Source organism: Lactuca serriola, chromosome 2 (assembly GCF_051521515.1).
Source record: "Lactuca serriola cultivar US96UC23 chromosome 2, Lser_US96UC23_V15, whole genome shotgun sequence".
NCBI classification, from domain to species: Eukaryota; Viridiplantae; Streptophyta; class Magnoliopsida; order Asterales; family Asteraceae; genus Lactuca; species Lactuca serriola.
In genome coordinates, this window is record NC_136409.1 from 139,681,104 (window position 1) to 139,753,192 (window position 72,089).

A 72,089-nucleotide genomic window follows, 5' to 3' on the forward strand; every position below is an offset into this window, starting at 1 on the left:
AGTTATGGTCGTTAACCAGCAATGACATGTAGGCACTTAACAAAAAAAATTGATATCTAATTGTTGTCAGTAATATTTGGAAAAATATACAATGTAATTGAATAACTTATTATTTGTCACGTATAAGTATCTTAAGATGTATAAGTATCTTAAGATATAATGAATAGAAAGACAAGATTCACATGACAATAAAAATCTTATATCTGATTATTGGAACTTGGATTCAAAGAAAATATGTAAATGCTTTCACTGTCTATTTTTCACTAAAAACACACCTTCCAATTTCCATAACCCTATATACCTTCCAATGAACAAAACAAAACAACCTCACAATTCAATTATAATCAATCCCCAACTAAAATCAATTAATATATGTTTGGAAAACACGTCGACGAAATCAAAAACTGGAAAAGGGAAAAAAATCATATTACATTAATTTTAAATAGAGAAAATTACAAAAATAACCAAATTAGCTAATTACTTTGTAGAAAATAGCCAAAAAAAAAATTGAAGTTGCAAATTTAGACACCGAAATCGCGGATGGAAATGGTCCATCTGCGATTTGCCTATCCTATCTGTGAATGTACAAGTGGCTAAAGCACAGACGTGCTTTAGCCACTTGTACATTCACAGGTGGTTTTTTTTGTATATATAAGGAAGAATCATACTAAAATAGCAGATGGACAGTGTTCATCTGCGATTTCCTCTCCCTTTGATATGCGATTTTATGTTTTTTTTATTTATAATTTTGACTATGAAATCAATAAATTTGACTACGAAATCAATGAGTTTGACTATGAAATAACCTTATTGAAAAATGAAGAGTGAAAAATGAAGGGAAATCGCAAGGGAATGGCCTAGAGAGAGAGTTTCTCTAAAATGAAGAGTGAAAAATGAAGGGAAAAAAAACGTTTTTATACTAAAAGAAAAAAAGGAAATCGCAGATGAAAAAGGGAAATCACAGATAGACTAGTCCATCTGCGAAGGTACAAGTACCTAAAGCACAACTGTGCTTTAGGCGCTTGTATATTAACAGATGGAAGGGTAAAATCGCAGATGGACCATTCCCATCTGCGATTTCAGTGGCTGTTTTTGCAACTTCGATTTTTTTGGCTAATTTTGCAAAGTAATTAGTGTTTTTGGCTAAATTTATAATTTTCTCTTTTAAATATCTATGGCATCGATCATTAAGGGATACAAACCAGTTTCCTAACAATCACAATTTCTAGACTTTTGAATCAATCCATTCAAACCTGCTAGTTGATCGATCAAAATAACAGCAAAAAACAATTATGTAATATAAAGATGGTGGATGGTGGCTGATGATTGAAGGTGAATCCAAATCCACAACAATCGCCTCGACAAAACAACTGCAACCTTGAATCACATTGGATTGAGAGACAGTCGTATGGACAGGCCGAAGAATTAATCGATGGAGATGAGATGGATGTTGAACGATCGTATTGTAGGGTTGCAAGAAAAAAAGAATAATGGCCGGTGATTGTGATAAATGGTGAATTTTATATTAATTATGTTTCCAAAATTATAGAGATTAATTTTTAAAATAAGAGAAAATTACAAAAACAACCAAATAAGCTAATTACTTTGTAGAAAATAGCCAAAAAAAATTGAAGTTGCAAATTTAGCCACCGAAATCGCGGATGGAAATGGTCCATCTGCGATTTGCCTATCCCATCTGTGAATGTACAAGTGGCTAAAGCACGTCAAAATAACCAAATTAGCTAATTACTTTGTAGAAAATAGCAAAAAAAATTGAAGTTGCAAATTTAGCCACCGAAATCACGGATGGAAATGGTCCATCTGCGATTTGCCTATCCCATCTGTGAATGTACAAGTGGCTAAAGCACGTCTGTGCTTTAGCCACTTGTACATTCACATATGGTTTTTTTTGGTATATATAAGGAAGAATCACATTAAAATTACAGATGGACAGTGTCCATCTGGGATTTCCTCTCCCTTTGATCTGCGATTTTATATATTTTTTTTTAATTTTGCTATGAAATCAATAGGTTTGACTACGAAATCAATGAGTTTGACTATGAAATAACCTTATTGAAAAATGAAGAGTGAAAAATGAAGGGAAATCGCAAGGGAATGGCCTAGAGAGAGAGTTTCTCTAAAATGAAGAGTAAAAAATGAAGGAAAAAAACGTTTTTATACTAAAAAAAAAAGGAAATCGCAGATGAAAAGGGGAAATCACAGATAGACTAGTCCATCTGCGAAGGTACAAGTACCTAAAGCACAACTGTGCTTTAGGCGCTTGTACATTCACAGATGGAAGGGTAAAATCGCAGATGGACCATTCCCATCTGCGATTTCAGTGGCTATTTTTGCAACTTCGATTTTTTTGGCTAAATTTGCAAAGTAATTAGTGTTTTTGGCTAAATTCATAATTTTCTCTTAAAATAAAAAATATTGTAGCAAGAGACTGGTCTAGTATCATGTCTTTATGTGAGACATCATGACAAATAAAAAATATTGTAGCAAGAGATTGGTCTAGTATCATGTCTTTATGTGAGACATCATGAATCGTGTCCCATATGCTTCGGATATAGGATCGATTTCATGTGCTATAATATTCATCATTTCTAAAATTTTCAAATGCTTAAGGCATTGAGCAGGGAAAAGTCTAGAACTGGATATGACTAAAGTGATTAAGCAATTGTCGAGGACAATCTGAGGTTCGCCAAACATTGGTTGCTCAGGGACAGTTGGAAGTATGATGTAAGTTGTCGGAAAGGACCATATTGACATATTTTGAAAAGAAGTAACTCTTGTTCGGAAGTGATAGTCAAAATGGGACTATGGAAATGTCTCCATAGGTGGAAGTTATTCAATCTATGTCAGATTAGAAAACCTTAATGCAAGAAGAATGTTCAAAGCAATGTACTTTGAATATGAGACTTCCGTTCCATAGAAGTTGACCTTCTTTGGAATACTCTGTAATGACTGGTGACTTTGTGCATAATCATTACAAGAGGAACATTGCATAAAAGTTTAAAATCTAACAGATTTTTTGGTAAATGATAGGAATCGGGGATTCTCACATTTAAAATAAGGGTTTGGGATTGTGAAATGAGTATCATTGGAATCATGTTCAATTGATCTACATCACAATGTAAGGATCATAGACAAACATAGTGTGCATACTTGGAGTATGGCATAACTATTGTTTAGAAAAACAAAGTGTACATGCTAGGAGCATGGGACGACTGTTGTTTTATTCAAGTCTTAAGTTGATTGTTTGAAACATTATACAATGAATAATGTGTAATCAATATGGTGATAAATAAAAGGTGGTTCTATTTATATTCAAAAGGGTTCTGAGACCATATTGGATTCGATTATTATTGTGTTTCACTTTCCATGTTTTGACTTCCTAAATAGCTAGGTTATTCTTTCCGAATGACTAAGTTATTTAAACACTCCACAGTCGTTCATATGTTGGAAGTAGGTATGAATCAAGACTGTCATGAATCGAGTTTGTAGATGGCTAAATGGGTTTAGTCATAGCAATGGTTGCTACAACATTCATGAGTGCTCATAAGTTATGAGTATTGGAATAAACCCACGCTCACTTGTATCACTTCATGGAATTTATCTCGAGTGATCGTGAGACGGTAATATCATATAAATCTTCAAACCTAGAGATATGAGTTGTTACCTATGAGTTGGTTGTGCATTGATTGCACGTAAACGCATCAGTAACTTGATGTTATAAAACGTGCCTTTGTGTAGAATTCAACAAGTAGTTGAACAAGCATATGAGTCAAAGTTTATCCGTTCCTTCTAGAAATAGAAGCGATATCTAGGCCCCTCGATGATTTTGTTGTGACCTATGTACCGGCCGGTCAGAACTAAATTGATGTGTTCGATTAAGTTCTTTGTCAAACAAATCGAAAATCGGGAAACAAACTGCTGGACAATAAGTACGACGTTGTTCCATGTATTTGTCTGGCTGATATCATGAGAACAGAGGATTATACGATCACTTATCTTAAAATGGAGCTTCATAGTTCAACGGAGTTTTCGAGAGCTACGATTGTTGGTTGGTTCCTGAAGTTATATAGGCAAATACAGTTATTAGACTTATCCAAGTGGGAGTCTGTTGGATAAGGTGTCTAAGTCCATAACTTATTTGGTATATACTTGACCCGATCGGCATGGTCCATTTGGGTTGCATCTCACCCGAACTATTTATGGATAATTTTATGAGAGTTATACACATATGTTTGTTAATATATTATAAGTTATAATATATTAATATGAAGTTATGTTATTTAATTAGTCTTAGTCTTAAATTAATTATGAATTAATTTAGAGATTAAAAGGAAGACTAACTAGATTATGGGCTATTGGTTTTATATGGTGTGGGCTAACACTCATTTGTTAATGGGCTAGGCTTATATGGAAGTCCATGGATGATCCATGGAGCTTTTAACCCATGGATCCTTGGAAAGGAAAGGTCATGGGTTATTAGGGTTTCACCCTAACCATGCACACTATATAAGCATGCTTATGGAGCATGAAATGGAAACTAGAAAACTAGTGTGACTAGTGTAACTAGAAAGTATGTGTGCTTGTGTGTGGCCGATTTTATAAGTGTGTATACACTCTCTCAAAGTTTTCCAAGAGTTTGTGGTGATTTGTGATTCCATTTGAGGAATTCACACTATTGGTGCTTGGCCCTCAAACTCCTTAGGAATCAAACTCATCATCAAAAGGTATGTAATCTCATCTAATTCTTTTATGTTTAAAAGTACCCCATGCCATGTTAGATAGGTTATGAACCTTGGAAAATTATTATTTTGCATGTATTTAGACAAACATAGATCCAAGGTTTATTAGGGTTGCATGCACACTTAGGAAGTGTTAGATTGCTCAAAACCCAACAGAATTTTCCTGAGTCTTCGGGCACGTTGGATTGCCCTTTAGAGGTGTAGATTGCCGATGATCGATCAGTGCGAGCATCAGCAGTGTTCAGGGATTGTGTTCTAAGGTTGTTTGAGGAGCGCTACTTGGTGGATTTAGTTCCCATTCCGTTGCAGGGGAACAAGGTGATTATAGGCATGGATTGGTTGAGCCATAATGGGGCGGTGATAGATTGCACAGAGCAGCTGGTGCGGATCAGGAACCCGAGTGGGGGAGAGTTGGTGATCCACGGCGAGAGGCCACAGCGTGGACCCACAATATGTTCAGCAGCAAGGGCTAGGCGCTACCTTCAGCAGGGTTGCGCGGGATATGTCGCGTACTTTATGGATACCCGGGAGGCGGGTAAGGCGACGGTGAGCGAGGTTCCAGTGGTGCGAGACTACGCTGATGTGTTCCCGGAGGAGCTCCCTGGAATACCTCCGGAGCGTCAGGTAGAGTTCAAAATCAACCTAGTTTCTGGTGCGGCTCCGATAGCCACGGAACCCTATCGGTTGGCTCCTCCCGAGATGCAGGAGTTGTCTACGCAGCTGCAGGAGTTGCTAGACAAGGGATTTATTCGACCGAGCAGTTCACCCTGGGGAACCCCGATCCTGTTTGTGAAGAAGAAGGACGGGTCGCATCGGATGTGTATTGATTACCGGAAGCTGAATAAGGTAACAGTGAAGAACTGTTACCCACTCCCGAGGATTGATGACCTCTTTGATCAGTTGCAGGGAGCATCTTGGTTCTCCAAGATCGATTTGCGTTCAGGGTATCATCAGATGAGGGTCCGAGAAGAGGATGTACAGAAGACCGCGTTTCGGACGCGTTACGGCCATTATGAGTTCGTGGTGATGCCGTTTGGGCTCACCAATGCTCCTGCCACGTTCATTGACCTCATGAACCGCGTATGTAGACCGATGCTGGATCGGTGTGTGATAGTTTTCATTGATGACATCTTGGTTTATTCCAAGACGCAGGAGGAGCACGAGGAGCATCTGAGAGAGGTTTTGGAAACCTTGAGGAGGGAGATCTTGTACGCCAAGTTATCCAAATGTGAGTTTTGGTTGCGCGAGGTGCAGTTTCGTGGGCACCTCGTCAATCAGAACGGGATTTCAATAGACCCGGCCAAGGTGGAGGCCGTGATGAGATGGGAGGTTTCGAAGTCTCCATCCGAGATTCGTAGTTTCCTGGGATTAACGGGCTACTATCGGAGATTCATTCAGGACTTCTCCAAGATAGTCGTACCCCTGAAGCGGCTGACTAAGAAAGCCGTGGTCTTTCGATGGGGGCCTGAACAGCAGGCGACATTCGAGGTTCTAAGATAGATATTGTTTGAGGCGTCAATCTTAGCCCTGCCAGAGGGCGTAGAGGATTTTGTGGTATATTGTGACGCGTCCATTTCGGGGTTGGGCGTGGTACTAATGCAGAAAGGTCATGTCATTGCCTACGCTTCGAGGCAGCTGAAGCCTCACGAGGCGAACTACCCGACGCACGATTTAGAGTTGGGGGCAGTGGTCTTCGCCCTCAAGATGTGGCGACATTACCTCTATGGGGTTCGGTGTACCATTTACACGGACCACAAGAGTTTGAGGTACCTCATGGATCAGCCGAATCTGAACATGAGGCAGCGTCGGTGGCTCGATGTGGTGAAGGATTATGACTGTGAGATCCTTTACCACCCGGGGAAGGCCAATGTGGTGGTCGATGCGCTTAGCCGCAAGGTGGCGCCGATCAGGGATATTTTCATGCGGATGACAGTGGTGACCCCGCTTTTGGAGCGGATTCGGGAGGCCCAGCAGGAGGCCATGAAGGAGGAACATCGGAAGAGTGAGCGCATAGTGGGTCAGGTTTCCTCCTTCGACTATGATAGTAGGGGATTATTGTCATTACACCGCAGGGTGTGGGTGCCGTACCTCGGAGGCATGCGTCAGGTCTTAATGGAGGAGGCGCACAAATCTCGATTCTCCATTCATCCCGGGGCGACGAAGATGTATAGGGATCTTCGTCTGGACTATTGGTGGCCCTGCATGAAGCGGGATGTGGCTTGGTACGTCGAGCGGTGCTTGACTTGCAGGAAGGTCAAGGCTGAGCATCAGAGAGCGCACAGCAAGATGCAGCCGTTGGATATTCCATTGTAGAAATGGGAAGATATTACGATGGACTTTATCACGAAGCTACCCAGGACCGCGCGGGGAGTGGATTCTATATGGGTCATCGTGGACCGGTTGACCAAGAGCGCCCATTTTATCCTAATTCAAGAGAGCATCTCGGCCGAGAAATTGGCCGACATCTATATCAGGGAGGTAGTGGCGCGACACGGGGTGTGGGCATGTGTTCTGGATTTCGGAGGTAGTTGGGATACCTACCTCCCGTTGGCGGAGTTCTCATATAATAATAGCTATCATGCAAGCATCGACTGCCCTCCCTTCGAGATGTTGTATGGAAGGAGGTGCAGGATCCCGATATGTTAAGGAGAGGTTGGCCAGAGGGTCATGGGAAGCACCGAAGTGGTGCTCCAGACGACAGAGAAGATCCAGCAGGTCCGGAGTAGGCTCCAGACTGCCCAAAGTCGGCAGAAAAGTTATGCCGACAAGCGTCGTTCAGACTTGGAATTCCAAGTCGGGGATATGGTTCTCCTGAAGGTGTCACCGTGGAAAGGCGTCATCCGATTCAGGAAGCGAGGAAAATTGGGCCCAAGTTTCATCGGTCCATTCAAAATTGTAGCTCGGGTGGGCAAGGTGGTGTATAGGTTGGATCTGTCAGCCGAACTTAGCCAGATCCACAGCACTTTCCACGTCTCTCAATTGTGGAAGTGTTTGGTAGATGACTCGGCAGTGGTGCCTTTGGAGGATATTCAGGTCGATGACAGCCTGAATTACATCAAGCGGCCTGTGGCGATCCTTGACAAGGAGTCGAAGGATCTAAGGAACAAGAGGGTGGAACTCGTGAAGGTGCAATGGCAGCACCGAAAGGGATCAGAGTGGACTTAGGAGCCGGTGGAAGAGATGATGGAGCATTACCCCGAGCTGTTTCAGGATCGAGTAGCAGACTTCGAGGACGAAGTCTGAAATAAGTGAGGGAGATTTGTAGCACCTGGTTCCTGGTACATACTCCTTGTGATTAATATTTTAATTTTATGAATTTTTGCCTTGGACTCGGCGAGTTGAAGGACCAACACGCCGAGTAGGAGCGGGATAAGGCGCGGGGTTTGAACTTTGTACTCGGCGAGTCGGTCCCCGGACTCGGCGAGTAGACCCTGTTTGGACAAAAACCCTAATCCGGGCGTTTGCACCCTATTTAAATGCTCTAACTTGGCCTCCTTAGTCCCTAACACTTCCATAGAACTGTAGAAAGAAACCCTAGCCCCCATATTTTTCTTGAGAGTGATTTTGGCTTTGTGGAGAAGGTTTGGAGCTTAAAGGAAGGAAGAGGAGGTTGAAGTGTGCAAGGAGGGGAGGTAGATCCGGAATCTACATTGTGAGAAGCTTCCATTCAGGTAGAAAAGTTCTTACCTTGATCATTAGTTCATTAGATCCCCTTTTTGTCCCAAATTAGTTGTTTCAAGCCCTAAAACCTCAAATTCCATGTATTTATGCTTTAAGTTCTGAAAGGACTTCAGATTAGGATCTTATGGACATCCTAGAAGTATAAAGTCTCTGTGGTTGGGGTTATTGAGGTCCCTATTGAGTGTATGACCCCTTAAAGAGCTTGGATTTGCCTTCTTGAGCTCATAGGGCCATGCATGCATGTAAAGTTTGCAACTTTACGTGATAAGCATGCCCTAGGAGCATAGATCTATGGGTTAGAAGCATTGCATGTCTCGGTTTTGGTCTGTATGGGAAGTGGGTCGAAGGGACTCGGCGAGTCCCAAAGTGGAACTCGGCGAGTTCTATGAAGATGGTCTTAGACTCGGCGAGTTGGATGAACAATTCGGCGAGTCCTATGAAGATTGCCTGGAGCTCGCCGAGTTGTTCTTCAAACTCGGCGATTCATATGAACTTTCACTGAGTAAGAGGGGTTTAAGTGTTGAAGGTCCAACCCTGCGTGTCTGCACGCGGAATTAGCAGTGTAACGTAGTCCCAAAACCCCAAATCCTCTTGCGGGATGTTCTGGTGAGGATTGGAAGCGAGTAGGAGATCTGCCTGTGGAACTCGGCGAGTCGGATCACGAGTCGGCTCCATAGTCCCGAGTAGTGAGTCAAGGGTGACTCATTGAGTGGGAAGAGAGTCTTGGCGAGTAGGACCGGGTTAGTAGGAAAAGGACTCGGTGAGTCTGCGCCACGACTCGGCGAGTCCAGTCAACTAGGAGTTGACCTTGACCAAGGAGTTGACCTTGGACCAGGGATGGGCCAGTCAATTGACCTAAGGATATTTATGAGTGACTAATCTATGTTTATGGGTTTGTAGCCGGAGGATTACCGGTGCAGCAGCCAGACGTCTAGTAGTCGGATTTTCGGTAGCTACTCTTCGAGGTGAGTTTCCTTCCAGTAGTAACGGGTCTAAGGCACCAAGGCCGGCCCAATTAGACGATATGCTAGCATCGGAGTGTGGGCAGAGCCCGTATCTCATGGTCGAGTTTGATTATGATATATGCCAGTATGATAGATTTGTCTATACTCGTTGTCTGTGTGATACTTGTATGTTATGGATTAGCAGCTGAGTGTGGGCGAGGCCTGTATCTCTCTGATAGTGGAGTGTGGGCGAGGCTCGTATCTCCCAGATAGCGGAGTGTGGGCAAGGCCCGTATCTCCCAGCTAGCGGAGTGTGGGCGAGGCCTGTATCTTCATGAGTGTGGGCGAGGCCCGTATCTCCTAGCTGTTCATTGTATGTTAGTATGGTATGAGGTATTATGGGGGAACTCACTAAGCTTTGTGCTTACAGTTTTCAGTTTTGGTTTCAGGTACCTCTTCTTCGAAGAGGAAGGAGCTGGCGCGGTAGCGGCCCATCACACACATGCCTCGTATTCGGCACTATGAGATCTTCCTGAGGATTTGTACTCTGACATTTTTATGTTTAAGAAAATGTTTTCTAGACATGTGATATCTTTTATGAAATGTTATGATCGGTGACGCTTTTATTTCTAAATGCTTTACTAAGTATATGTTTTAAAAATAAAAAATTTTGGTTCGTATTTTTGGGATGTTACAATATTAGCAAACCATATATTGTACCTTTAATGAGCAGTTCTGGTGGAACAACAGCAGTAGCATACAAATTTACAAAAGTTATTAACAGCATTTTCTTTTCCAGAAATAAGTTTTTCAGGGTGAAAGAGTTGGCAATAAGTTCCTGTTCTAACTTCATCAATGACAGTTAGCTCAAGATCAACAAATATTGCTCTTGGAACATGCTTTCCTACTCCAATTTCACTAAAGAACGTGTTGAATGCGTCATCTACAACTCCAGGTGTGGTGTCACTGAAAAAAGAAAGAAAGAGTTTGATTTATTAGCTGCATTGTGCATTATAAAGATCTATTTGGAATCTGAGTGAATCAGGAGATTAAACTGTTGGAATTTTCATAGTCAGTAAAAGGAAAGAAGACATAATGTTCACTGTATTGCAGTCAAAGAAAGTCAACCACGTAGATCCATCGATTTTTAGCTTATGAACTTGAGATCCAATTTTGGATCACTTCAAACGCATTTAATCGGATAATTTTCGATTTCTAATGATATAAGAGGTAAGATCCTTAAATGTATGACCTAACGAGCCCTTTACCACAAATTCAAATCCATCGAGAATCAGAAATTGAAATCATAGAACAAAAACATAGTAAGAATCATGATGTAGAGGTGAGATTCGGCGATTTCATCTCTAAATATTGGATGAAGATGAAGATGAACATGAGGGAGAGAGAAAATCAGTAAATAGAGTGAATAACAAAAGTGCGAGATCTAACCATTATCCTTCGAATTCGATAATTGAAAGTCTCTACCAAATAAAATCACGATGGATAACCGGTAGGAGAGAAGATTTGGTGACGTGCTTGTGTTAGGATTTGGTTATTCCTGATCGAGAACAATTGACAGCTCAAAATTTGATATTTATTTTTCCAGGAGCGATCATAGCCGGAGAGCTGTGACAGATGCTTTGTACTGGAGACGAACATCATCGAGAACTCCACCGATTTTGTCGAAGATAATATCACCATCGGTGAGGAATGTCATTGAGGCGAGATGAAGAAAGAGAGAGATAAAAAGAGAAAGGGGGCTGAATTATTTATTCACCAAAATGCCCCTTATTCATAATAATTATGATGCCTCCGTGTCTTTTTTTTTTTTCAAACTATTTACAAAAACGTCATCGAACATCCTAGCCTTCTATTATTTTGATCTAACGGCTCACAATCGGTTCTCGGGAAACTTTGAGTTTTCAAATGATCATTACTCTCTCTCTCTCTCTCTCTCTCTCTATATATATATATATATATATATATATATATATATATATATATATATATATATATATATATATGCAGATCTTTATGGATCACTAGATAAATCAATGAATATCCTAAGGGGTAGATTGGATCAGCACTAACTTATATATGAAAAGTCTTCAATGAGAAATATTAGGGGCATCAGGGTGGTCCGTTGATTTTGAAGGTCCTATGCGATAATTAAAAATGAACCTTTAAATATTTTCTTTTGTATAACCAAAAATCATTAATATTACGATAAGTCGATAATTGTTATAAAATTAATCAAAACAACAAACAGTCTCCGATCTGTCACTATCCATGTTAATGTACGTAAAAAGAAAATGAGCCCCCAAAACGACATGGCCATGTGCGATCACACAACCTGCATAGGCCCGAGGCCAGCCCTCTCCGACACATACATATTTAGCTCAATTGATATCCAGTATTAGCAAAGTGTTTAATGTTTTTGCATGCTCTAACGTCATTCATAGAAAATTCATATATTTGCGTCTGTGTGAATCATGTGTTAGAATGAAAGTCACAATGCTTGTCGATAAATTTTTTTTCTATAGACTCGTGTGGCTTTCACAATAAAAAAAGCTTTTAGATGTTTTACTAGATAAAAGTGTTTAATATGGCATTTATGAAACACTATAATGATTATTGGCATTAAATAAGTAGAAATTGCATGTTAAACATGTTAGAACTAATTTCAAGCATTTACGGGAGCAAAATGTTTATATTGGGTTTCAAATTTTCAATGTATTGAGCTTTGTTTATAAATTACTAAACTTAGAAACCATTGATCTTAAATAACGATGAGTTTATTTTGTGAATTAACCCATAGTGCCATTTTTAAGAATATATATGTGTGTTAACTTCTAGTATCCTTATATTACAATAGTGCTACATGACTTGTTTGTGTCAAGTAGGCAAGTTGCCAAATTTTGTTGGAAATCCCATAAAGTAGGGCAATTTGGCAAAGTGAGTTATGCATATGGCATTTCTGCACATGTTCAAGGAACTTTGACATGATAAGCAACTTGATATCTTATTTTGTGCTACATTTTAACAAGTATACTGTATACTACATATCTATAAGTCTATATGTAGTTTTAGAAATAGTAAGACTTTTGAGCATACCCAAAATACTAGATTAATTGTTTAACATCAATACTTCACTAATCAATTTCACAAAAATGATGATTTTACAATATTGCTCTTAAAACCAATGTTTTATAATTGAAGTTCCAACTTCTCACTCAAAGTATTAGTGACTTGAGAATGAGGAACAAACTGTTAATTGGCATCAGTACAAATTACTGATTTACCCTTTCTCTAAAAGAACCCATTTCACATGCAAAACACACTTGTAACTAATACAAAAAAGAACATACAAATTGCCTCACATACATTGACTGCATTACCTCTACAAAACCTTAAAATCCTCATATCTTATATCATCAAAATTTCCGAAAAATTGGTCATGTTATGTTAAAGTGTTAACCACGGGTTTTCTCAATAAACTTAAGAGCCTCCGCCTTAACATATTCAACTCTCTCCTCATCCCCATGTGACTTCTCAAATTCAAGATACTTTTTAAATAAAAACTGCAAAATCCAAAAAAAAAAAAACATATATAATAAATCATAACCATATAAGTAATAACAAAAACAATAACTAACTGACCTTCATCTTCTTAACTGGAAGCTCTAAGCATATAGTTCTCTCAAACAAAGCACGAATCACATCCACATCTCCAATCCGAATCTCCTATCAAATTTCAATTTATATAAAAAAAATTAGCAACATAAACATAATTGAAAAAAATCAAAATCAAAATCCTATTAATTTACTTACTTGATCAAGATAAACACTCCACAAATCTGTTCTTTTAGGATACTCACGAAGCATTCCTTCAAACATTGATCTTCCTCTATCAGGAACTCCAGATTTAAACTCAGAAATTGCAGTCTGTGTAATGAACTTAATATGTTTGTGTTTTGGAAGACAAATAAGAGCACGTTTCACAACAGAATGAACAAGATCCTCGTTTTGCTTCAACACCCTTTGAATCTTCCTTAACCAGACTTTGCATGAATGCTTAAACTTCTTCATCATCTTTTCAAGAAGCTCATCTGCTAGTTTGTGTTGTTCAGTTCTTTCATACATTCCTAGAAGGGCATAATGGACTTTTTTCGCGTCACAGTATTGCAATGCCCTTTGAAATATTTTAACCACTGCTTCCTCTGGAGGGGATCCGTATTCGTTTTCTAAGTTGAAGTATGCAACCCAAACATTTAGCTTCTCTGACTCTTCTCTGATGTTAATTGTCCTCAAAGCCCTAAACAACAACCAACAAACTGTAAATTTACATAATAATCTTTGAAATGAATTATGAAGAATTTTTATTTTTATTGTTATACCTTTCAGCCATTGATCGAGCCTTTTCAACTTCATTCAAGGAGAGAAAAAATGCCATGTATTTTATCCAGATAAAGCTGCTATTTGGGGAGGTTCTTATCAGCTTCTCATAATCATCAGCTGTTCTTGGAACATCTTTCTGCAATAGTCTTTCCTCTGCAGCCCGAATTTCTCGTTCCCTGTTTACAAAAAAGTTGAAATTTACGATTTTGCCCTTGGAGAAAGGATAGATTATTAAATATTAACCTATGTGAATACCTTTCATCTGTTTCTTTCTTTTTTGTTCGTTTGCTTTTGTTTTCATTCTTTTCAGGTTTTTTGTCATCAAGAGGCTCTGGAATTTGAGCTTGTTCATCTTCCATGGGTGACTCATCTGCTTCTTCATCTAAAGTAACTTCAAGAGGAAGGACAGAAGCTCTGGATTCCACTTCAGCTAATGCTGGATGTTTCCCGTTTGAGAATGGAATCAGTGATTCCGGGGGGGTCTCAGTTGGAATAGGATTGTCTGATTCCGAATCTGAATCTGAATCTGCATCAGAATTATGAATTTCTTGTGTTTGATTATCGAAATATGATGCCTTCATTCCTAAGGAGATTCTTTGTCTCTCTTCGTCAACCTGTCAAATGACAAGCCAAGGGTATATTAGACAATTCACTACATGCCTAGCAAATTGGATGTTTATTTTTTTATATATGCTGACCTTCAAAATCTTGGCCTTAACTTTCTCCCGAATTTTGTACTTTGTTTCAATGTCTTCACTATGACCTTCAGGAAGCTCAGACACATGGCATAGTCCAACCTATGCAAAGAAAGAGAAAAAATGATATTTAATATTTATACTTTCAATGAAATGATATTTAATATATATAATAAAAGAACACATCAACTTACTAATTTAGATTGATCAATTGCAATAAACAAACCAAAAGACTCAATTCGCTTCACCCTTCCACTTATAATTTCTCCAACATTCAGACTACTGAAATCACCAATGTCAGAATTTTGACTTTTTGTACCACTTGTTGACCGAAGAGTAACTTCAATTCTCTTTGACAGAGGCTCCAATGAAACCACCCTGTGTAAAAAGTGAAAAGTGAAAAAACATTATTACATGAAAGAAGAAAAGACAATTAATAAAAATGTATAATCTTTACCTTCCAGATACAAGTTTCCCAATTGGAAACTCTTGTTCAGGTTTTGACACAAAGTCATCTGATAAGTTTGAGATGAGGATTTTTGCATCAAGCTTTCTTGAAAGCATAATGAAACATCCCTTTGGTGTCACATTCTTCACATACCCCTAAAAAGATTTTTATAAAAAAAAAATCAAAAAACAATATTTTTGACATCATAAAGAAAAATACCATTTACCTCTATTGTCATATTAGGGTGAAGATCCTCAATCTTTTCATAACGATTACTTTGAGGATTCCTGCAAACATTTATTTATCATTATCAAAACAGTTAAATAAAGTTTCACAAATCTTTTTCTTTTTCAATTATCTAGAATAAATAAACATATACTTACACAAATGAACGCAAAGAGAGATCAACATGAACAGTTCCTGTTCCAGAATGACCAATTTCCACAACTTTGCATTTCACAAATTGCCCTTCATGGTATCCAGATAAAGGATTTGGTACCCATGGATCTCGTAACTCTGTGAAATGGACTTTACCCGAAAGATGTGGATCTATTTGGACAATTAAGCCACTGACACCTGGCAGTATTTTGGAAACTCTTCCACCAACAACTTCACCTTCACAGATATGAGACGTGAAAGATTCATCTGAAGCTGCATTAGCAACTACTGGATGTGATATTACACGCAATAATCTTTTCTCTTTATTAGTATTTAGAATATATCCGGATACCCGTTTTCCTACATGAAACCTTTTTTGGAAATCTTGAAGCTCAGAAGGATCAGATGAGGTGTCAAGAATATAAAGCTGTGCTCTTATGTCACGGGTTACTGATATCCAGACCCAATCTTTATCCACTTTGTACACAAATCCAGTTACATTTTCACCAGTTGAGTAACTGAAATCTTGCGGTTTACTCACATATGATTCATCTGCAAGTTTATATATTAAAAAAAAAAAAGTAAATGATATGTTATATGATTAAAGAAACGTGTGAGTTTTGATTAAATGGAACACATGATTTCACCTGAAAGTACTGAGGGTCTAATGGACAAATCCCACCGAATGTTGTTACTATTTTCACCCTTGGTTTTTGACACAATCTTTGTGGTCAAAGTTTGACCAATTTTGAAGTTGCTGAATGGATCTTCTAGAATGTTGTCATCGTTTGCCTATTGAAATGTGATGAAATTACAAATCCATTACGGAGAATTAAAAATTTGAGTTTATAATGCAAGAGATTACCTCTGTGATATGTATCCTTCCATGTAAACTAGAGCCAAATTTCAGTTTGAGTTCAAGAGGCTTTATTTCTGTAACCTGAAACCAATAAACAAAATCTTTTATGGGGATTCCTGTTTTGATTGTTGAGATTGATACTAGTTTTAAAAATTAAAAGAAAAATGAAAATCCACCTCAGCTTGAACAATGGATCCAACATCATAACTAGACTTCTTTTTTGCCCTTTTTGTGCTGGAAGTGTCCACAACCTCATTGTTGGATTTAAGCAGCAATAGTAACCTTTCAGCTGTTGAAGAATCTGGAAGAGACATCACAGATGCAATCACCCTACAACAAAAAATAATATATTCATCATAAATCAAAAATCAGAACCTTATTAAAAAGTCAAAAAAAAATCTTTCGTTTTGATCTTTTTACCTTTGTCCACTGACAAATTGTTTTTGTTGGAATGCTTGGGTGTTGTAGTCATTTAAAGATGCATATCCCAATGCAAACTTAGCATCTGGGATAGATAAAACCTGAGCCAAATATATACAAAAAATTGAGTATTTTTTGCTTAATTAGAACTGAAACAGTAGATCAAATAAAAACACTTGCCAAATAATTCTCCTTCACAACTTCCACTACTGCATTTACAGTTTGATTCACTTCCAAATCCTTGTAAGCTGATCTTTTGCGCATCTGAAAGACAAAAGGGAAACAAGGATTATAGAAAAGAAGAGTAAAATTTACAAAAACGCCACACAGATTATAAGTATGAATTAAAAAGAATAACCTTTTTGGGAGTTTTGGAGCTAGAAGTCTCCATGGATCTGTTAACTAACTCAGGTTTTAAAGATAAATCCACAAGGCGATCCATTTTGGATACATCAAGAATTGTGGCTTTAACAGTTGAACCAATATCTACATTTGATCCACCAACTGCATAAAATTTGTTTAAAAAAAACATAACATTAGTTGTGCATATGGAATTAAAGAAACTCATTAATTACTTACGTTGATGATGTGTGATAAATCCAAAAACATCATTATACTTCTGAAAGCTTATAATAACTCCAGATTCTTTTGCTTCATGAACAGTTCCCTCAATCACATTACCAATAGGGAACTCTTTCACCCATTTCAGACTATTGGACTTTGAATCAGAATAATGCAGCTCTGCAATCTGAAAGATAAATAAAAAACAACCAATGAGAAAAATGACTTGAGAAAGATCATTTAATGAGATTGATATTGATATTTGGTATAATGTAAATAATCACCTTTTCCTCCAAGAGAAAGTATTCTTTAATGAAAGATGCATCTGTAGAAGAGCACAATGATTGCTTCAATGATAGTGTTATCCTGCTTGTTTCACTTTTAACCTGAATGTATTTCAAAAAAGTACACATGTTATTATGTTACTAAAAACATATAAGAATCACATTCACTTTCATAATATTTCCAAGAAACTACACTTACTTCAAGTATGTTACTACGAACAGATTGCCCAACATAAAACACTTCAGAAAGATCAAATCTTTGGTCATCAACAGCCTGAACAATACAAAATATATGATTACACAACCAACAATATTAACAGAAATATATTTTTTTTAAATTATTAGTAGAGACATAAGTGATAATACCTTGTTTTTAGGAGCAAAACCAGTCAAACGCCCAATGAAGCGAACAAAACAACCAGTGTCGATGATATTACAGATATACCCCTGAATTAAATGAGATAGTAAGTTGTTATATTCAAAAACAAACTACTGATGTATTTTCCCTTTTTCTACATATGTCATGCTTAACAAAAAAAAAGGAAGAGAATCATACATGCACCACTGAATGTGGATAAACTTGACTGACATCTGCAGGCAATTGCTGAGTTGCATTAACAAGAGAATACTTTGCAGTTAGTATCAAGTTTTTGTTCTCAACATCTGCAAAAAAAGACAAAATTTGTAAATGCAATGAGATCAATTTATATATAAGTAAACATTGAATATACATACTTACCTAATACCAAAAGTTTTTCAAACTTGTATCCTGGCTTTAATACCGACTTCATCATAGAAGCAAGCCCTAAAATTGACAAAATAAGTCAAATGATCTTGCTCAAGAAACAGAAACCTTCATGGAGAACTCAAAATCTTACCATGGTTATCTGCCAGATGTTCAGGAGAAATCATGCCCTTGATGTACCCTTTAACATCAACATTAACTATTATTGCATGAGGAGTTACTCTTTCAACACTACCTGATACAATACTCCCAAGTTTCACTGTATCATCTTCAGATACCCTGTAAACAAACAATATTCAAATGTTGATATGTTCATGGCATCTTACATAGTTAAGAGTAGAATTTGTAGAAAATATAGGAAACAAACCTTCCAGGTGTAGGTGTCACTAAGAAACTAAGGTTGATTCTTCTTGAAGAAGGAACTGAGCTTGTAACTCTGCATTTCACAACTTGCTCAACATGATACATTGAACCCACATCAGATCCTGGATCTAGACCAAGTTCAGCCCTAATTCAATCAAAAAGAAAATTAATTAACTAATGTGGTCATGCTGATGTCATTATGACAGAGTATTAAGTATTTGAATAATTGAATCTAACCTTGGGACAAATCCTTGGACACCATTGTAAAACCTGACAAAACATCCATGGCTTTCAATTTTTGTTATCCATCCATGTGTCCATAATCCCTCGGTTGCATCTGTATATGAGCTAAGAATCGGAAGCTTTGACTTTACCTAAAATAGCCAAACCATTGACTCAGTTGTAGGATACTAACAATAGCAAGAAATAAGTAATTTGAGAGAACATACGAGTGTTTTCTTGTGTGTGACTGTAATTCTTTTAGACTTGATACCAAGGACACGGAAGACTAATTCAGCACCAACCTGTATAGAAAACAAGAATCTCAATTTTAAAAAAAATTAATAGATTGAGTAAAAAGATTCATGTATAAGTATGTGGCATATTACCTGGAACTTCTTTCTAGGTTTTACAATTTCAAATTCTGACATGTGACGAAGAGGACAGAGTGCCTTCACACCACTAGCAAATTGCACAATTGCACCAAAACTATCAATAATTACTATTTTAGCCTTCACTATCATTCCAGGTCTGACATCAGAGTGAGTGAAAACAGTTCCTTCAAATGCACTAGTCTGTTTAGACCAAAACGCCAAAAGTCAAGATCAAGAAATCATGTTTGCTTAAGTTGGTAATAGAAAGTTCACATTTTTTAAGCAATTTTGTATAATCTACAAATACCCAGATTAAAATTAACATGACTGAGATTGTAAATTGTAGAAAAGAGTGATGGAGAACCTTTAAAACACCAGTAGCAAGGCCCTCCAAGAGTCGAAATCCAAAGACTCTCACACGAACAAGGCTTCCTTCTTTGAAGCTTTTCTCCCATTTCTTGACTTCCTTGTCAGACAAATCTGACACCTGTAATATCATAAAATAATGTTGGAAAAAAAAGGTTTCAGGTCAAAGTATTTGGTCAAGATTATCATATGTTGCAACTGTTTTAACTTACATTTACATATGCTGGAGTTGGAACTGGAGTTGAAGGGATTTCCAACAGAAGTCCTGATCCCCTATCAACTCGGATCACTTTTGAGTCATCAAAAATATCTCCAATTTTAACAAGCTGCATAACGGGTTATATTATATAGAAGCATACTTGAAAGTTTGCAAATTTAGAGATTTTGATCAGTGCAAAAACTTACTGAAGGTGGAGCATTGTTATTAATAAGATGGGGATTTAAAGTCAAACCAACAGCTCTGCTTGATGGATCAATGAACAAAATCCGAGCATTGACCTGACATTTGGACAAAAAAAAAGGTGAAGAGAAGGGTGTAAAAAAAATTAGGAAGTTTTAAGAAATTTTACCTTCTTATTTTGAGGGTACTCGTCTTTCCACTTTGAATCAGGGAGAGTTTTTCCCAAATGAAATACATCAGCCTATGAATGTTGGAGGAACAATTACATAAAATACACATCAAAAACCAATTCCATTGCTTCATTACAATTTAAATTAAGTAAACAGTAGAAACTTGCAAACTTACAGTTCCAGTAAAGAAGGTGAGGAAGGAGAGTAGGATGCCATTTTCAAGAGTTGAAAGCACACGAGCATTAACCATCATACCAGGAACAAGCAGATTGAATGGAATGCCTTTAAGATCCTTTGTCTGTATAAAAGAACCAAAATGAGATAGATTGTAGCAGTTATACAAAAAGATTACCATGTAATAGAGAAAAAGAATTGAGTCAAATGACAAATACATACCACAGACTTGGCCACCTCATCAGCATCAGAACTAAGATTCACAACTTTACGTGTTCTATCAATACTCTTTACAACTCCTTGTACAAGTTTCCCAACAACCACCTTAGTGTCTTTGCTGCTGTGTTGCATAAAACCAGTAAATGAAGTGACTCCAAAATGAAGCATGTAACCATGGTCTTCAATGCTTTTCACATATGCACTAATGACCTGCAAAGTAAAGGAGAAAAGATATCAGATAAAAAAGACTTTCAAGAAGGTATCAAACAATCTGAAAAATGACTCACCATTCCTTCTTGAAGAATGTCCAAAGTGAAGTTACTATGCAACAAAGAAAGACGCAAAGATAGCCAGATTTTATGCTTTCCTTTCTCTTTCTCTTTCTTATTATCATTGTCTAATTTAAGTACTATGCATGAAACCAATTGACCAACACTATATATGGAAGAAAGAACTTCATCTTCTGTATCCTGAAATTTTAACCAGAAAACACAAAGAGTGTTGGGAAAATCAAATCCTACTAGTGTGATATAAGAAAGATAATAAAGTGATTTTGAAAGCATAGTATTAGTACCACTTCCATTTCATCATGTAACTGAGGATCTATTGCTTCAGAAGCACGAACTAATCCACGAAGGCCACCTGGAAGACTAACTTCAAGATCTTTTTCATTCACTTCAGAAATTACACCCCAAAGCTTCATTCCAGGAGTAACATTCTTGAAAGTGATCTTGTTAGCAAATCTAGGCAATTTCCCACCATGTGAATCACCAAAAAGAGAACCCAATTCATCTTCATTTGATTGACTCGAGTTTCTAGCTTTCTCTTTCTTCTTCTTCTTCAAAACTATAGTCTCTGTTCCAAACTCTTTGTCAACCTCTGCCCGAACTTTATCTACCTCTGCCCTGCTGAGTGAACTATGCCCACCTACAACACAAAAAACATTGTTTGAATACTTGTCTACACGCATATTCAAAAACAAGTTTGTATATAATTATTGAAGTCTTGAAACCTCTGGGGAAGTCAGGGACATCGTCTTCAAGATGAATTGGTTGAGCATCTTTAGACATGGCACCATTTGATTTTTGAAGTGGTTTAAAAGGCTTTTTAGATGGTTTTTGAAATGTCTTAAGCCTGTCGTCTGATGTCTTGTTGAAGGGTTTCTTTGAAGGTTTGGTCATGCCCTGCACAAATGTAAATTAACTAATGAGCACCTGGATACATAAATATATGAAGAAGAACATTCAGCTCTCTGTTTAATTACTCGTGCCTTTCGGGAAAACTTAGCTACGTTTTAACTATTTTAGTCACACATGATGCTAATTACACATAATCAATACTTGTACTCAAAGAGTTTACAGCAGAACAAGCGTTTGCTCCTCCATATATTGAAAATAATCAATATTGTTGCATCATCACAATGTCTGATATTGATTGATCATCGTCATGAAAAAAGCTTAGCCTTTCAAATAAGATTTGCTACCAATTTCTAATGCATCAGCTATAGAGTACCCCACTTATACAGGGGAATCATTTGCGATACTCGAAGCTGCCAGCTTCAAGAGTCCCGTCGACTTAATTTCAACATTTGCAGCAGATAAAATGTGGTAGTAACAACTTAAAATTAGCAAAACTGAATTTTGATTACGCGGCGTGGAGTATGCAAGCGCAACATCAAAAAACATGAAAAGAGAAGACCGTGAAAAGGAAACTCTGCTTACTTCTGTAGTTAGCTGAATGGGCAGTACTTCTGTATAGTTGAAAGTCTAGACTCGGAGGTCTATGGCAAATGAAGATATGTTAAAGTCCCGAAGTGCAGGCTGCAGCTAGTCAGGAATAAGGCGGCGGAGGAGATGCAACCTCTCTGTAACAGGATGCTAAACAGAGGGTTTCTACGTTTAATTGGAGAGGCCGCGAGAGGAAGAGAGGAGACCGAAGAAGGGCTTCGGCGTGGGGACAACGGAGAATCAAATGGTGGACAGGATTAGGGTTTAGGGTTCTACGTTTTCCCGGTTAAATCCTTAAAAGTTTTTTTTCCATGGAAAAGGGTAACTTGGTCAATATTGTCAAGGGTTTTTTTTGTTTTTTCTTTTTTGTTATCCATTTAACATTTACCAAAATGATTTTTAACTTTTTATTATTCACTTTTTCACATCAAAGCTGAGATGCACACAAAAACCAGTTTTAGGCTTTCGATATGATCCGGAAACTAGTTTTGACCGAACCGGTTCGGATTGAAACCGGTAACTGGATTTGTTTTTCGAACTAGCTATCGGATTGACGCCCGAATCAGGAACCGGTTTTGAGCCAAACCGGATTTGGAATATTATCGTTAAAAAACGAGAATTTTGGGAAAAAATCTAGCCGTTAAAAAACGGTTATAAACAACTATAATTCGTTTTTTTGTATTTTTTTTATCCCTTTAACACTTATAAATACTATGTATTTTGCTAGATTTTAAGTTTTTAACACACATATTTTTCACATCTTTTAGTTTTGGTAAAACTTCAAACAAATAAGCTCGAGAGATTCTACCGCCACCGGTGCTCAAGACTCGGATGCAACAGTGGTGAAAATCTTACCAGCCAGTCGGAATAAAGAAGTGTGGAAACATTTTGATATGGTGTTATTGTCGAATGGGAATCAAAAAGTTCGATGCAAGAAGTGTGAGTTGTTAATGGATAAAGATGGCAATAATACGTTGAATAGTCATGCAACTAAAACTTGTCCGGTTGTAAAAGGTCAAGACGATCCGAGCCAACCTACTATAACTCCCGACGGGGCGATATTTATTTACAACAATGAAGACCTTCGTGAAAACGTTTGCAAGTTCGTGATTCGAGGGGGATTGTCTTTTAACCACTTCGACAACCCACGATTGACATGAATTTTACCGGGAAAAAAATGCAACCTCTGGCAAGTAAGTCTCACTACTCTTAGACGTGATGTTATAAAGTATTGGGGTATAGCCAAAAAAAATATATGCAGCTGGGATTTTTAAATTTAAAAAACGGTGTTTCTTTAATTTGTGATGTTTGGTCCTCCACTGGAAGTGTTTCCAAAAGTTATCTTGCTGTCACGGTACATTGGATAGACCCTTCTACGTGAGTAATGAACAAACGAGTTATTGCTTTTGAACTTTTTAAGTATCCTCACACGGGGGCACGGTTATTTGCAATTTTAGTAAGCGTTTTAGAAACTTATAATTTAGGCGACAAACTCTTCTCTGTTTCGTTTGACAATGCGAGTAACAATACCGCCGCCACAAAAAGATTAATTGCAAAATATAGAGCTATTTTTGGATGGCTCGTTTTTTCATACTTGATGTATTTTTCACATAATTAATCTAGCGGTACAAGATGGTTTAAAAATGATAGATTCTATGACTGAAAAATTCAAAAATGTGTTAACAGTTTTATGAAAAAAATAAAGCTATAATGGAAAAATATCAAAAGTTTGTCGTTTCCATTAACGTAACTCCATATAGTCATCATTGGGATGTTAACACTAGATGAAGTTCCTTGTGCATGATGTTTGAAAGTTTGACACGTCAATAATCGTTTTGTAATTATTTAAAAACACACTTTCAAAAGGAAAAAACTCGGTTTCGGATTTTGATTGAGATTTGATGGAAGAGTGTGGGAATGTTAAAAGTTTTTAAAAAATCAACCACTTTTTTATCGGACGTTTATTATCCTACAAGTCTTTTGTTACTAAATGAGTTATGGTTGGTGTTCGTATAGTTCGAGTGTTTTGAACAAAGAAGTGAAATATTTTTTTTTGGTATGGAACTAATGAGAGAAAAATCAGTCAAATGTTTCAAAGAAATGTCACCACTTTTTACTTGCGTCGCGACATTAAACTCATGTATCAATGTTACGGGCGTAGAGACTTTGATTACCAAAATTTCCATCTCTTTAAATTTGCACAAAGATGACTCAAACTACATCTGTAACCAAATACACAATTTTAATAATACTTTTACTAATGTGTTTGACATTTACGCTACAAAATATAGCAATATATCAAACATTTTTGCAAGTGTAACCTACTATACTAGTTGTGCATCGGGTAGTAGTGGGGGTCGAACAGATTTTCATATCGACCTCTATAACTACCTTTTTGAGGAACAAAACAAACGAGCACGCACATTAACCCCTAGTAGCGAACTTGGATATTATATGGGGTCAAACTTTTAAAAATTCATGAGTGAACCACAATTTAAAGTTTTGGATCTTTTGGCTTGGTGGAGAGAAAAGGAAGCACAATTTCCTATTCTCTCCGTCATGGTCCGCAATTTACTAACCGTCCAAGCTTCCACGGTAGCTTCAAAATCCGCTTTTTCTTTTAGTGGTAGAATTTTATCAAAGTTGAGGACGAATCTTACCCCGATTGCGGTAGAGATTTGTGTTTGCTTTAAGGTTTACTTTGATTCGGTGAAACGTATAAAACATTTGGCATCACTAGAAGGTCCGCTACATAAAATTTTGAACCAGAGATAATGGAAGAAGAATATGAACGAGACTTATCAACACCTCTGGAAGTAGACGAAGACGATGACGGTGAAGACGAAGATGAAGATGAAGAAGATGGTATTGATGATACCCCTTACCATTTGTGTGGCGGTTGAAGAACGTTTTAGTGAAGGCGACACGAAGTGGAAGACCACAAAAACTCTTTATATTTGGCAAAATGTTATACCACCTGTTGAGTTTATGGGGTTGCACCGTTGGGCTTCGTTAGATTAGTCCAATGTATTCACGGTTTGGGCCTGTCCATCCGTGTATTTGTTTTTAGGGTTTAGTATTTATGGTGCATGCATGTATCGCATTAGATACGACTTGATATTTCCTTTGGTTTACTTGTTGTTTAATTTGTTAAGAGTCTTATCGATCCTAAAAGATTTTTTTCAACTCATTAATTGGTATCAGAGCAGGAGGTTGTGTAAATCCTACGCATCTTTTCTGTTTGAAGAATTTTCTTAGGGTTTTCGCTTTTATTGGATCTGGTGAGCCATCATTCCTTCATTGACGTTGCTCATAGATCTCGATATTACCCTATTCAATCTTTATAATTCTGATTCTTGACAAACATTCTAAACAGATCGTCGTGTCTCTCGATGATTCATAAACCAATCCCATCAACATATCCAACAACATCGGATCTACCACAAGAATCCCAATCTTGTATACTCAAGACTACGAAGTCTGGACGCATCACTTTGAAGACTATGTTCTTGGTTCAGAGGATAATGGCTATCTAATATGGGAAGTGATCACAGTGGGTCCTTTTTCTCATACTGGAACCGAAAGAGTCATCGAGACTCAAAAAGGGTACAATCAGCTGATGATTGATGTAAAAGATGTTGCTAAAGACGAGAAGGACAAGCTGCTTTGCAACATTAAAGTTATGAGAATGATAAGATTTGCATTGCAATCAGATACCTTTCGTCTGGTTAGTACATGCACAACAACGAAACAAATATGGGATAGGCTTAAAGAGCTATACTCTACAGATGAAGATTTAGAGCACTCAATACAAACTCTTTTGCTCTCTGAGTTTGGTGATTTCAAGCAGAATCCAGAAGAAAAACTCATTCAGGCCTTTGATTGCTTTAATCAACTCCTTGGCAAGATGATCAAGCATGGAATTAGCAGAGAAGTGATTGAGCAGAAGGTCACTTTTATGAATGGCCTAAGACCTGAATGGATGGCGGTGGTTTCAACTGTAAAAACCCATGAACAGTTCAAATCCTATTATCTGGCAAAGCTTGTGGGAATACTCAAATCACACGAAAGCGTTGTGACTAAGGAAACGAATGTGGTCTCTGGTATGGGATTGTTGGCTCTTCTTTCTAAAGGGAAGAATGTGGATGAAGAAGAAAAAGAGTTGGATCTCTCTAAATGTGATCTGAAGAACGACGAATATGATTTAATAGTCTCCAATCCCAAAAAGTTTGCTCGTAAAAAGTTCCCTACCACTAAGAACCGAACTTGGCAAGGGAGCTACAGTTTAGAAAAAGCAAAAGAGGAACCGAAAAGCGCTCCTCGGCATGAAGAAACGAAGAAGGAGAACAAGCTTTTTGGTGACTCCGGTTTATGATTGCAATTTCTGCCACGGCAAAAATCACTTTGCTAAAGATTGCATGTTGAGAAAGTTGGCTGAGAAGAAGGATGGAAAAGACAACGAAGCATACCATTCATGCAAACTGGAGGAAATAAAGAAGAAGAAAACATGTAACCATAATATGAATGCTTTAATTGTGCAGGGAAACATTGTTGATGATGAGTTCGGTGGTGTAGAAGTCTGGTCTACAGATTCTGAAGATGAAGAAGTCTGCAAGCCCACGCATGGCAGAGCTTTTGTAGCAAAATAAGGCATTTATGAGTTTGGTGGAAGATGTTTAATGGTGACTGCTGGAGTGTCACGGATGAGAGGTTACACAACTGAATGCGAAGGTGAGGAAGCGAAGGAGAGAGAAGACAAGTGCTTCGCAGCCAAACCAATGGAGAACAAATCAATGAATGTGATAAGTTGATCAAGAAGGTACAATCTATCCTCGAGTCTCTGAAAATTACCATTTAATAACTATGAAAAGGAATTAAATGATTTAAAGTTCAAGTTTTCTAGTTTAAGTGGTAGCTTAAAACAAAATCGCCTAGAAAATTCTAACCTAACTGATCAAATCAGCAGGGTGTCGTCAAAGAGTGAGGAAAGAAGAATTTGGACAGAGCAGAAGGATGTGGAGTTAGTTAGGGGAAAGATGAAGTCATTTATTTGCAACATGATAATTTAAAGCTTTTGAAACAAAGAAACATTTTTTGCTTAATTGCTAAACGTTCATACACTAATATCACTCAATTGCATTTAGATTGTGAGATTGGCAAAAAGATTCACAAAATGATTTTGCCCTTCCTAGAGTTAAAGGAGGACGAAGTTGATATTGATGGTTATAATTGTGAATCTATTGTTTCTTCATATGGAATATCTAACGCCTATAAGATCGGTCTGGACAAAATCGAGTCCTTTATTAAGTCCAGAGACCATAAGGACATGCTTAAAAACCTTTTGGACGAAAATGATATATTGAAAATAAAGACCGAAACCATGCAGAAATTCGACTCATTGAATGCCAAGTTGAGTTCAAAAAACAAAATAAATGTGGAAAACACTTCTGAATTTGATGAGGACATTGATATGAGTGAGACATCTGTAGAGGATGAAGTTGACTATTAAGAATTTGTCAAAAGCGAAACCGAACCTACAAAAGGTCTTATATCTGAAAATTCAGTTGAGTCCGCTCAAATGTCCCAAGATAAGTCCAAGGTTCTGAAACAGAAGGTTGTGGTATATCAAAAGATATAAACTGTACCTAATCAGGTATACACCACAACAGGAGTCACTCCAAAACAGACAGCCGAACTTACAACCATTGTAACTGAAGACAACGCTGGTGGTTGTGAGGATCATTTCTGGTCTGCTCCAATCGACAATGTAGATGAAACAGTCGGTTTATCAGTGAGAACCTCATGGAGGGTTAAAGGCAAATACGTGGTAGAACTACTCAATAAGCATGCAAGTTTTGATCTACCAAGTACAATTAGTACCAAAGAGATTCCAAGCGAACCTGCAAAGGTGGCAAGCGAAACCTCTTCAATGAAAAATGAATCTCAAGCCAAGACACCGAAACCGAAAGCAAATATTCATAAGTCTCAAAAACAACTTGCTGAACAAAAATGCCAACAAAACAGGAGATATCAAAAGAATCTTAATGAAAGGAAACAGTTTTGGCAATCCCAAAACTCCAATTATGTTCGCACAGAAAAGGCGTCAAATTTCAAGACAAAAGCAGGGTCAAAGGATAATTCTGGTCCATGCACTCACTGCCAGTCTTACAGTCAGATGAACTGAAAAAGAAGTTTCGGTCCCAGATCAAGTGGTAACAAGAACCGAAAGCTCAACTTCGGTCCTAAATCTCGTCCTCCTCATTCCCGACCAAAGAAGAATCTTAACAAGGATGTCAAGGATACCAAGAGAAAATGGAAGCTCGTTTATGAATACAAAATGCAACCAAAGAAGACATCAGCTAACCTTAGGAAACACGAAAACAAGTCTGTTAAGAATCAAAATAAAAATCCTCAACCCGATTTAAGCAAAGCAAAAGATAACAAAATCAAGGTCTTTACCATTTAAAGGAAAGATGAAACCACTATAATAAAAAGGACTTATATGGTTGATCTTTCAATTACAATTCCATGTTTTGTAAAAGACTCACGTGGACCCAAGCAACTTTGGGTTCCTAAATCTTCTAATTTTTACAGGTTATCAGTGACGAGCAGTTCGACGACGAATGGTACATAGATAGTGGTTGCTCGTGTCACATGACAGGAATAAGGGAAGAGCTGAGAGAGTTTCAGACCCTAAAAGATGGTGGATGTGTCAAATATGGTAACAACTCATATGGCACAATAAAAAGTTATGGAATGATCACAAACAGGGGTTTTTGATTCAAAAAGTGGCATACGTGGAAGGATTGCAACACAATCTCATTAGTGTCTCGCAATTGGTGGTAGGGACTGGCTTGAAAGTTTCATTTGATGATGAAGGATCAGAAATCATTGAAAAGAAAACGAATACAGTTCTACTGAAGTCACAACGAAAAGGCGAAATGTATTCATTAAATCTGAACCCTATACGGGGAAAGCCTGTTGTATATCTCCTAACAAAAGCTCATTCTGATGAAAGTTGGTTGTGACATCGACGACTTTCGCACCTTAACTTCAAAGACATCAACAAGTTAGTTCTTGGTGATGATGTGCGAGGGCTGCCACTTCTAAAGTTTGACAAGGAACATCTGTGTGCTGCATGTGAAATGGGAAAGCAAAGCCGAAAGAGTCATCCCACCATTGTCAACACAAAAATCATTGAACCCCTTGAGCTTCTTCACATCGATCTACGTGGTCCTTCGGCCATAGAAAGCATTGGTGGTAGCAAGTAAATCCTCGTTATTGTTGATGATTTTTCATGCTTCACCTGGGTTTTCTTTCTTAAACAGAAATCAGAGGCGACTCCAAGGATCAAGAACTTTATTAAGCAAGTGGAGCTTCAATGTAACACCCAAATTCAGGAAGGCCAAGAAAGGAAAGGAAACCCTAATTTCAAGGGACGACTCGTCGAGTCCAAGGAGGAACTCAAGGAGTCCGAGCGGGATCCGGGTCAAGGAGTAAGTGACCGACTCGGTGAGTCGGCCAAGGAGACTCGGCGAGTCTGGTCTGAACGAGGAAAACCCTAAATCCGGGACTTGGAGCCTATTTAAACGTCTCATTCTCTCCCCTATGGTTCCTTTACTGCCTCTTTCACCCAGAACATCGAGCCCTAAGCCCCATTGTTGCTCATTCAAGCTTCGAAGCCATTTTTGGGTGATTTGAAGGAAGAAGGAAGAGGGGAATCATTGAAGCTTCAAGGATTGGCCTTAGATCTGGAGTTTGTGGAACCTTTCTGAGTTATTGAAGGTACTAAGTCGTTTCCTTCAAGTAGATCTATTCTAGTTGGGAGTTTTGGGGCTTTTTAGCCATGATTAGTGATCCATTTGAGTTGGAAGCCAGATCTGAAGTTGCTACTTCGGATCTAAGCATATTTTGGCCTTATAAAGCATAAAGTAACTGTCATTGAGTTGATTATAGAGCCTTCTTGCTTTAAACCCTAGTTCATGGTGTATTTAGCCTAGGTCTCCTTCTCTACACGTACAGTTTGCAACTTTACGTGAGGAATAGGCTTGGGAAGGGTAGATCTACAGTTTGGAGTTCATGCATGACTCAAAAGCCCTCTGCATGTATGAAGATCTGAATGGACTCGGCGAGTATCATGAAGATTAGGAGGAACTCGACGAGTGGGATGAACAACTCGTCAAGTCGGTTGAAGATTGTCTTGGACTTGGCGAGTCTGTTCTTGGACTCGGCGAGTCAGATCACGAAACCCCAAACCCTTCGAGTTGAGACTCGAATCAGTGAGTCGAGTGGAGACTCGATGAGTCGGACAGGTCAGGACTCGGAAATCGGTAGACTCGGCGAGTCGAGTCACGAATGGAATGACTCTGGGCATATGAACTCGGCGAGTCAGTAGGTTGACTCGGCGAGTAGGGTTGACCTGGAAGGTTGACCTTGACCACGACTTTGACTTTGACCAGCGTTGCCTGGGTTGACTTTCGGGGGTCAGTTAAACTAAGTGTTGCATTGATATTGGTAGCTCGGGGAGCTAGTGGAGCAGGAGTTCAGGAAGTTGTCGGGAAACAGCTAGAGGGGCTATCAGCAAGTTCAGCAGGTGCAGGTGAGTTTCCCTTTTATGTTAATGGGTCTACGACCACAATGCCGACCCATGTAGTTATGAGTAGAAGACCCGGGGGTTAGCCCTAGGCACAATATGTTAGTATGATATTCAGGACGAGGTCCAATGATAGCGGGCGGGTGCCCAAGGAATGGTTTATGTGATATTATACTTGTTGTCTGTGTGATACTTGTATGTGCCTGGTAGGGAGGTGAGTGTGGGCGAGGTCTCGTATCTCAACAATAGCAGAGTATGGATGGTGTTCCACATCTCATTAGCAACAGATCAGGGGAGAGGCCCAAGTTAGGGAAAGAGTGAGTGTGGGATGGGCCCATATCTCACTATCAGTAGGAGCATAGACGGGGTTCCATGACTCATTAGTAGCAGGACAAGGGCGAGGCCCAGGATAGGTGAGACCTTAGGACAGGATCCGTTAGTATGTGTTTAGCTTATGTATTGTGGTATGTTTATGTGCTATTATATGTTAGCTGGCGAGGCCCTGTGACATGCGAGGCCTAAGTAAAACAGATCTGTATCCGAGCGGGGCTCGAAGCCAGGCGGGGCCTGGAGCGGCGGGGCCGGTGTAGCGGGCGAGGCCCGAGGTAGGGGCGAGGCCCAGGATAGCGGGCGTGGCCCAGTATGTGCAGTATGTGGTTATGCATGGTATGTGGTAGGGTGGGGAAATCACTAAGCTTCGTGCTTACGGTTTTCAATTTTGGTTTCAGGTACTTCCGGTAGCGGAGGGAAGAGCTCGGGGTGATCGCATGGCACACCATAGATTAGACAGCCTGTGAATGTTTACTCTGATAATGAACATGTGTTTTGAAAATTAATACTCTGATTGTGTTTTGGATTGATGACTTTGCTTTAAGTAATGATTTATTAAAATAAATTTTTAGTCTTGAATTTTGGGACGTTACATTCAACTACGAAAGGTGGTCAGAAATGTTCGAAGTGACAATGGGCTGGAATTAAAAAACCAAGAGTTTGAAGATTTTCTTACTAAAAAGGGAGTGTCTACAACTTCTCTGCTCCCTATACTCCACAAGAAAATGGTGTAGTTGAAAGGCGAAACTGTTCGTTGTGTGAAGCAGCCCGAACCATGCTCAGATTCGCATCTCTTCCTCTGTACTTCTGGGCTGATGCAATTGCAACTGTCTGCTACACCCAAAATCGAACCTTCCTCAATAAGCGATTTTCCACTGCACCCTATGAAAATTTGAATAATCATACGCCTAACGTTAAATTTTTCCATGTTTTCGGTTCCAGGTGCTTCATCTTTAATTCAAAAGAGAACTGAAACAAGTTTGATGTGAAGGCAGACGAAGGGATCTTTCTTGGCTACTCTCTTACTTCCAAGGCATATAGGGTTCTGAACAGAAAATCAAAGAAAATTGAAGAAACCTATTATGTCACATTCGATGATAGTTATGTAAAATAACTTCAATCAAGCGAAAGTCCAATGAAGGAGATCTTTCTACAAAAAGGTCAAGTCACGGTTCCAATATCGAATATATTCAAAGAGTACATAATGCTCTTTGACGAACCGGAGAAAGCCATTATATCTGAAGCAAAAGCAGCAGATAATAACGTTGACAACCTAAAGGAGGTAATATACAAAGTTGCACAAGACATGGAAAACGAACCTCGACATCAAGGCGAACCTCAAAGCTCGAGTGAACCTACTCAAAGATGTTCTACATTCCATGGGGAGAGTTTATCTACACCAAAACGACCTGACTTACCATTCCAGGGGGAGAACTCATCTACAACTCTGACCTATGACAATCCAATCGAAGGGGAGAATTCTTAACAGGATGTTGAGATTGTTTCGTCATTCAAGGGGGAGAATAATAATACAAACTAGAGTGGTGTCCCCCGCTACGCAGGGGTTAGACGGTTTAAATATTTACACTTAAAGAATACGTATTTTTACTAATTGGTATGCTTTAATTTAACACCCCGAGATTCAGGTGCATTTCTTTCACCCTTATTCTTTGTCAATTGGTCATGATTAGTCCTTGAGTGGTGGGAACCTAGCAAGTGAGTACGATGGGCATACCAGAGGGGTACGGTGCGCATATTCATGCGCTTAGTTTGGACGCGGAGTCGCCAAGGTACGCTGGGCATACCCAGAGTTACGCCGGGCGTACCTGAACCAGGTGCAAAAACCCTAATCCGTCTTGTGCACTATTTAAAGGGTGCTAAGGCTCATTTCTCAGCCTCCATATCAGTGAGTGAAACCCTAAGAGAGATCCTCCCATCGTCCTTAGTGTGTGTGAGTGTTGTTGGAGCTAATTGTGTTTTGGTGACTTAGTGAAGAAGAAGGAAAGGAGCTCTTGGAAGTTAAAGCTTGTAATGCCAATTTGGATCTGAGATCTACAGAGAAAGGGGCTACACTTAGAGGTATAAAGTTCAAAACTTTCCTCTTCTTTTGGTTGTTGTTGCATGTGCCATTTCTAGGGTTAAAAACCCCACAGGTGGAGACTTTATGAGTGTAAAGTGCTCCATGGTCCGAGATCTGTCCCTTTTCAGTGGTATTGGTGATTTAGAACCATAAAGTTTCCATCTTGGTTGTTATTTTGAGGTCATGCTTGAGTAATAAGTCTTCTAGAGTTAGAGGATGGAATATTATGGGAGTTGGTGGCTTGTTCAGCCATGCAAAGGCTTAAAGTCATCAACTTTATGGATTAAGAGGCTTAGATGTGGTCAGATCTAGAAATTGGACGTGGGTCTTAACTGTTTAAGACCTCAAGAGCTAAGGGGATGAAGCTGGGGAGTACACCGGGCGTAATCCCAGTACGCGCCGCGTACTGGGTAGCGTTCCCCGATTCTGAGAGGCAGTCGGGTACGCTCAGCGTACACATCTGGTACGCGCAGCGTAACCCGGAAAGTTGACTTTTGGTTGACTTTTAGGGTATGGTATATTGTGGGGCCTTTTGAGTTATGAGAGGGGTAAAATGGTCTTTTACCCTTCCGAGAGTGTCATAAGAGGACATAGTCTAACCTTTGAGAGTTATATTAAATAGGGTATTTATTTCATATGATTAGGCGGAGGCTAGGCCAACGTTTACCGAGACAGAGATTTATCGAGATACCAGAGGTGAGTCTTCTCACTATACTTTACCTAGTATGGTAACAGAGTTATGTGACAGTGTATTTTAGAGTTATGTGCTAGTGTATTTGCATGTTATTTATGTGTTGTGATTTATTGTGTTATGTGTTATGCATGATTCAGAGTTTACAGAGTAGGACCAGTGGGTCCATAGAGTTAGGACTTTCGGGTCCATAGAGTTAGGGCCATAGGGCCCACAGAGAGTTGGGGCTGGAGGGTCCCACTGAGACACACTGACTAGAGGGTCAACAGAGTTATAGCCTCGAGCGGCTAATATATGTTAGAGTGGTATTTTGGGGAACTCACTAAGCTTTATGCTTACAGTGTTACGTGTTATGTGTTTCAGGTACCAGTGATGACCGCGGGAAGACGTCGGCATGATTCGTACACACACATGGGATTTTATGTATTTCGATCTTGGGGGATGTTTTGTGAAACAAGGATATGATACAATGATATTTTATTAATAAATGTGTTTGGAAAATGTGTTTTGAAAATGAGAAAAATTGTTCTAAATTTTTACGGTGTTACAAGTTGGTATCAGAGCCTTGGTTTGAGGGATTCGGGTGCACCTTCGGGCGTATCTGAACTCAAACTAAGGCTTTGAGAAAATTTCGACAATAAAATAGTTTTCAAAAGAGTAAAAGATCTTTCGAGACAAAACAGAGCAGAGTCGTGTGTACGAACTGCCAGCGCCCAAACGGTGATTTCCCAAAATACCATTACAATAAGTGTTATGAGATATGATATGATATGTTATATGATGAGTTATATTATGCATGATAGAGTAGACTAGGTATTCTTATTAGGACTAGAGTGGCCTGATATGTGATGCCTTAGTCTAGGAGTCTTGCTGCTAGGGATGCTTCAGAGTGTTTAGATAGTAGCAAGGAGGTTATGAGAGATCTGCTAGCGAGTATCATATAATTAGAGAGAGTAGAGTACTTGGGATTTGGGACTCTAGGAGGAGGACTTGGGGTGAATGCTGATGTGGTGTGGACGGTAGTATTGGGCCCGTACTACTGAAGACACCGGGTCAGTGCATAGTCCAAGTAAGAATCCTTAAAGTACCAGGAAACAAGTAGGGTGGGGTATTCGAGTGTGAGTATACTCGAGCAAGTCCCTGATATTTTTTTATGTTGTATTTCATAGAGAGAGGGAGACCATGGTTGGGACACACCACACACCAGAGAGCAACGGTACGAGTGACGAGGAGATCCGTAGGATCATCCACGAGGAGGTGGCTGCGGCCATCACAACAGAGATACCAGAGATGTTCGGGTCTATCAAGACCACACTGATAGAGACATTTGATGAGAGATACGCTGCTCTTTCTGAGGCTGCTGTTGCTGCGGCCACTGCAGCTATAGCTGCGACTAGGCGGCAGGGTGGTGATGCGTTGCTGTTCTGAGAGTTCAGCAACACAAAACCACCGGAGTTTAACGGGACCCAGGACCCGATTTCGGCGATGAGGTGGATTTCAGACATAGAGGGGTGTTTCTTTACTTGCTCATCTCCAGAGCATTTGAGAGTCCAGTTCGCGCTGAACCAACTTCGCTCGGGAGCGAAAGATTGGTTGAAGTTTGTGACGGCACACTATACGCCTGCTGAGCTTGCTGCAGTGACCTGGGAGAGGTTCACTGCTATGTTCCGAGATGAGTACGTTCCCCAGGTGGAGAGGGAGCGTTTGGCCCAGGAATTTCTGACCCTCAAGCATGGTACTGAGTCTGTTACAGTGATTACGAGGATGTTCCATGAGCGGGCGATGTTCTGCCCAGAGCACGTGTCCTCCGAGCAGACACGTATGAGTCGATATCTGAGCATTTTGAGGAGGGATATACGAGAGTTCGTGGCGAACTCGACGTACCGGACATTTTCCGAGCTTCAGGCAAATGCCAGGAAGAGGGAGATAGAGCTGGAGACCCAGGCTAGGGAAGAGGCTGAGTCTCAGGGGAGGGATTGGCAACCGGTGCAGTCTCAGCCGGTAGCCAAGCGGGCCAAGCCCGCTGATTCGAGATCAGGGAGTCAGAGGGGCCGCACTTGTGGCAAGTGCGGCAAGAGCCACGATGGGGTGTGCAGAGCAGGGTCTTGCTACAAATGTGGCAAGGAGGGGCATATGGCCAAGGATGTATAAAAACAACAATAAACCGTTTTGATTTCTTAGTGTTTATGATATTGGTTGCTATCTGATTTCCTTTATATTGGACATATGGATCGTATGACGGAATATGGATCAAAAGACATTTGTTCATTAGAAGGTCATTACACAATTTTAGATTATAGAACTGGATGCAAAAGAAGTTGATATTGGTTTGTTATGATGTTGGATGGTCTTGCACGATTTTGTTGCATATTTTGATCGTTGCCGACATGTATTCCTGCATCGTCTCGAAGGTATCAAGCATAAGCACGATGTCTTGCTCAACGTCAACGATGACGTGGCTGGTGATTATAAGTTCCTTGTATGGTAGTTCGTCGGGGGCATCTTCTAGTAGTGTCTGCATGGTTATGCTGATTGTTGTGTATGTTTGTTGGAGATGGGCCAATGTGACATCCCCAAATTCACGGCCAGAAAAGACCGATTTGTTTATGCTTTATTTTATAAAACCATAGTAATATTTTAAAGAAAACAGTTGCGGAATTTGTTCCCAAAGTATGATAAAGATTTATCAAAGCATTTCTTTAAAGAAATGTATTTTCATTATGTAACAAAATCTCAGGATGTCATGTTCTGATACAAACACATAAGCATAAACAGAACTTACTTTATTTACACTAAAGATTTTACATCTCCTTTAATCTCTCCGTGAAATATATCTTCGTATTGATACCTGCGATACAAAGAAAACTGAGTGGGTCAGGCTTGGGAGCCTGGTGAGCATATAGGGTTTTCAACCCATAATAATATAATTATTATATTCAACCATCAAACAATCAACCCAATTACCCATCCCTATTATCTTCTATATTTCTTAGGATTTTACCCTAAGAATTCAACTACCCGCCATTCATTCATTCCTAAGGATTGACCTAAGGAATTAGCACAAAATCTATTGCTACATAAGGCGCATCTACCAACATCATCCTTTAAGCGTCTCTGCCAGGATTACGTCATACACTATGAGGCGCGACTGCCAGGTTTATGACATTCTCTTTTAGGCGCATCTGCCGACATTATCCTATAAGCGCATCTGCCAAGATTACGACATTCACTACTTGGTGCATCTACCGATACTATTCTTAAGCGCATCTGCCAGGATTACGACATTCACTACTTGGTGCATCTACCGATATTATTCTTAAGCGCATATGCTAGTATTATGACATTCTCTAATTGGTGCATCTGCCAATATCATTCTTAATCATCTTTCATACCTCATCATACTATCACGTACCATCTATCTCATCTACCCATGTTCTACCCAACATATTTGTAGATATATAATACATATACAGTTTAACTCATTTAAAAACTATATAAAACATCCATTCCACACTCATCTCAAATAAACAACAATATATAAACACATAGCACGTATTTTATAACAAATACTTCATATTTATGTGTTAGAAGAAAGTAACTACACACTCACCCAAACATATACTTAATACATTCAAACAATACTTGTATTATACCCTTGTTTATGAAAGGGACTATACACCCACACATATAAAAAACTTTATATTATACACATAGCTCGTATTTCATAGCAAATACTTAATATTTATGCGTTAGAAGAAAGTAACTACACACTCACTTGATCAGAAGATGATCGGACAACACTACGGCTTGTAGAAGTAGTATTCTTCGGTATATCTGAAAGATCTTCACAAAAAACCGGATTCCTCGCGGGCAGAGCTTCGGCTCGGGAATTGCACTTCTCGGGATCTTCGGGGCCTTGGGACTTGCTTCGGGGCTCGGGAATGATACCGGGGCTTCGGAATAATTCTTGCACGAAAAACGATGCAAAAACGCGAGAGAAATGGAAGAAATGAGCAAAGAACTCGGCTGCCCTCGACACCCTTTTATAGGGGGCTGGAAACCCAATTACGCTGGGCGTAAATTTACATTACGTTGGGCGTAATGTGGATCAGCTCGCTGACTCCCCCTATGGATAATATTGGTTATTTTATAATTAAATTAAATATAAAAAATATTTAATAAACTTCAAAAATTCATATCTTCCTCATACGAACTCCGTTTTCGACGTTCTTTATATCCCCGCGTAGGTGAGACTACACTCTACAACTTTCGTTTAGACTCCGTCGGCTAAATTTGACTTTATTTTTATTATTTATTTTTAGTAGGCCGGGACAGGAAAACTCCGTTATAAAATCATAACTTCTTCATTCGACCTCCGTTTTCGCCTATATTTTTATCGTTTTATTACAAATTAATGATATCTTCGATTCTCATTTAGATTGTTTCGGCTAAAAACCGTTCGGTCTCAAATCGAGTATTCGGACTGCACACCGCTAAGTCGAAACTTAGAAAAATCATATCTTCCACATACGAAGTCAGATTTGGACGTTCTTTTTATGCACGCTCATGGTTTAACAAACTCTACGACTTTCGTTTAGATCGCTAAGGCTAAATATCGCTCTAACGTAAATTCACCTTTTTACGTCGCGCTGTGTTGTGTCAGTTTTATCGCCAAACTTCGATAGGTCATAACTTCTTCGTTATAACTCGGATTTCGACGTTCTTTATATGTACGGAATCCTTGTAACATATACTACAACTTAGTTAAGATTATTCATCCTAAATAATCTTCTATACAAAAGTCATTTTTGACACTTATCGTCTCTAAATTGACTAGCTCTGATCTACGGGCGTTACAGCCAAAGATGTCTTCATGGTTTAGAGCTGCTCCACAAGCTTCTACATGATGGTATTCATGGTGTTTATTTGGTGTTTGGTAGAAGGGCCGATCATTTGGGGATGTGCTTTTATAGGGATGACTGTGGTGGTTGAGTTGTAATAAGTATGGCGAATTAAATGTTCTCTTGGAAAGTGATGGATATAGGGTGGCTATGTCTGGGTTAAGGAGTATTGAGTGGTTTTTTGTTTTTTTTGGTTGATATAACCTTTTGGGTTGGGTATTGCATTTAATTTCACATGTAATGTGTGGTAGTTATATGTCACTTTGACTGTAGTATCCGACTGAATGCTTACATACGTTTTATATAAATGAAATATTAATTTGTGTAAGTTTAAAAATATCTACCGTATATATTTATAAAATATGTCGTTGATGGATCTTATTTGGATAACAATGATTTTTTATTTGATGGATAATAAAGTATAATGTATATATTAATGAATTGGTTATTTAGATTATTACATCTGACATTCTCTTTCATATATATATATATATATATATATATATATATATATATATATATATATATATATCTCGTTAGTTTTATGGTTATTTAGGAATGTGCCTTGATAAGGCTATTATGCACTCAAATAGATATGTATGCTTCATATCGTCAGTAAAGTCATTTGTCGTTTGAGTTTTAGAGTTACGTTGAAGCAGCTTCTGATTTGTGTTACTGTCCTTCTACTTTTATTATATGTCACTTGAGAAATGTATTATATACCGAAAAAGATATGGATGGATAGGCATTTAGTTAGTAAAGGCATCTGCAAAAATTGGAACAACAAGATTAATTCATACGAAATTTAGTAGATTTAGTTTTGGGTAGCTAGGGGTCATAATGTTATTATTATATTACAAAAGATAGACATATTAGCCCAACCAAAAGACATTTTTTGGTTAATTTTGCATCATATCTGTTATTTGATGATCTGCTTTGCTTATCTTTTAGGGTAGAACCTACGACGTGTTGAGTGAAAGTCAGTAGTTTGTTATAAGGTACTTTTGTTAAAAAATTTATTTTGTTCTATGTGTGCGTGTATGTACGTAGGGTGATAGTTTATTTGGTGTTTGGTAGAAGGGCCGGTCATTTGGGGATGTGCTTTTATAGGGGATGACTGTGGTCGTTGAGGTGTAATAAGTATGAAGAATTAAATGTTATCCTGAGAAGTGATGGATGTAGGGTGACTATGTTTGGGTTAAGGGGTATTGAGTGGTTTTTTGCTTTTTTTGGTTGATATAACTTTTTGGGTTGGGTATTGCACTTAATTTAACACCTAATGTGTGGTAGTTATATGTCACTTTGACCACAGTATCTGACTAAATGCTTACATACGTTTTATATAAATGAAATATTAATTTGTGTAAGTTTAGAAATATCAATCGTATATATTTATAAAATATGTCGTTGATGGGTCTTTTTTGTATAACAACGATTTTTTATTGGATGGATATAAATAAAATATAATGTATATATTAATGAATTGGTTATTTAGATTATTACGTCTAACATTCTCTTTCTACTATATATATATATATATATATATATATATATATATATATATGTATATGATATCGTTAGGTTTATGATTATTTACGAGTGTGCCTTGAGAAGGCTATTATGCACTCAAATATATATGGATGCTTCATATTGTTAGTAAAGTCATTTGTCGTTTGAGTTTTAGAGTTACGGTGAAGCAGCTTCTGATTTGTATATTACTGTCCTTCTACTTTTATTATATGTCACTTGAGAAAGGTATTATATACCGAAAAATATATGGATGGATAAACATTTTGTTACTAAAGGCATCTGCGAAAATTAGAACAACAGGATTAATGCATACGAAATTTAGTAGATTTAGTTTTGGGTAGCTAGGGGTCATAATGTTATTCTTATAGTACAAAAGATAGACATATTAGCCCGGCCAAAAGACATTTTTTTTGTTAATTTTGCATCATATCTGCTATTTGATGATTTGCTTTGCATTATCTTTTGGGTAGGACCTGCGACGTGTTGAGTGAAAGTCAGTAGTCTGTTATAAGATACTTTGGTTAAAAAACTTATTTTGTTCTATGTGTGCGTATGTACCTGTAGGGTGATAGTTTATTTGGTGTCATTTGGGGATGTGTTTTTATAGAGGATGACTGTGGTGGTTGACTTGTAATAAGTATGGCGCATTAAATGTTCTCCTGTGAAATGATGGATATAGGGTGGCTATGTCTAGGTTAAGAGGTATTAAGTGGTTTTTTGTTTTTTTATGGTTGATATAACTTTTTGGGTTGGGTATTGCGTTTAATTTCACACGTAATGTGTGGTAAATATATGTCAATTTTGACTGTAGTATATGACTAAATGCTTATGTACGTTTTTTTATAAATGAAGTATTAATTTTTGTAAGTTTAGAAATATCTACCGTATATATTTATAAAATATGTCGTTGATGGGTCTTTTTTGGATAACAACAATTTTTTATTGGATGGATATAAATAAAGTATAATGTATATATTAATGAATTAGTTATTTAGATTATTACGTCTAACATTCTCTTTCTAACATATATATATATATATATATATATATATATATATATATATATATATATATATCGTTAGTTTTATGGTTATTTACGCATGTGCCTTGAGAAGGCTATTATGCACTCAAATAGATATGTATGCTTCATATTGTTAGTAAAGTTATTTGTCGTTTGAGTTTTAGAGTTACGGTGAAGCAGCTTCTGATTTGTGTGTTACTATCCTTTTACTGTTATCATATGTCACTTGAGAAAGGTATTATATACCGAAAAAGATATGGATGGATAGACATTTATGTTAGTAAAGGCATCTGCGAAAATTAGAACAACATGATTAATGCATACACAATTTAGTAGATTTAGTTTAGGTTAGTTAGGGGTCATAATGTTATTCTTATAGTACAAAAGATAGACATATTAACCCGGCCAAAAGACATTTTTTTGGTTAATTTTGCGTCATATCTGCTATTTGATGATCTGCTTTGCATTATCTTTTGGGGTAAGACCTGCGACGTGTTGAGTGAAAGTCAATAGTCTCTTATAAGGTACTTTGGTTAAAAATTTTATTTTGTTCTATGTGTGTGTGTACCTGTAGGGTGGTACTTTATTTGGTGTTTGGTAGAAGGGCCGGTCATTTGGGGATGTGTTTTTATAGGGGATGACCATAGTGGTTGAGTTGTAATAAGTATGGTGAATTAAATGTTCTCATCGGAAGTGATGGATATAGGGTGGCTACGTCTGGGTTAAGGGGTATTGAGTGGTTTTTTTGCTTCTTTTGGTTGATATAACTTTTTGGGTTGGTATTGCATTTAATTTCACACTTAATGTGTGGTAGTTATATATCACTTTGACTGTAGTATCTGACTAAATGCTTACGTATGTGTTATATAAATGAAATATTAATTTGTGTAAGTTTAGAAATATGTACCGTACATATTTATAAAATATGTCGTTGATGGGTCTTCTTTGGATAACAACAATTTTTTATTGGATGGATATAAATAAAGTATAATGTATATATATTAATGAATTGGTTATATAGATTATTACGTCTGACATTCACTTTTTAATATATATATATATATATATATATATATATATTATACATCGTTAGTTTTATGGTTATTTACGAATGTGCCTTCAGAAGGCTATTATGCACTCAAATAGATATGGATGTTTCATATTGTTGGTAAAGTCATTTATCGTTTGAGTTTTAGAGTTACGGTGAAGCAGCTTCGAATTTGTGTGTTACTGTCCTTCTACTTTTATTATATGTCACTTGAGAAAGTTATTATATACCGAAAAGGATATCGATGGATAGACATTTTGTTACTAAAGGCATCTGTGAAAATTAAAATAACAGGATTATTGCATACAAAATTTAGTAGATTTAGTTTTGGGTAGCTAGGGGTCATAATGTTATTCTTATATTACAAAAGATAGACATATTAGCCAACAAAAAGACATTTTTTTGGTTAATTTTGCGTCATATCTGCTATTTGATGATCTGTTTTGCATTATCTTTTGGGGTAGGACCTGCGGCGTGTTAAGTGAAAGTCATTAGTCTGTTATAAGGTACTTTTGTTAAAAATTTTATTTTGTTCCATGTTTGTGTGTATGTACCTATAGGGTGGTAGTTTATTTGGTGTTTGGTAGAAGGGCCGGTCATTTGGGGATGTGTTTTTATAGGGGATGACTGTGGTGGTTGAGTTGTAATAAGTATGGCGAATTAAATGTTCTCTTGGGAAGTGATGGATATAGGGTGGCTATGTCTGGGTTAAGGGGTATTGAGTGGTTTTTTGCTTTTTTTGGTTGATATAACTTTTTGGGTTGGGTATTGCATTTAATTTCACATGTAATGTGTGGTAGTTATATGCCACCTTGACTGTAGTATGTGACTAAATGCTTATGTACGTTTTATATAAATGAAATATTAATTTGTGTAAGTTTAGAAATATCTATCGTATATATTTATAAATTATGTTGTTGATGGGTCTTATTTGGATAACAACGACGTTTTATTGGATGTATATAAATAAAGTATAATGTATATATTAATGAATTGGTTATTTAGATTATTACGTCTGACATTCCCTTTCTACTATATATATATATATATATATATGTGTGTGTGTGTGTGTGTGTGTGAAGTCGTTAGATGTCGATGTGTAAATGATTGGTATTTGTGAATAGAGGTAGTAGTCATATTATATTACCAGGAGATCCGATTTGCTTTTCGCCCTCATGTCATGTAGGGTGGAAGGTGTTCCTGCTAGTGGTGGCATCGGTCTTGAAAGTCCTGTAAACCTGATGACATGGTGTTATTAGTATAGAGTGTTTACTTTACGGAATATATCATCTTTTGCTAATATATATGGTTTACAGGTTTATAAGAGATGTTGTTTCTGGTATATATGGGTTGACATAGATATGTGTAGCATGTGATGAGCCGTGACGTAGTGCTCTTGTAGATTAATAATTTGGAGATTAAAAATGGCAGCAGACAGTATGTGACAGTTATAGATGGTATGTGTATATATAAGGGTGTGTACGAAATAATATCGTTAGATATGGAGGGTTTTAAGTTTGTGACCGCGACAACTGTTGTTGTGGGTGGTGGATGTAAGGAGGCACGGTTGAATTTATGTGGATTACCTATGCATTCTTTCCATAGATTTATTGCAATCTCACTACCACTAATGAAATTGAAATTGTGTTTTGTATTAGATGGGTATGAAAGAACTGATAATTATACTTCGTTGTATGTGATGTTTACCTTTCATCAGTTAGTATGAGTAAGACATATGATTCCCCTTCCCGCTTTGGTGTAGTCTCTGGTTTTTGATAGGACGCCAACATAGTTTGAACAGAAGTAAGTATAACTGTGTAAGGAGCAGACATGAGATCAGATGGGAAACTATGATGAGTACCTGGGTAATAAGGCGGGGTTTCTCCAAGCCCTATCAGATGTGACTTTGAGACGAAACGAAACCAGGTTTTGGGTATAGTTAGTGAGTCTGGAATGTGTTCTATCACGAACATGAGGCCAACATCAATATAGAAGTCATTTTCAAGGAATTTTTGATACTTGTCTAACTTATGGCAACTGTAATCCAATATGGTGTAGCACTCTGAAACATTGAGAACATATTCAATATAGCTCTGGTTGGTTCATTGGCCAAGAATCTATATGATGTCCCCTTGTTAAAAAAAAAATCCTTGTAACATAAAATTAGTTGTGGTGGTGAAAAACGGTTATATTTATAATTTACATGTTACAATATATTAAATATAAAGTTGTTATTTTTTTACAGATAACTTTTATGTAAATAACGAATTATGTGGTTTTACAAACGTTAGAAAATAATGCTTTATTATTTTGTTGGAGAGGAGGATAATAAATGTATGGGATGTATGTATTTGAAAATGAATTCATTGATATTCTTACGTTTAGTATTTAAACGATATGCGAACTGTAAAAATTGGTAGACGGTTTTATTGTATTTTTTTGGAAAGAACTTACAAATCTATCGACATATAGGTACCAAGTCTCATAGCATAGGATGTCATGCTTCCATTTGCGTAGTATTCTGACCTGTAGGGGGCCTCCAATGTCATCAGTCTTCAGATCTGAAATGTTGGTCATCAGTTGGCTGTGTTCTCTACTTAGGAGAAATATATGGAAATGAGTGCTATATTCAGATGTGAATGTGGTGGAACATGTAAACAAAATTTGAAAACATGTAAAATTAGGTGCTGAGATGAAGATAAAAAGAAACGAATGTTTTTTAGAAAACACTGATCAAAGGTATGACAATATGGGAAAGACGTTTGGTAGTGATACTGTAGACCTCGATTTAAGTAACTTTCTGCAATAGATCTCTAAAGACAACGTTTTTGGTTTCATTGTGTCGCATCGGGTCGGTACTGTCTATCAATATTTTTATGGAATCTGGTGATGTTGCTCGGGACAGGGCGATGTAAAGTTGGTTGTGTGAAAAAACGGGTTGTGCTAAATAGACGCCAATTCTACGCAGGGATTGTCCTTGGCTCTTATTGATAATCATCGCATAACAAACTTTCAATTGGAATTGTTTTCGTGAGAAAGTGGACGACATATCTGACGACTTATGTATGAACTTTATGCGTTGTATGTATGCATGTTTTCCAATGCAAGTGCCAGTTATGATGGTTGCTTCAATCACGTTTGGTAGCAACTGGGAGACTATCAGCCGGGTACCGTTACATAAACCTTCGCTTTGGTTAATGTTTCTTATTAACATTATAGGACAGTGTATTTTAAGTGTAAGCTCGTGTAGGGGTATTCCCGCAAAGTTTAGTTGGTTTAGGTATTCAATCGGATACAGGCCTTCCAAATCTGAGGTGTGTTTCCCATTTGGTTGTATCATGTCCATACTATTGTAGGTTCTATCCTCTGATGTAACCATCCTTAAAATGCGTGTATTTATGTCATCGACAACATGATTTATAGGCGAAACTATTGCTCTTACGGAAAGGTCAACGACAGTTGGATTGTTAAGTGTACCATCTCCATAAACAAAATCTATTAAGGTTTTTAGAGAGTCGACGCCAGGTGTTATTAGGAGAAAATATAGAATTTCCAGCCAACTTAAGTGTCGTGGGTCATCTTTGTCAAGTACACCTATGAGTCCATCTCCAATACATAGCAACCATGTTGCAAAAGCTGATGCGGACATTAAACCATTGGTGGTTATCTTGGAGGAATGTACCCCCATGTTCGTACGTAAAATGTGAATGGTGAAAAATGACCATATGTACGAACTCGGTAGAGTTAGCGCAATGATTTCCGAACGTGTACATTTTGGTAGGACGGGAAGAGTTTGTCGGAAGTCACCAGCAAGAAGAACATATATGCCCCCAAACAGTTGATCATCGCAGTCCAACACATCTCTAAGCGAACGGTCCAAAAATTCGAAGCACCTTTTGTCACTCATCGACGCTTCTTCCCATATGATGAGTGATGTACGTTGTAAAAGATCAACAAGGAATGTTCGCTTTTTTATGTCACACGATTTTTTGTTTGTTAGGTCAGTAGGTATCTTGAACCTTGAATGTGCTGTTGTTCCAGAAGACAACAAAAGTGACGCGATTCCAGAAGCAGCGACAACCAAAACTATTTTTCCTATTGACCTAAAATAGGAGATAATTGTTGTCCATAAAAATATCTTCCCGGTACCTCCGTGTCCATAAACGAACATTAGTACTTGTTTTTTTGTTTTCTATGGAAGAGACAACCGTCTTGTAGACTGACAATTGGTCACTGTTTAGCTTTGGTAGGAGGTCGTCGTGCTGTCTTTGTAGAGCCTGTTTGTCATAGGTCATTTCTTGAAGTAGAAGCCGCTTTTGTAAAATCTCGTGCATTTCAGTTGACAGAATTGGAAGACCAAAATCTGCCATTGACCTGGATGGTACGGAAGAATGGAGGGTGTCATGATCACCAGCGGGTGTGGCAGAAGACGATTCGTTGGGCGACTCGACCTTTTGGATTGCGTATCTTACACGGTCTGCTCCCTTGGAAATATATTTGAATAGGTACTTAATCATCATGTTCCACCCACAGTACTCGACATTGATGTGTGCACGGAACCGGGAGGAAAGCCTTTTGTTGTAAGGCACAACATATTTGTTGTCTATAACCTGTCCAAATTGGGTGGTATGGTGTGCAGATGAGTTATGTTTGTAGCGAACATATCCTTCCGTGTCGAACAATGTAGCATCAAGAAAGGTTTTAGGGAAATGTTTACTACATTTACCATCTTTCATACATGGAGCTTTTGGGTTTAGTGGTCCACACAGGTCATGGATCATACAGGTTGTTATCGTCTCATACAAATCGGGATCTGTGATTGGATCTGGCAGCTCGGCTGTGATATATGTGTCAACATCGGTTGTGGTTTTTATTCGGTCTGAGCTGTTTACCCACAGTAGAGTGTGATAATGAGGAAGACCTCTCTTCTAGAACTCAATGGTGTACAAATCTACAATGATGAACAATTTTCCACATATTAGCCTTTATGAATTATATTTGTTCTAACTGCGCGAATACTTATGAGTATAAGTTTGTGTTTTAAGACATACTCAGGTGAACGCATAACTGATTGTGCGGGATACAGATAAATAAAATGATGGAAAAAAAGAGTTGATAAAAACATACACGCGTTAGGCTGTGTGAACCAAAAGGTATAGAAGCTAATATTTGAGAATCATAAATAATCCTGATTCGTGCATGAACGAAAAGTTTTCATTATTTTTCAAGTGATAAAGAGTGAATGGAAAGAATGGGATAGAAAACACAGGGGGGGGGGGGGAAATTAGGAAAGCATCCAAAATTGAATGCCAAAAAAGGAAGAAATTATCACATAGTGAACCAAATGAAAGCAGTAGGATATAAAACACAGGGGTAAATCGGGGAATAACAAAAAATTAGCATATTTGTTGATGATATGAGAGAAATTTAAATAATTTTTTGTGGCAAACAGATTCACACATATCCCATATAGCACATTGGACAGTATAAAATAATCATGTTAGTTGCAGTAAAATTGGTGTTGACAGGGGCATCTGTGGAAAGCTAATTTTGTAGGAAATGATAAGAGAATACAGTGAAAAAAACGGATAACAACTGGAAAAGTCTGTTAACATAGCAATAAATATTAAAAAGGGGTATATTGGGAAATAACCAGTCACATACTAAGACAACAACAAAGTAGGAAATGTTTAAAAAGCGTAAATCAATTGCATGAGAGTATCCAACAACTTATTTTATGAGAGGGGTACATGTGGAAAGTTTAATCTGCAGGAAATGATAAAAAAATTATGAAAAAAGAAATCAATAGAACATTTGAAATAGCAATAACAAGATGGCTAATCCTTCAAATAGTAAACTTTTTCATAGAGAACTACAACAGTAAAATTCAATACAAAAAAAGGAATAAATCATCACGTGGTGAATCAAATGAAAGCAGTAAGATACTAAACACAGGGGTAAATTAGGAAAGGACAAAAAATTAGCATATTAAGTGGATGTTATTTTTCTGTAATGGAAGCAGTATGATACAAAACACAGGGGTAAATTAGGAAAGATCCAAAATTTCAATCAAAAACACTTATAGGTATGAATAAAAGGGCATATTCATAAACACATATAAGTTCTGTGAATTGAATACAATATGTCATATGTAAGACTTTTAGCAATTAGCATATTTGTGTGATGATATGACAAAAATTTAAATAATATTTTGTGGCAAACAGATTCGCAATATCCCATATAGCACATTGGACAATATTAAATAATCCTGTTAGTTGCAGTAAAATTGGTTTTTACAGGGGCATTTGTGCAAAGCTAATTTTGTAGGAAGTGATAAGAGTATACAGTGAAAAAAATGGATAACAACTGGAAAACATTGTGAACATAGCAATAAATATTAAATAGGGGTATATTGGGAAATAAACAATCACATACTAAGACAACAACAAAGTAGGAAATCTTTAAAAGCATAAATCAATTGCATGAGAGTATCCAACAACTTATTTTATGAGAGGGGTATATGTGGAAAATTTAATGTGTAGGAAATGATAAAAAAAATTACGAAAAAAGAAATCAGTAGGATTGTTGAAATAGCAATAATAGGATGGCCAATCCTTCAAATAGTAAACTTTTTCATAGAGAACTACAACAATAAAATTCAATAAAAAAAGGAATAAATCATCACGTGGTGAATCAAATGGAAGCGGTAGGATACTAAACACAGGGGTAAATTAGGAAAGGACAAAAAATTAGCATATTAAGCGGATGTTATTTTTCAGTGATGGAAGCAGTATGATACAAAACACAGGGGTAAATCAAGAAAGATCCAAAATTTCAATCAAACACACTTTTAGGTATGAATAAAAGGGCATATTCAGAAACACTTATAAGTTTTATGAATTGAATATAACATGTCATATGTAAGATTTTTAGCACTCTGATAGCATGGAAATTTAAGTAGTTGTAAATAGAATATAAAACATGTCGACCAAAACAGTGAACATATCAGAAGAAATACATATAAGAAAGGTAACATAGACGTACATGCATCAACACCACCAAATGGTTTGTCCACTTTAAGAAAGCCAATAAATTCATGAACTTTGATGTGGAAGATTCTAGCAATGATATCTGCTCGACTGTGGACATCTGTTTGACCATGTGTTTCCATATAGTAGGTTATCTTAGGCCATTTGACGTTACATGTAAATGTGATAAAGTACAGTGGATTGCCATAGACCCTGCATATTGAAAGCGCGTCTTGATAATGACTGTACATAAACCGAGGTCCGCTAGTAAACGATGCAGGTAAGAAGACACGTTTGCCAACGACACGTTTCTCCCTGTCCCCCTTTGACATGGAATCATGGAGGCCACTAACATAATCGGACCGAAGGTTAGCCTGATGTTTGATGATATAGTCTAACCGTCCTTCTTCTATACATGTGTATGCATCAACCAAATACTGTTGGAACAGGCGAGAGGCATTTACAATAGGAGACCAGATGTGCTGTCGAGCATGAATATAGTACGCATAATACATATTGACAGTAAGATTTCTTGCAGTGACTCCTCTCTGATTACCCATCTTCAAGCGGGGCGACCAACCTTCCTCGCCATATGGAAACAAAAGTGGGTATTGTAAAGGCATATAGCTAGGATGCAATTTACTAATTCGTTGAGGCCGACCCGAATGTGAAAAGATAACAATGTTATATGCAGTGCAGGTTGTGTCATCACCGCTCACTATGCAACCCAATGATCCAGTGAGGGCAATTCATATCTACGATCAATTACATTGTTAAACAGTCGCACTGCATAGAACTGTAAATTAGTTTCATCGGCCATAAGTTTAGCAGTCTTGAAGGTCCTCATGTACTCATTATTAACCCCTAAAAAGCTTACCAGAAACTGAACGATATTAGAATCTAAATCTCTCTTCGTAGGACCATCAAAAGCCCTGAATATATTCTCCACCTTGTGTTCCGTATCAAAGAGATCGAGCTTAAGAAACCAATGACCCTTTACAGGATCCGGAGACAGTGATCCTATCCTATGAAAAATCTGAACTGATATTTTAAAAACGTAAGGACCCCGATTATCATTCACACCCTCATTTACATTCACCCTAAAAGAAGTAATGAAAAAAAACATGCTATTATAGGCCCTAATGTCCTTCAAAAAGCGTGCATTTTGATAGAGGCCAACGAATTCAAGGGCAAACCTAGAAGGGTAAGGAAGCACTACACCCCATCCGGAAACAATGATTATACCTCGGATGACCAAGCGTGGAAAGCTTAAGCAACCTTTCAATGTACCAGAAATATGCACCACAGAATTGACAAACGCAACTACAGTCACCACAATCCACGTATTGAGGAAGACCGGAAAAGGATGCTAGATGTCGAGACCTGCGGGACCGACCAATAGGGGAGGAAGCAGCAGGCGGAGATCTCCGTTTGACCGGAAGAGACATCAGAAGACAGACGGAGAAAACATAAGGAAGAATTAAAAAAAATAAAACAACATAAGGGCAAAATTGTAACAGCCCGGATTCCACAGGTATTATTCATTCTTATATTTTTGGTGATTTGTGAGGAGACTCGGCGAGTTGGAGCCCAAACTCGCCGAGTATGATCGCGGCTATGGGCACGGGTTCGCGTCTGGACTCGGCGAGTCCAAAAGTGGACTCGGCGAGTCCACGCTGTTTAATGAAACCCTAATTCCCCGGGTTTGGAGCCTATTTAAGGGCACTTATAGCCTCCCATTGCGGCTACCAGTCCCTTGAGAGAACCCTAAGAGAGCTAAAATCGTTTTGGGAGAGAGGAAGTCACTTTTGGGCCTTTTTATTCCTTGTTTAGCAAGAAGAAGGTGGCAAGAGCAAGGAGGAGGTGAGATTCCAGCAGATCCAGAGTCCAGAGGCTTCATTTTGAGGTAATAGTTCGAACCTCCTTCAGTTTTAGGGTTGATCTTTAGAGTTAGGGTTTTCTAACCCCTTTGGAGAGTGATTATGTGAAGCAAATGGTCCCTCTTCGAGTTTGTGCCTTGGATCTGGACTCAAAGAGGTCCAGAACCCTAACCCTTGGAGCTTTTTGGGTTATTATGGAGTTATTGGGCTTAGGTTGTCATTTTTGGGGCCAAATCTCCTTTTGATGCCTTGTGGGGGTTATACAAGCATCAAGTTTCGAACTTTACGTGACATTCATGCTTGGGAAGGCCAAATCTATGGGTTGGGGAAGCAGATCTGACCTCAGAAGGTCAATAGAGTTTGTGCATGGCATGAACTCGCCGAGTTGTTCTTGAGACTCGGCGAGTAGGGTTGGGGTTTCACGTAAATTGTTCAGCGAGTAGACTCGCCGGGTTGGGGGATGACCCGGTGAGTCAGGGAGAGTCAATAGGGGGCTGAGTCAAGCCGGAACTCGCCGAGTTGTTCTTGAGACTCGAAGAGTTGAGTCGTGGTGGCCCCGCGATTCATGCCTGGTGGAACTCGTCGAGTTAGGGAAGTACTCGACGTGTCAAGAGAGGATCCGAGGGAGTCAGTGAACACGTATATACTTGCCGAGTCGCTCTAGTGCACTCGCCGAGTCCGGTCAAAGTTGACCGTTAACCATTGACCAGAGTTGACCAGTGTTGACTTGATAGGGTTAGTCAACCTTAGTTGTGAAAGTGTTAATTAGAGATAAATTGTGTTATAGGAGGATTATAGCTCGGGGGATCGAGCGCGAGTGATTTCCGGGATTTGCGAGTTATCGAGATACGCGAGGTGAGTCTTCTCACTATACTTTACCTTGAGTAGGTAATCGGAGTTATGTGACAGAGTATTTGTATGCTATATGTATGTTATATGTTGTACTGCATTATTTCTATGTGATTTATGTTGTGCATGTTTATAGAGTTGGAACCGGAAGGTCCACAGAGATAGAACCAGAGGGTTCACAGAGTAGGGTCCACGGACCCACAGAGTTATAGCCTCGAGTGGCTAATATGTGTTATGTGTGGTATTTTGGGGAACTCACTAAGCTTTGTGCTTACAGTGTTTGGTGTTATTTGCTTCAGGTACTAGTGATGACCGTGGGAAGGCGCCGGCTTGATCAGTACACACACACGGGATTTTTATGTTATGAGATCTTGGGATTTTTATAGGACATGGATTGAGTTTCAAACATTGATGTTTTTATGAATATTAAATGAATTATGTTTTTATAAAATGCGAAAAATTGTTTTGAAATTTATGGTGTTACAAGTTGGTATCAGAGCCTTGGTTTGAGGGATTCGAGTACACCTTCGGGCGTATTTGAACTCAAACTAAGGATTTGAGAAGTATTTTTAAAAAAAATAAAAGATTTTTGGAAAAATGCAGAGCAGAGTTGTGTGTACGATCAGTCCGCGCCCGAACGGTGATTTCCCAAAACACCCTCATGTTATGTGATATTGATATTGATATGATGTATTCTCATGCTAGAGTAGGCTAGGTACTCCTATTGGGACTAGAGTGACCTGATTTGTGATGCCTTAGCCTAGGGAGAGGTGAGCTGCTATGAGATGCTTGAGAGTGAGTAGGTAGCAGCGAGGGGCTTATGAGAGATCTGTTAGAGAGTGGATTATGCATAATAGAGTACTTGGAACTTGGGATCCGAAGAGGAGGACTTGGGGTGTATTCTGATACGGTGCGGACAGTAGTATTGGGCCCGTACTACTGAAAGCACCGGGGCGGTGTACAGCCCAAGTAAAACTCTTTGGAGTGCTTAGGATCAAGGAGGAATGAGTTGTCGAGTGTGAGTATGCTCGAATGGATTCTAATTTATCGTATGTTGTATTTCAGAGGTAGATCATGGTGAGGACATGTCTTATGCCTGAGAGCAGTGGGGCCAGTGATGAGGAGATCCGCCGGATCATCCATGAGGAGGTGGATGCGGCCATCAGGGCAGAGATACCAGAGATGTTCGGGTCTATTAAGACCACGTTGATTGAGACTTTCGACGAGCGTTATGCTGCTCTTTCTGAGGCTGCTGTTGCAGCGGCCACCGTAGCTATTGCTGCCGCGAGGCCGCAGGGTGGTGATGCGTTGCTGTTCCGAGAGTTCAGCAACACAAAACCGCCGGAGTTTGATGGGACCCAGGACCCGGTGGCGGATATGAGATGGATTTCTGACATAGAGGGGTGTTTCTTCACTTGCTCATCTCCTGAGCATTTGAGAGTTCGGTTCGCGCTGAACCAGCTTCGCTTGGGAGCGAAGGACTGGTGGAAGTTTGTGACGGCGCACTTTACGCCTGTTGAGCTTGTGGCAGTGACCTGGGAGAGGTTCACTGCCATGTTCCGAGATGAGTACGTTCCCCAGGTGGAGAGGGAGCATTTGGCCCAGGAGTTTCTGACCCTCAAGCAGGGTATTGAGTCTGTTACGATGATTACCAGGATGTTCCAGCACGTGTCCACTGAGCAGGCACGTATGAGCCGATATTTAAGTATTTTGAGGCGAGACATTTGGGAGTTCGTGGCGAACTCCTCGTACCGGACATTTGCCGAGCTTCAGGCAAATGCCCGGAAGAGGGAGATTGAGCTAGAGACTCAGGCCAGGGAGGAGGCGGAGTCTCAGGGGAGGGATCGGCGACCTGCACAGTCCCAGTCGGCAGCCAAGCGGGCCAAGCCCGCTGATCCCAAATCGGGGAGCCAGAAGGGCCGCACTTGTGGAAAGTGAGGCAAGGGTCATGATGGAGTATGTAGAGCTGGATCTTGCTACAAGTGTGGAAAGGAGGGGCATATGGCCAAGGACTGCCCCAAGGGGTTTTCAGTGTGTTTTCACTACAACCAGACCGGACACCGGAAGGCGGAGTGTCCGCACTTGCGGGGATCAGCTCAGGGAGCACCTCAGGGATCTGCCCCTGCCGCCATCAGAGTTACCGAGAGCCGGCCAGTGAAGGCCGAGGCGCCGAGGGCACGAGGGAGAGCCTTTCAGTTGACCGCGAAGGAGGTCCGCGCAGCGCCCGATGTCGTGGCTGGTATGTATTCTTTCGTGTATTTATTTTGATGTTGATATATTATGCTTATATTATGTTATGCGTATGTACTTTTCTTTTGAATTATGTACCTGCCTTGGTGTTATTTGACTCGGGTGCGAGTCGGTCTTTTGTATCTTTGGCTTTTAGTCAGCATATCAGTGTTAGTCGTGAGGCGTTGAGTCGGCCTCTGAGAGTTTCCATAGATGATGAGAGGGTGATATATGCCACGGAGGTTCTCCGGGGGTGCGTGTTCGAGATTTTCGGTGTTGAGTTCCCGATTGATTTGGTTCCTATTGTGATGGGTGATGTCTGTGTCATTGTGGGCATGGATTGGTTGAGCAGATTCGGTGCGGTTATCGACTGCGAGCGACAGCTGGTGACCATACGAGACCCTAGTGGGGGAGTTCTTACGGTGTACGGCGAGGGTACACGTTCTGGGTCAGCGTTTTGTTCGGCCGCTAGGGTGAGGCAGTGTCTTCAGCAGGGCTGTAAGGGTTTTGTGGCGTATGTGATGGATACGCGAGTGGATTCCGAGAGGCCGAGGTCAGTTGAGGAGGTTCCAATAGTGCGTGAGTTCCCGGATGTATTTCCAGAGGAGTTGTCGGGTGTGCCTCCTGTGAGGCAAGTGGAGTTCAGTATTGATTTGGTTCCGGGGGCCGCGCCTATCGCTAAGGTGCCTTATCGCCTTGCACCTCCAGAGATGCAAGAGTTATCCTCGCAGCTTCAGGAGCTGCTGGGAAAGAGGTTTATTCGGCCGAGTAGCTCGCCGTGGGGAGCGTCTATCCTGTTTGTCAAGAAGAAGGATGGTTCACACCGGATGTGCATTGATTACCGGGAGTTGAACAAGCTGACGGTCAAGAACCGTTACCCGTTGCCGAGGATCGACGATTTGTTCGATCAGTTACAGGGAGCATCTTGGTTCTCCAAGATCGATTTGAGGTCTGGATATCATTAGGTGAGGGTGCGAGATGAGGACATCCAGAAGACAGCGTTCAGGACGCGTTATGGGCATTACGAGTTTGTGGTGATGCCCTTCGGGCTCACCAATGCCCCAACAGTGTTAATGGATCTCATGAACCGAGTGTGCAGGCCGATGATGGATCGGTCAGTGATTGTATTTATCGATGACATTTTGGTATATTCGAGATATAGAGAGCAGCATGAGGAGCATTTGAGGGAGATCCTCGGAGTTTTGAGATCGGAGAGGCTTTATGCCAAATTCTCCAAATGTGATTTCTGGTTGCGAGAGGTCCAGTTCCTGGGTCATCTCGTTAACCAGAAAGGGATATTGGTCGACCCGGCCAAAGTTGAGGCAGTGATGAGTTGGGAGGTGCTGGGGTCACCCTCCGAGATCAAAAGTTTCCTAGGGTTGCCAGGTTATTATCGGAGATTTATCAAGGATTTCTCTAAGATCGCAGTGCCACTCACCAGGTTGACCCGGAAGGGTGTCGCTTTTTCATGGGGCCCTGAGCAGCAGGCCTCCTTTGAGATGATTCGCCAAAGGTTATGCGAAGCCCCGGTGTTAGCCCTCCCGGAGGGGATGGAGGACTTTGTGGTATACTGTGATGCATCGATCTTGGGGTTGGGAGCGGTGCTGATGCAGAGAGGGCACGTGATAGAATACGCATCGAGGCAGCTGAAACCTGATGAGACGAGGTATCCCACCCATGATCTAGAGTTGGGGGCAGTGGTGTTCGCCCTAAAGATTTGGCGTCACTGTCTGAATGGGGTTCGGTGTACGATATACACGGACCATAAGAGCCTGAAGTATTTGATGGATCAGCCCAACCTAAATATGCGGCAGAGGAGGTGGTTGGATGTGGTCAAGGATTATGATTGTGAGATTATGTACCATCCGGGCAAGGCTAATGTGGTAGCCGACACCCTAAGTCGCAGGGCGGAGAGCGCCCCATTGCGAGGTGTATGTTTGCGATTGACCGTGATGGCTCCGGTGTTGGACACCATTCGTGGAGCACAGGCTGAGGCCGTGAGATCGGAGAACCAGAAGAGAGAGCGAGCTGTTGGGTTGGTATCGGAGTTCGTTACCGATGGTCGGGGGCTTATGACTTTTCAGGGGTGTATATGGGTACCGTTTGTGGGAGGGGCGCGTACCATTTTGATGGAAGAGGCTCATCGGTCGAAAATCTCGATCCATCCTGGGGCCACTAAGATGTATTTGGACCTAAGGAGGGACTATTGGTGGCCCTGTATGAGGAGGGATGTTGCGTGGTTTGTTGAGAGGTGCTTAACCTGCCGTAGGGTTAAGGCCGAGCACAAGAGACCGCATGGTAAGTTGCAGCCGTTGGAGGTTCCTGAATGGAAGTGGGAACATATCACCATGGATTTTATCACCAAATTGCCAAGGACTGCTAGGGGAGTCGATGCAATTTGGGTGATTGTGGACAGGTTGACGAAGAGCGCCCACTTTCTTGCTATTAGTGAGAGCTCCTCCACAGAGAAGTTAGCAGAGATGTACGTGAGGGAAGTGGTATCTCGGCATGGGGTGCCGATCTCGATTGTCTCAAACCGGGATGTACGTTTCACTTCTAGATTCTGGAAGAAGTTTCATGAGGAGTTGGGTACTAGGCTGCATTTTAGTACCGCATATCACCCCCAGACAGGCGGACAGAGTGAGCGGACGATTCAGATGCTCGAAGACATGCTCCGGGCATGTGTGTTGGATTTCGGGGGGAGTTGGGATACGTACTTGCCCTTGGCAGAGTTTTCCTACAACAACAGCCATCATTCGAGCATTGGTATGCCGCCCTTTGAGCTGTTGTATGGGAGGAGGTGTCGGACCCCCATTTGCTGGGGAGAGGTCGGACAGCGTGTGATGGGCAGTACAAAGATCGTGCTTCAGACGACAGAGCAGATCCAACAGTTCAGACAGAGGTTGTTGACCGCTTAGAGTCGTCAGAAGAGTTATGCGGACAGACGCCGGACCGAGCTTGAGTTTCAGGTCGGCGACTTTGTGCTCCTGAAGGTCTCTCCTTGGAAAGGAGTGATTCGATTCAGGAAGAGGGGCAAGTTGGAGCCCCGATATATTGGTCCATTCTAGGTGGTCGCAAGGGTAGGCAGGGTAGCCTATCGTTTGGAATTGCCAACAGAGTTGGGATAGATTCACGACACTTTCCACGTGTCGCAATTGCGGAAGTGTATAGCCGATGAGTCGGCAGTGGTTCCATTAGAGGATATTCAGGTGGATGCGAGCCTGAATTATGCTGAGAGACCAATGGCAATCAGAGATCGGAAAATCAAGGTTCTAAGGAACAAGGAGGTACCCTTGGTTTTGGTTCAGTGGCAGCATCGGAAGGGGTCCGAGATGACTTGGGAGCCGGAGCGTGAGATGTGTGAGCAGCATCCGGAGTTATTTGCAGAGCGAGACTTCGAGGGCGAAGTCTAGTTCTAGTGGGGGAGAATTGTAACAGCCCGGATTCCCCAGGTATTATTCATTCTTATATTTTTGGTGATTTGTGAGGAGACTCGGCGAGTTGGAGCCCAAACTCACCGAGTATGATCGCGGCTATGGGCACGGGTTCGCGTCTGGACTCGACGAGTCTAAAAGTGGACTCGGCGAGTCCACACTGTTTAATGAAACCCTAATTCCCCGGGTTTGGAGCCTATTTAAGGGCACTTATAGCCTCCCATTGCGGCTACAAGTCCCTTGAGAGAACCCTAAGAGAGCTAAAACCGTTTTGGGAGAGAGGAAGTCACTTTTGGGCCTTTGTATTCCTTGTTTAGCAAGAAGAAGGTGGCAAGAGCAAGGAGCAGGTGAGATTCCAGCAGATCCAGAGTCCAAAGGCTTCATTTTGAGGTAATAGTTCGAACCTCCTTCAGTTTTAGGGTTGATCTTTAGAGTTAGGGTTTTCTAACCCCTTTGGAGAGTGATTATGTGAAGCAAATGGTCCCTCTTTGAGTTTGTGCCTTGGATCTGGATTCAAAGAGGTCCAGAGACCCTAACCCTCAGAGCTTTTTGGGTTATTATGGAGTTATTGGACTTAGGTTGTCATTTTTGGGACCAAATCTCCTTTTGATGCCTCATGGGGGTTATACAAGCATCAAGTTTCGAACTTTACGTGACATTCATGCTTGGGAAGGCCAAATCTATGGGTTGGGGAAGCAGATCTGACCTCAGAAGGTCAATAGAGTTTGTGCATGGCATGAACTCGCCGAGTTGTTCTTGAGACTCGGCGAGTAGGATTGGGGTTTCACGTAAATTGTTCAGCGAGTAGACTCGCCGGGTTGGGGGACGACCCGGTGAGTCAGGGAGAGTCAATAGGAGGCTGAGTCAAGCCGGAACTCGCCGAGTTGTTCTTGAGACTCGGCGAGTTGAGTCGTGTTGGCCCCGCGATTCATGTCGGGTGGAACTCGTCGAGTTAGGGAAGTACTCGACGTGACAAGAGAGGATCCGAGGGAGTCAGTGAACACATATAGACTTGCCGAGTCGCTCTAGTGCACTCGCCGAGTCCGGTCAAAGTTGACCGTTGACCATTGACCAGAGTTGACCAATGTTGACTTGATAGGGTTAGTCAACCTTAGTTGTGAAAGTGTTAATTAGAGATAAATTGTGTTATAGGAGGATTATAGCTCGGGGGATCGAGCGCGAGTGATTTCCGGGATTTGCGAGTTATCGAGATACGCAAGGTGAGTCTTCTCACTATACTTTACCTTGAGTAGGTAATCGGAGTTATGTGACAAAGTATTTGTATGCTATATGTATGTTATGTGTTGTACTGCATTATTTCTATGTGATTTATGTTGTGCATGTTTATAGAGTTGGAACCGGAAGGTTCACAGAGATAGAACCAGAGGGTTCACAGAGTAGGGTCCACGGACCCACAGAGTTATAGCCTCGGGTGGCTAATATGTGTTATGTGTGGTATTTTGGGGAACTCACTAAGCTTTGTGCTTACAGTGTTTGGTGTTATTTGTTTCAGGTACTAGTGATGACCGTGGGAAGGCGCCGACTTGATCAGTACACACACACGGGATTTTTATGTTATGAGATCTTGGGATTTTTATAGGACATGGATTGAGTTTCAAACATCGATGTTTTTATTAATATTAAATGAATTATGTTTTTATAAAATGCGAAAAATTGTTTTGAAATTTACGGTGTTACAAAAATATATGAAGAACAGAGAGAAGTTTCATGGAACACGAAGAAGGAATGACGAAAAGAAACAACGGTGGACCTTCAACGAAAGAGAAAGAGGGAAAAAGAAGAAAGTAACACGTGGATAGGAAATAAAAGGGGAAAAGACACGTACAAAAAAGAAAGTTTTGTCAGCATTCCATCTCGGTAAAAGGAAGGGAAGAAGAAAAAATAAAAGAAGGAAGTAAAGACAAATAAATGGAAATAGAAGGGGAATAAGGGACAAATTAATAGAATGAATAAAGTAAAGAAAAAAAGCAGGAAAATAGAAGGGTAAAATGAGACAAAAGAGAAGGCAATATACTGTAGCTAAGGTAAGATAAATTTAATATATATATATATATATATACACACATACATATATATATATATATATATATATATATATATATATATATATAATGACAAATATTCTCAATCAGAATTCGAAGAAGAAATAAATGCTGAATTGGATCCTGCTTATGATCCAGATTATCCCCCACTTGCAAAATGGACACGCGATCATCCAAAAACTCAAGTACTTGGCGAATCATCTAAGGGAGTTCTTACACGCTCTCAATTGAAAGTGAAAGAAAATTACTTTATTTGAGTTCTTACACGCTCTCAATTGAAAGCGAAGCAAACTACTTTATTCTCTCAAGTAGAATTATGTATGTTTAATTCGTTTGTTTCCAAGATCGAGCCGAAAACAGTGAATATTGCACTTGATCACTCCGATTGGGTACATGCTATGCAAGACGAACTCAATGAGTTTGAGCAAAATCGGGTCTGGAGACTGATTCCCATACCAAAGGATACATTTATGGTTGGATTAAAATGGGTGTTCAGAAACAAGATGGACAAAGAAGGGAACGTAATATGCAACAAGGCAAGGCTGGTAGTTAAGGGATATTGTCGGGAAGAAGGTATAAATTACGAAGAAACCTTCGCTCCTGTAGCAAGGTTAGAATCCGTTCGGATCTTTCTGGCATACGTTGCTCACAAAAATTTTGAAGTCTTTCAAATGGATGTCAAATGTGCGTTCTTGAATGGAGAATTAGAAGAGACAGTGTACGTTGAGCAACCACCTAGGTTTGTGAACGAAAAGTTTCCCAATCATTGCTACATCCTGGACAAGGTTGTTACAGTCTGCAGCAAGTCCCGAGAGCTTGGTATGAAACTCTAAATCGGTTTATGAAATTATCTACATTCAAACAAGGTTCGGTTGACCCAACCTTCTTTTGCAAGAAAGAGGGTGAACACTTAATGATCGTCTAAATTTATGTCGATGACATCATCTTTGGTTCCACGAATCCTAGCTTAACAACTAAATTCCGGAAATTGATGGAGACTAAATTTGAGATGAGCTCAATGAGTCTGATTAACTTTTTCCTTGGATTGAACATAAGACACGGACCCGAAGGCATATTCATTAATCGGGAAGCTTATAATAAGACACTACTAGCAAAGTTCGGTATGATGGGAGATTCTAAAGTGAAGGTTCCAATGGCATTCAGAACGAAGCTGACACCATCTCTGGAGAAACCAACTGTGGATATGACACTCTATCGTCAAATGATAGGGTCTCTTATGTGTCTAACAGCTAGTAGACCAGATATCATGTTTTCTGTCTGCTATTGTGTCAGGTTCCAAGCTAATCCACGAGAACCTCATATGGTGGCTGTGAAAAATATCTTCCGATATTTGATGCGAACCTCATCTCTCGTTCTTTGGTACCCAGTGAATTATGACTTCTTTGTTCAAGCATTCTATGATGCAGATCTTGGTGGATGTGGTTTAGACCGAAAGAGCACAACTGGTTGGTATCAATTCCTTGATGGAAAACTCGTTAGCTGACAATCCAAGAAGCAGACATGTGTGTCTCTTTCTACAGCCGAAGCTGAGTATATTGTTGCAGCATCTTGCACTTCACATGTCATTTAGATACAAAGTCAACTTAGAGACTATGGCCTAAACATGAAGAAGATTCCACTCTATTGTGACTCGTAAAGCATTATTAGGATATGTGACAACCCGAAAATTTCTAACTTGCATTCTTCATTCCTTATCAATAATAGACTCGTTTGGCTATCTTGTAGTACCATTTAGGGTCTATTGGAGCGTTCTAAACGTGTTATAATCAAGGTTGGAGTGTGGAAAAGGGTTAACTCAAAGTGTAGGAATCAAAAAGACGCCAAACACTCCAACACATGGAGTGTGCGGCCACACACTTGAGTGTGCGCCCACACACATGTGTTTGCGGCCTCACACCCTTCCCAACCGCACACTCCACCAATATATACCACACTTAGTCATTTTTGAACACTTCTTTCACTTCTTCAAACATAGAACTCGAAAATCCTCTCAAGTATCATCCATTCTCCTTGAAGATCTTCATAAAAGGTACCAAGAACACCAAGAACACCAAGATCATCATCTGGCCGCACACATGGAAGCACACACCATCTGGCAGCACACATGGCCGCACACCTGGCCGCACACACACATATAGTGTGTATTTTGGCCATACACCCTCTTGTATAGCCTTATAAACCCTCATACAATCATATATGATTGTAACACTTCATTATAAGTGTTAACTAGTCCCTAAGGTGGTCCCAATTCATTAATTAGTTGTTCATAACACTAATTATATTCATATATGTGTCCATATATGCTATATAGGATTCGCGTGTGTACTCAAGTCACCACTTGATGCTTAGCAACTGATCCAACATTTTCATCAGAACCACTCACTACAGGTGAGTTCATACCCCTTAAATAATGTTTTAAACTACTTTTGAATGTTTTATGGGGGGGGGATACAAGTAGAATAATGCTAGTTATTATATCAATCACATGTGATTAATAAGCAGCATTCAAATGTTTGTCTACTCATTAGCCATTTTACTAAACAGTTTCCTTCAAATGTCTTTCATAAACACTTAATGTGTTTAAAACTCCTTATTTCTCTGTACATTTTACTCCGTATATTACTTTTCAAACTTGTTTACAATTGTGTTTCAAACAAATGTTTCTTTATACTAAACCGTTTTATCAAACCCATGCCTTCAAACCGTTTTATAGATTGACATCAAGTCGGTCTTTTCTTAGAAAATATTTATGTTCAAAGGTTTTACAAATCTTAATTTATGCTTTTAAATTATAAATCGCATGCCTCTATATGTATAGTTATATAAGAAATGTTCAAAAGACTTAGGAAGGCTATCCACCCTATTTCCTTTTCGCGCTTGAGATGTGGTCTGGTGGGATATCGGGTATTCGTCCGAAGGTCGTTTAAACATTAGTTATATATCACATGTACATATATAGTCATAAAGGTCCTTCCAGTTCATCCCATGCCCTTGGGTAGAAAGGGTATACATCCATGTTCATACTTACCAGTTAGATTACTAGTAAACTACCATTGGGGTGGTTTAGGAAGATACTAGAACTATTACTAGAACACAATATCATACTATGAGTCAGTTCATTCATGAGTCAATACTTACTACTATGAGAACATATACAACTATACTAGAAAGAGAACATATACAACGATACTAGAACGAGTACATTACTATACTTGCTAGGTAGAGAGCACGTACAATACTATCTAGAACATTACAATACATTACCATACTACTACATAGATATGGTCACATGATCATATTTACATGAGTACACTTACAAGAATTACTAGTACATTTTATTTGTATAGATTCTGTTATATAATCCTCATTCTTATCTTTACCTTGTGATTCAATCACATAATCGACGAGATAGAATGGACTTAATATCCTAGTACCCAAGGATACATTGCGGGACTGACCATTCCTAAAATCTCTGCTAGCTACGGAGGTAAAAGCACATCCACGGATGTCAACGGTTAATACCATTACAGGTATACTTTTGGGGACTGACTATTCCTATACCCAGCTGTTAGCAACAGAGGTAAATGTACATCTACGGATGTCTTCAGTTAACATTGTTAGTCGCCCTTGTTCCAAAGGGTAATACTAATACAACTTGGTCTTGGTAGAAGACTACATTCAGAACAGTTAGGTCTTGGTAGAAGACTACATTCAGAACAGTTAGGTCTTGGTAGAAGACTACATTCAGAACAGTTAGGTATTGGTAGAAGACTACATTCAGAACAGTTAGGTCTTGGTAGAAGACTACATTCAGAATAGTTAAATCTTAGTAGAAGACTACATAGAGAACAGTTAAAGTCTTGGTAGAAGACTCCTTTTGTTACTAATAGGAATCATAGAGATTTCTAGGGTTTTTCAAACGTTTACAGTTGTTTTACAAACATTTTCATACCTACAGTTCATTTACATTTTCAATACTTACAATTCGTATACATACAAATACTTACATTTCAAATGAATACAAGTATTTTCATAAAAATTAAGACACTAAAATACTTATGATCTCACCAGCTTCAAAGCTGATACTCGCTTTCAAAATTTCTTGTATCCTCAGGTCATCATAGACAGGTACCGATGCAAGGAGAAAGGAAGATGGAGCTTGTTCAAGACTCATCTTTTATTTTGATTTATGCAGTAGTGTTTATCAAAATTTGACAGAACACTTGTATAATAATTATATTATTAATGCAATGGATGATGTTGTTGCTTGTTTACTACTTTTCATTGTTGTGATACTGTACATGACGTCCTCCGCCCCAGAACGTTTCCGCCGTTCTTGGTTTTGGGGTGTGACAGGATATGTCACAACCCAGTGCAACACTCCAAAACGAAACATATAGCACTGAAATACCACTTCATCAAAGATCACGTTGAAGATGGTAATGTGGAAATTCACTTTGTTCGATCCACTGATCAACTGACTGACATCTTCACTAAGGCCTTACCTGAAGTAAGTTTTAATGAAATACTCCAAGGCTTAGGAATAATGGAAGCTGAGTTAGTACCGAAACGACTTTCGCCTCATTAAAATTGAACAAGTAAAATAGAGCGAACGCTCGGTCTATTTCGGCTCCGGATTTTTCAGGAACCAAAATGAACCGAACGCTCGGTCCATTTCGCTTCACTACTTTTAGGTGGATTTTCGGTTGTATACTTTGTACATTATGTATATCTTTTCTCTATTTATTTCTTTTCATAAAATTCAAAAATATTTCTCTTTCTGTTTTTATTCCTTTTTCAGAAAATTTTCATAAAATTCAAAAATATTTCTCTTTCTGTCTTTATTCCTTTATCAGAAAATTTCATAAAATTCAAAAGTATTTCTCTTTATGTTTTTATTCATTTTTCAAAAAAATTCATAAAATTCAAAAATATTTCTCTTCCTGTTTTTATTCCTTTTTCAGAAAATTTCATAAAATCTATTTTTTTTGGTTTGTTTTTGTCGCTTATTCTCAAAATCAAAAATACCAATAATATCACAGAAAGGTATCATGGATAATTTAAATGATGGAGCTGTGACAGGTATAAATCAATTTATCTTTGTACTAGCTAAGTGTCCCTAGAAGCATGTTGTTGTATGTTGACCAAAGCCTCAAAAACTTCAAGTGGAGCCTTACTGATTTGATATATACAAATCATTTCTTCCTAATCAAGCAGATAAAATCGCTTAAGTCATGAGCTACCTTACTCGTTTCATATTGAGTTAAGAGTTTTCTGCTCACTCCTTTTTATATAGTAGAGCTACTTTTGGTTCATTAACCTCCTTATCACTTTTCTCCATCTCACTTTGGTTCATAATTGTAACCCTTGAGACTCTCAGAATTTACCATTGAGGTTTATGGTTACACGACATCTGTGTTGATGATCTTAGCTTCACTTCACCACGTGCTAAGTGAAACCCAAAATCCAATACCTATAATGAATTGATGCTAAACAATAAAACGTTCTAGTTTTCACCCAAGTATTACCGAAACCACTTTAGTGGAAGGTACCAAGAAATCTCTTTTCAATTTTTGTGCAATCTTAATGAAATGTCTGACACCAAGGCATTTCTACCCATAAGATCCAGTTCATTTTGTTTTTGAGATTTCCACAAAAATCACCAAGTCACTGAAAATTGATCAAACCTACTTGTTTTATAGACTACACCGGTCTCACAAGTACTTCATTCAACTTTCGGTCTTATATCAAGTTCCGTAGTTTGAATGAACCGAAATCCACCCTAATAGCCATACAATTAAAAGATGTCTTTCAATGTTTCTTAATAAACATTTGGTTGTATTTCAATGGGAAACCACACAGACACTTCTAAGTCTCTCTTGACTTTGAAGGAAGAGATTCGTGCCCGGGATCCATAGTTTCGTGTCTCAATTGACATCACTTAAATCCCACATATTATTTGCTTTATTTCTTTTTTTGCACACTCTTACACGAAGATCTTTATGATCTTCCACAAGTATTGATCGTGGTGCTAATTGCTATTTCTCAGATACAACATTCGGTTCAATATGTTGTAATGGTACATTATGTTGGGAGCGAAAGGCAATTTCATATAAAGTGAAAGGATGACTCGACATTTCAACAGGAATATTGATCGTTTCAAAATAAAGAGAAGCTGAAAGGATAAGATTTTAAAGGCACGTGAATTTGAATCGTTTCCTTTCTCATGCCGCCCGACACGCTTGACACACTTTTCAGGGTAACAGTTGTCAAATCGCGCTTTTTCAAGCGTTACGTCAGAGGATTGTACAATCATCACTCCAGATTTTTCTCTCTCATGGTAATCGTATAAAGGGATTTCTTAACTTCCTTTTACGTTCTTACCACTCATAAATCCTCTCAATCATTATACAATGAATTCACTCTACTTGTCATCTTTCTCATCAAGGCTCATCAATGGCGGATTCCTCTTGTGTTCATGAGCACAGTGCCCAATCATCTCTTCTCCCCATTAAACCAAATCAAAACCTCATCATTGATCTCTCACCTTTCCAATATGATCCCTACATGCCGCAAGTGGTTGAATGCCTCAAATATTCACCCCTTGTAGTTGCCTTAACTAAGGTGGAGTACGTTCCCATGTCGCTACTTTCTCAAGTTTACTCTACTGTTGTGTACGATAAGGTCATGGAAAGAATTTTCTTTGAGATATTCAATCAAAAAGCATCGATTTCAAAATCTAGGTTTTGCTTGTTGTTGAGGATTGCTATCAACGACTCCATGATCAACCCTGATTCCATCACCACCACTCAACTTTTCACAATGTTCTATGATATGGGGTACACTGAGATTCTCACCACTATTACAAAGTTCAAGAAATCATGCCTTCCTCCTCAGTGGAATGGTCTTTTTACCATCCTCTTCAAGGTTTTATCAGAGAGGGTTTCAGGTTCTGATGGAGCGAGAAAGGCGTTCATGACCCTTCTTTATGGTTTGTACCATAGGATCAACATGGACTTTGGGTCTGTTTTATGGTCTCAACTGGTTCAGAGTCTTAGTTCTACTTCTCGATACTCTGAAATCCCTTGTGCTAGGTTTTGTGTAACATCTCGAAATTCAGGTATATCTATTTAACCCTTCATCCTTTCCAAGTTGTCAAGTTTATCCCCTAAAGGGAAACTTATGGTCATTGAGTACGCTGCGCGTACTCATGCGCTTACATTGGACGCGGACTCGCCTAGGTACGCTGGGCGTACCCAGGGTTACTGATCGAGGTCTTTGTCTCAACCACAAATAAACCAACTAACCTAGGTAGATAGGGTAAGTCGGGTCGAATCCACAAGGAGTTCATGGTCAAACTATGTGTCAAAATAGTCAATGGAAAATATATTACTTGTAATTATCACGCAAATGTTTAAACAAAGATTAACCAAAAATACTTGGAACTTTATTAATTAAAACGGAACTTTAAATGAGAAAACTAAGGTACCCCCGGTTCAGTTGTCAGATAGACAGATTCACACACTTTCTTCCCTAAAATCCTAGTTCAATTACTTAAATGCAGTTGGGGTTTATTAACTTGTAACACATAGTTTTGGGCACACGATATGTTCATTCAACTAGTTCTCTTACTCCCTATGCCTAAATGGATTAAGAACAATTAGTGAACTAGCAATAAAGTGTCTTACAACTACCTATTACTGTATTAACATTCAATATCATAAGTTGGAATAATATATGTTGATTCAGTCACTTGTCTTTATTCCTGAACTAAATGAACTTGGAACAAATGATGAATTGGCAATAGACTATCTTAATTATGACATCAAACAAATTCAGACAACCCAATTTCAATTATCATTACCAAAGATCATCACATGAAGCATAAAACAATAATTGAAATTAACTAGAATCCAGTAATAATCAAGTGTGTTCATCAAAAAGTCCTAAACATCCTCGGAAGTAACCCTAAAGATTTAGCCTTCCATTGCGTTCATAAAAACACTAACTTGGATGAAATAAATAAAATACATAATAGAATTCATAATCGAACTTAGAATCATCAAACAAATATAACCTAATGATTATCAAAGTATGAAACAAATAAACATTGGGAGGAAGTAATTGTTTCTGAAAATTACTAGAATTGATAAGAATCACCGGTTGAATGATCTTCAATTGCTGCTTGACGATGAATTGAACTGAATCTTGCCTTGAATCCGGATTGAAATGGAATGGACTTGTGTTTCCAAATGTTTCCAAGGGTTTTTGAAGCCTTAAAAATGCAGGAAAAACTCCAAAAATCGAAGGTGGTAACCCGTTCCAACACGGGACGTCCCTAAAACGCCATGACGTCCTAGGGGACGTCTTAAACGCCATGTAAGACGCCTACAGGGGTTCTTCCTTCTTTTCTGATCTGAAATAACGACCAAATGTTGACCGTTTGATTTGGACGTCCTAGGGGATGCCTTAGATGCCTGGAGGCGTCCTTCATCTTCTGTGCAAGTTTTGGTGGTCAAAACGACATAACTAGCAGAAACACAAAACATGAAAGTTGTATCAAATCTTGTCTAGTTTCCAGAACTTCTTTACTAATGTAAATCGGAGCTCCAAAACTTGAGATATGACGAAAACATTGAAGCATGGTCAATTTTCCCAACAACGTTTCTTCATTCCTTTTAGCAATCTGTTTTACTTGCAGGTTCTGCCCACTTTTAGTACAATATATTGACCTGCATATGAAGTTCAACAACTCATCAAAGTAGTGCCATTCTTGGACAATTATACATCAATTCAACAAATTTATGACAATTTAGTACATTCATAAAATGGACTTATCAGTTACGCTGGGCGTAGCGGGCCCAGATGCAAACCCTAATTGTGGCTTGTGCACTATAAAAGGAATGATAAGGCCTTTACCCCACCCACCATACTTCAGTGAGTGAAACCCTAAGAGAGCAAAAACCCGTTATAAGCTTGTGTGTGTGTTCTTAAGCTTGAAAGTGCCATTTAAAGGTGGTGAAGGAGAAGAGGAGGCCATTATAGGAGCAAGAAGTTGGTGGACAAGAGTAGATCCACGTTCTACAGTGGTTGGAGCTTCTTTTAGAGGTAAAAAGCTCAAAGCTTTCCTTGTCATTTTTGATTTGTGCTTCATGGACCAATTTTTAGGGTTTTTGGTCCCAAGGTGGAGACTTTATGAGCAAATGGTCTCCATAAACTTAGATCCGCCATATTTCAGAGTAATATGAGTTGTAGGTTTATAAAAATCCAATCTTGGACGTGAATATTAAGTCATGCATGAGATATTGGCTTAATGAGGAAAGAGGAAATGTGTTTAAAGTGATTGGTGACCTTTACAGCCATGCAAATGCTTAAAGGTTTCAACTTTATGGATTAAGTGACCTTAGAGAAGTTAGATCCGAAGTTTGAGTATATGTCTTAACCATTTAAGACCAAAAATCCATAAATGCATGAAACTGAGACTTACGCTGGGCGTAAATCTCAATACGCGCAGCGTAAGGGGTTGAGACCCCGATTATGGATCGCCGACGTACGCCTCGCATACAGAGATGGTACGAACCGTGTACTGCCCTATGTTGACTTTCGTTGACTTTTAGGGTTTTGGTCAACATTTGGACTTTTAGGTCAAGTAGGGGTAAAATGGGTATTTACCCTCCTGTAGGATTGTAGAAAGGGATTTAATCTAGCCTTTGAGAGCCATTATTTATTTGAGGATATTGTGTATGTGATTAGGCGGGGGCTAGATCAGTATATTCGTCTGTGAGATTACTCGAGTTACCCGAGGTGAGTCTTCTCACTATACTTTACCTAGAGTAGTAATTAGAGTTATGTGACAGAGTATCTTGTATGCTTTTTGTATGATGTGATTTCTATGTGATTTGTGATATGTATGATTCAGAGTTTACAAAGTTAGGACCAGAGGGTCCACAAAGTTATGGGACTGGAGGGTCCCACTGAGACACACTGACCAGAGTGTCATACAGAGTTATAGCCTCAAGTGGCTAATATGTGTTGTATGTGGTATTTTGGGGAACTCACTAAACATTTATGCTTATAGTAGTATGTGCTATGTGTTTTAGGTACTAGCAAGGATAGCGGGAAGGCGCCGACATGATCCGTACACACCGGCAGAGGATTTATTTTATGATCTTGGGATATGTTTTTATCATGATGACAATTGTTGAACATGAGATTTGAGAATATTGAATGGGTTTTATATTGTTGCAAAATGAAAATTGTTTTAAATTTTTACGTCGTTACATTTTGGACTCTTGTTACTCAATGGGCTATGGAGAAGTTTCAGGTTCCAACAATGGCAGACTTGTTGTTGTCGTCTATTGCTACTTTTCACATGACGAAGATAATAGTTTCTGATCCATCGAAGTTTATGTTCATTGGTTCGGGTCCGGAATCCATGTACATATGTGTTTCTAGTGAAATCAAATTGATGAAAGAGTACAAGAGGCTACCTCCTACCGGACCAAGGCAACTTACACCCGAAATGCAAAGCTCGCTGGATGCAGCAAATAAACCAGCCAAACTAGGAAATAAGTTTGAAAGAAAAGGGGAAAAGGAAGGTCAATCATCGAAAGTTTCTACACCCAAGAAGCGAAAGTCTGAACAAGTCGCTCCTTTGGCTCCAAAGAAATGCAAGACCAAGAAGAAGGCACACAAGTCGAAGGCTCCTTCTTCAAATGATTCTGACTACGTTCCATCTGACCAACAACCCGAACCTGAGTCTAGTGATGAAGAAGTTTCTCAACACGAGAGTCCGCTTCGAGGTAATTTGCATCCACCCTCACCTGCTCATGAAGGTAACCGAAGCTCACCTCATCCTTCTACTATACAATCCGTTCCGATAACAATTGCTCCATGCCCTCCTCCCATCTCATCTTCAACTAAAACTTCCATTCCAATTTCCACCCCTTTATTCACCGAACTAACAACAACCACTGCTACAACCGAACCTCAAGTTCGTGTCAACATATCTTATACGGGGGCACCTACTTCAGGAACCGAACCCCTAATTACCTCAAAACCTCAATCCCCACCTCCATCACCCCAATCCGACATTGTTCTTGGTGGAGCAGAAATGGAGTTTGATTCTGTTTATTTTAGCCCATATCGAGTTCAAAGTGATGATGATGATGACGCCCCTGTCACGAAGAGGTATTTAAAGGATCTAAATGATAAGCTTGACCAATTGCTTTCTTCTTCCTCTTCTACTCCAAGTGAGGCATATTCTGAAGTTGCAATCAAGGCTCTGTTGGCAACCTTTGTCATGGCGCATGATTCTTCCATCACTAATGCTGTCAACGTTGTCGAGGCTTCCACTTCCTCATGCCAGAAAGCTTCAATTGCAGTTGAAGCATCCACCAACGACTGCAAGCAAGCGACTGAAAAAGTCGAAAAACTAATTTCTGATGCAACATTTTTCTTGATTCTCTTCATGCTGCAACTCAGAAGAATTCTCAAATGGTGAATGCTTCTGCTGATAATCTTACCAGTTCGCTTCAAGCTGAAAAGAAGCACTTTGAGGAGGCACGCCAATCCATCAAGAGTGACTACACTCAACTTCAATCTTATGTCCATACACGTCTTGATGAACTCCAGGCCGATCTAGCCATGGAAAACAAGTTCATGGATGAACTGGCTCTCGAAACCACCAAAGTCAAGACTCAAGCTTTGAAGCACACTCAGGCGCTAAAAAAGAATGATGAACTTAGGTCAGAGCGAGCTGTCATCAAAATCAGTGTTGGGGATGTGCATTCTATTCTTTTAAATCTTCTGGAAGCCCATTACTCGGTCCTCACTATCTCAGTTCGACACTACTTGGCTGAGAAGTTGCGTCCTGCTCTTGACATTCTAAGCCGGATTGAAGGTGTTCCAGAGACCGTTGTCCATCCGAAATAAGGGAGAGAAGATGTTAGTTAAGGTCCACCACAACAACCTCCAAAAAGCAAACCTATTTCCCAACTGAAAGTCACTGCTAAACCTAAGGGTAATGAAGCTTCGGGCAGTATGAAGGATAAACGAAAGAAGAAAATTGGTGATGATGACGAGGTAGAAATCGAAGATGTGGTTGAAACCGAAGGTAAAGCTACCAAATTCGAAGACCTCAAAATAAAACGAAATGAATGAGAGCTTGAGGAAAAGTTTCGTAAAGCAAAGGAAGAAGCTGAAAG

General features: G+C 39.2%; 2 protein-coding genes across 2 annotated transcripts; both read right to left on the reverse strand.

Moving 5' to 3' along the window:
• Positions 1–12,545: 12,545 nt before the first annotated feature.
• LOC145086872 (RIBOSOMAL RNA PROCESSING 5) lies at positions 12,546–22,457 on the reverse strand. Its single transcript, XM_079024714.1, has 37 exons — positions 22,180–22,457; positions 21,471–21,642; positions 21,033–21,385; positions 20,746–20,928; positions 20,462–20,668; positions 20,241–20,363; positions 20,065–20,136; positions 19,901–19,993; positions 19,708–19,821; positions 19,494–19,616; positions 19,145–19,330; positions 18,986–19,060; positions 18,774–18,910; positions 18,541–18,681; positions 18,307–18,452; positions 18,168–18,233; positions 17,985–18,091; positions 17,795–17,875; positions 17,628–17,702; positions 17,429–17,530; positions 17,163–17,331; positions 16,942–17,087; positions 16,764–16,847; positions 16,584–16,684; positions 16,340–16,493; positions 16,170–16,244; positions 15,952–16,096; positions 15,310–15,856; positions 15,153–15,213; positions 14,936–15,081; positions 14,673–14,856; positions 14,482–14,580; positions 14,039–14,397; positions 13,783–13,959; positions 13,217–13,700; positions 13,046–13,129; positions 12,546–12,966 (listed from the first exon to the last, which is right to left on the reverse strand). Exons 2-37 carry the CDS (start codon positions 21,637–21,639, stop codon positions 12,859–12,861), a joined length of 5,676 nt encoding a protein of 1,891 aa, XP_078880840.1. The 5' UTR covers positions 21,640–21,642; positions 22,180–22,457; the 3' UTR covers positions 12,546–12,858.
• Positions 22,458–45,167: 22,710 nt separating this feature from the next.
• LOC145089613 (uncharacterized) lies at positions 45,168–47,115 on the reverse strand. Its single transcript, XM_079028029.1, has 2 exons — positions 46,529–47,115; positions 45,168–46,482 (listed from the first exon to the last, which is right to left on the reverse strand). Exons 1-2 carry the CDS (start codon positions 47,113–47,115, stop codon positions 45,168–45,170), a joined length of 1,902 nt encoding a protein of 633 aa, XP_078884155.1.
• Between the last annotated feature and the right edge of the window lie 24,974 nt (positions 47,116–72,089).

What these genes read in the sequence shown, in the direction of transcription:
- LOC145089613 (XM_079028029.1), bottom strand. Translation starts at nt 47,115, where the DNA reads ATGAAAGATGGTAAATGTAGTAAACATTTCCCTAAAACCTTTCTTGAT. An exon ending in GTTCGTTTATGGACACGGAG is followed by an intron (nt 46,483 to 46,528) that starts GTACCGGGAAGA and finishes CTCCTATTTTAG; the next exon opens with GTCAATAGGAAAAATAGTTT.
- LOC145086872 (XM_079024714.1), bottom strand. Translation starts at nt 21,639, where the DNA reads ATGACCAAACCTTCAAAGAAACCCTTCAACAAGACATCAGACGACAGG. An exon ending in ATGAGGTGGCCAAGTCTGTG is followed by an intron (nt 20,364 to 20,461) that starts GTATGTATTTGT and finishes TCTTTTATACAG; the next exon opens with ACAAAGGATCTTAAAGGCAT. An exon ending in GGGAAACTTGTATCTGGAAG is followed by an intron (nt 14,857 to 14,935) that starts GTAAAGATTATA and finishes CTTTTTACACAG; the next exon opens with GGTGGTTTCATTGGAGCCTC.